Below are 72089 nucleotides of genomic sequence, written 5' to 3'. Positions count from 1 at the left end.
TCTTTCTTTCTTCTTTATACATACTACTATAGTAGCTTACTGTAGCAGTCTGCGGTGCTGCTGAGCTGACAGTGTCCAGCAGGTCCGTCATCAGTCATTACATAATAAATATATCTACCTGTCCGGCTGCAGTACTAGTGTGATATAATATATATTGATTTCATCTCATTATCATCCAGTCTATATTAGCAGCAGACACAGTACGGTAGTCCACGGCTGTAGCTACCTCTGTGTCGGCAATCGCTCGTCCATCCATAAGTATACTAGTATCCATCCATCTCCATTGTTTACCTGAGGTGCCTTTTAGTTGTGCCTATTAAAATATGGAGAACAAAAATGTTGAGGTTCCAAAATTAGGGAAAGATCAAGATCCACTTCCACCTCGTGCTGAAGCTGCTGCCACTAGTCATGGCCGAGACGATGAAATGCCAGCAACGTCGTCTGCCAAGGCCGATGCCCAATGTCATAGTACAGAGCATGTAAAATCCAAAACACCAAATATCAGTAAAAAAGGACTCCAAAATCTAAAATAAAATTGTCGGAGGAGAAGCGTAAACTTGCCAATATGCCATTTACCACACGGAGTGGCAAGGAACGGCTGAGGCCCTGGCCTATGTTCATGGCTAGTGGTTCAGCTTCACATGAGGATGGAAGCACTCAGCCTCTCGCTAGAAAAATGAAAAGACTCAAGCTGGCAAAAGCACCGCAAAGAACTGTGCGTTCTTCGAAATCCCAAATCCACAAGGAGAGTCCAATTGTGTCGGTTGCGATGCCAGTGTTGAAGTACACCAGGATGAGGAGGATATGGGTGTTGCTGGCGCTGGGGAGGAAATTGACAAGGAGGATTCTGATGGTGAGGTGGTTTGTTTAAGTCAGGCACCCAGGGAGACACCTGTTGTCCGTGGGAGGAATAGGGCCGTTGACATGCCTGGTGAAAATACCAAAAAAATCAGCTCTTCGGTGTGGAAGTATTTCACCAGAAATGCGGACAACATTTGTCAAGCCGTGTGTTGCCTTTGTCAAGCTGTAATAAGTAGGGGTAAGGACGTTAACCACCTCGGAACATCCTCCCTTATACGTCACCTGCAGCGCATTCATAATAAGTCAGTGACAAGTTCAAAAACTTTGGGCGACAGCGGAAGCAGTCCACTGACCAGTAAATCCCTTCCTCTTGTAACCAAGATCACGCAAACCACCCCACCAACTCCCTCAGTGTCAATTTCCTCCTTCCCCAGGAATGCCAATAGTCCTGCATGCCATGTCACTGGCAATTCTGACGAGTCCTCTCCTGCCTGGGATTCCTCCGATGCATCCTTGCGTGTAACGCCTACTGCTGCTGGCGCTGCTGTTGTTGCTGCTGGGAGTCGATGGTCATCCCAGAGGGGAAGTCGTAAGCCCACTTTTACTACTTCCACCAAGCAATTGACTGTCCAACAGTCCTTTGCGAGGAAGATGAAATATCACAGCAGTCATCCTGTTGCAAAGCGGATAACTGAGGCCTTGACAACTATGTTGGTGTTAGACGTGCGTCCGGTATCCGCCGTTAGTTCACAGGGAACTAGACAATTTCTTGAGGCAGTGTGCCCCCGTTACCAAATACCATCTAGGTTCCACTTCTCTAGGCAGGCGATACCGAGAATGTACACGGACGTCAGAAAAAGACTCACCAGTGTCCTAAAAAAATGCAGTTGTACCCAATGTCCACTTAACCACGGACATGTGGACAAGTGGAGCAGGGCAGGGTCAGGACTATATGACTGTGACAGCCCACTGGGTAGATGTATGGACTCCCGCCGCAAGAACAGCAGCGGCGGCACCAGTAGCAGCATCTCGCAAACGCCAACTCTTTCCTAGGCAGGCTACGCTTTGTATCACCGGTTTCCAGAATACGCACACAGCTGAAAACCTCTTACGGCAACTGAGGAAGATCATCGCGGAATGGCTTACCCCAATTGGACTCTCCTGTGGATTTGTGGCATCGGACAACGCCAGCAATATTGTGTGTGCATTAAATATGGGCAAATTCCAGCACGTCCCATGTTTTGCACATACCTTGAATTTGGTGGTGCAGAATTTTTTAAAAAACGACAGGGGCGTGCAAGAGATGCTGTCGTTGGCCAGAAGAATTGCGGGACACTTTCGGCGTACAGGCACCACGTACAGAAGACTGGAGCACCACCAAAAACGCCTGAACCTGCCCTGCCATCATCTGAAGCAAGAAGTGGTAACGAGGTGGAATTCAACCCTCTATATGCTTCAGAGGTTGGAGGAGCAGCAAAAAGCCATTCAAGCCTATACAATTGAGCACGATATAGGAGGTGGAATGTACCTGTCTCAAGCGCAGTGGAGAATGATTTCAACGTTGTGCAAGGTTCTGCAACCTTTTGAACTTGCCACACGTGAAGTCAGTTCAGACACTGCCAGCCTGAGTCAGGTCATTCCCCTCATCAGGCTTTTGCAGAAGAAGCTGGAGGCATTGAAGGAGGAGCTAAAAGCGAGCGATTCCACTAGGCATGTGGGACTTGTGGATGGAGCCCTTAATTCGCTTAACAAGGATTCACGGGTGGTCAATCTGTTGAAATCAGAGCACTACATTTTGGCCACCGTGCTCGATCCTAGATTTAAAAACTTCCTTGGATCTCTCTTTCCGGCAGACACAAGTCTGCTGGGGTTCAAAGACCTGCTGGTGACAAAATTGTCAAGTCAAGTGGAACGCGACCTGTCAACATCTCCTCCTTCACATTCTCCCGCAACTGGGGGTGCGAGGAAAAGGCTCAGAATTCCGAGCCCACCCGCTGGCGGTGATGCAGGGCAGTCTGGAGCGACTGCTGATGCAGACATCTGGTCCGGACTGAAGGACCTGACAACGATTACGGACATGTCGTCTACTGTCACTGCATATGATTCTCTCACCATTGAAAGAATGGTGGAGGATTATATGAGTGACCGCATCCAAGTAGGCACGTCAGACAGTCCGTACTTATACTGGCAGGAAAAAGAGGCAATTTGGAGGCCCTTGCACAAACTGGCTTTATTCTACCTAAGTTGCCCTCCCACAAGTGTGTACTCCGAAAGAGTGTTTAGTGCCGCCGCTCACCTTGTCAGCAATCTGCGTACGAGGTTACTTCCAGAAAATGTGGAGAAGATGATGTTCATTAAAATGAATTATAATCAATTCCTCCATTGACCAGCAGCAATTGCCTCCACAAAGTACACAGGGAGCTGAGATGGTGGATTCCAGTGGGGACGAATTGATAATCTGTGAGGAGCGGGATGTACACGGTGATATATCGGAGGATGATGATGAGGTGGACATCTTGCCTCTGTAGAGCCAGTTTGTGCAAGGAGAGATTAATTGCTTCTTTTTCGGTGGGGGTCCAAACCAACCCGTCATTTCAGTCACAGTCGTGTGGCAGACCCTGTCACTGAAATGATGGGTTGGTTAAAGTGTGCATGTCCTGTTTATACAACATAAGGGTGGGTGGGAGGGCCCAAGGACAATTCCATCTTGCACCTCTTTTTTCTTTCATTTTTATTTGCGTCATGTGCTGTTTGGGGAGTGTTTTTTGGAAGGGCCATCCTGCGTGACACTGCAGTGCCACTCCTAGATGGGCCAGGTGTTTGTGTCGGCCACTAGGGTCGCTTATCTTACTCACACAGCTACCTCATTGCGCCTCTTTTTTTCTTCTTTGCATCATGTGCTGTTTGGGGAGGGTTTTTTGGAAGGGCCATCCTGCGTGACACTGCAGTGCCACTCCTAGATGGGCCAGGTGTTTGTGTCGGCCACTAGGGTCGCTTAGCTTAGTCATCCAGCGACCTCGGTGCAAATTTTAGGACTAAAAATAATATTGTGAGGTGTGAGGTATTCAGAATAGACTGAAAATGAGTGGAAATTATGGTTTTTGAGGTTAATAATACTTTGGGATCAAAATGACCCCCAAATTCTATGATTTAAGCTGTTTTTTAGCGTTTTTTGAAAAAAACACCCGAATCCAAAACACACCCGAATCCGACAAAAAAAATTCGGTGAGGTTTTGCCAAAACGCGGTCGAATCCAAAACACGGCCGCGGAACCGAACCCAAAACCAAAACACAAAACCCGAAAAATTTCAAGTGCACATCCCTAGTATATACTGCTGCTCCTTTGTATAATACCACATGAACCCCTGCGCTTATATATTGTGTGTAAATTTGGCTCTGGTACAATCCAGTGCCTCCTGAGCTATTTACCTCTCTGCACTTCCCTGCGTAAATGGTCTTGACACGCCCATGTTTATCCGCATTAAGCATCTTATAACTGTTTGCTCCCAGTACAACGATATGCAGTTGAGTTGCCGGCAGTCGGGATCCTGGTGGTCAGGATACCTACGCCAGAATCCTGACCACTGACAATACCGACAGACAGAATCCCGATTAACAGGGGCTATTACCACTCGTCGGTGTCCTTGACACTCATAGAGTGGGAATAGTACCTGTGGCGAGCGCAGCATGGCTAGTACAGAGAGCTCGCCAGGGGACTCTTTGCACTTGCTCCGCTGCCTGCCTTCTGGCGGGCGGGATGCCATTGTCGGTATACTGATGGCCAGCATCCCAATCTGTAAATCCTACTGGTCTCAGTACCACAATGGCATTCCTTTGTGTGAGGGGAGATATAGATATATATACAGTATATGTATGTATGTATGTGTGTATATATATATATATATATATATATATATATACACACACACACACACAAACATACACACCCTTGGGAGCGGAGTAATGTATTCGTTGAGAATAATTCATGTGGAGATTTTCTGTAAATATGTTTCTGTAATAAGACATAGCTGTATTTTTGATGTGCTATATTACAATATGTTGCTTTGCTAGATAAGATCATGTAGTACATGCTAATCTAATTCCATGAACATGGGAATGGCAATGGAATCTTAGATGCTGATATTTTGAAATGTTTGTTGCATTGTGTTTATTCTCTGGAGATAAGAGAAATAACCTCTGCGACAAAGAGACTGAAAGTGGAATTAACCATTTATTTACCAAGACTGGCAGAAAAGAGCGATGCATATACAGTAGAATCAAATTGTCTTCCTATTCTAAGTAAAATGTTATGAGATACTATTTTTAATGATTGCTTACCAGGTCTGATGGTTTCTGCAGCAGAAGTCTTTCTACTGAACTTGTCACTGTATTTTTGCTTCTGGCAGGGCATTCACTAGACTAGAGGATCAAGCATTTGCCTCTGCTGGCTTTTTAAAGCACCAGATTTGAGTTCTTCTTCCCACATACAGCAGCTTTGTGTATAGAGCTGGCTCTAACCAAGTTGATGCCCTAGTCAAGATTTGGCTGGTGCCACATAGCACTGCCACTAGTTCTGCCTCTGACCCATCACCCCTCTCCCAGCACAGCACCCATCACCTAGAAGCACAGATTACAACAGAGGACAGCAACACCCATCACCCATAGCAATCCTAATTTTTGTGCCTTCATTGGTGCCCCCACAACCCATATTTTAAATATGGACAGTGTGCGATGAAGGCACATGTCTCAAAAAAGGGGTGTGTTTTTGCTGGGAAGGGGTATGGCCACATAATAGTACCCCCATTTCAAACTGTGCCACACAGTTGTGAGTGAAACCTTATTCACATAGGCCCCTTATTCCAAGTCAACTGCTATGCTCTGTTGTTCACTGCATAGCGATCAGTTAAAAAATGGCAAAACTGCGTATGCGTACAAAGAGCATCGTGGTTTTGCACAGGTTCTAGCGACGCTTTCAGTCGCACTGGTTGACGCAAGGAGATTGACAGGAAGTGGGAGTTTCTGGGTGTCAACTGACTGTTTTCTGGGAGTGTTTGGAATAACGCAGGTATGGCCGGGCGTTTGCTGGGCGGGTATCTGACGTCATTACCGTGTCATTCATCACAGCAATCATCGCAGAGAATAAGTAACTACATGGCTGGTCTTGTTCTGCACAAAATGTGTTTGCAGCCACTCTCCTGCACAGGCGTTCACACTCCTGCAAAGCGAAAACACACTCCCCCGTGGGCGGCGACTATGCGTTTGCACGGCTGCTAAAAGTAGCTAGCGAGCGATCAACTCAGAATGAGGGCCATTACATCACATGGGGCTGCCCGTTATTCATGTTGCGTCCCACTGTAATGTCCCTTATTCACGTTACATCACTCAGTACCTTACACATGTTACACCTCACAGTAGAGTCCGTTATTCCCATTATACTACCCCATAGTGCTCCTTATTCACATTATGCCACCCCATAATTCTTCTTATTCACACTACAACATCCTGTAGTGCGCCTCTTTCACATAATGCCTTTATATACATTATGTCACACAGTAGTACACTTTATACACATAATGGAACACAGTAGTAGCACTCCTTATTTACATAATACTAGACAGTAATGCCTCTTAAACATATGACACACATTATTAATGCCCTCGTACACATAATGTCCTTTACACATAGTAATGTCCCTTTGCATATACAGATGTGTCCACCGTTATCTTGAGTAGTTTTCTGTGCCTAGTCACAACATGACTATTGTTCTCAACTGCAATACAATACAGAGAACAATACAGCAGGGGATTAAGTCATTACAGCAGGGGATTAAGTCTGACTGGCCAGTCACAGTTAATCCTATTAACCGTCAAGATAAATGTGGATACATCTGTATGTAATACCCCTTAACACATACATAATGCCTCCCACCCAAGTCAATAACCATTCCCACCCTGGTTGCATAAATAGGCTGAATTCCATGCACCTAATCTGAGAACACTGCATGCTGTCAGAGAACCTGGCATAAAGGATATGGTGCTCAATAGTGAAAGGATTTAAAACACAGAGACTTCCATACAGCTTTGACATTGAGTCATTACCGAATGGGGAAACTCCAACTCACCGACCACTGTGAGACTGTGTCCTTCCAACAGCAAGGGCAGGCAGACAAGCTGGCTGGCAGGCTCAGGCTGCAGTGCATGGGTATGTGCTACTGTTGCTCCTTTGTAAAATTTGGCCTCAAAGTCCTCTCTCCCCCGCATCTGCACCCATAATACCATGCTTGATAATGTCACCCCCAGGCACAGTCATTCTGGGAGACTGGAACTGGAGTCTGAGACCAGAGGGAGGGAAGAATATTGCACAGTATAATGGCTGCGTCGAAAGCGGGCATGCAGCGGATGATGTCAAGTTCCCCACAAACTGCTGCTGCCTACTGTCAAGCTGAGCCAGCCCTAAGCATGTACTGCATTCCCTTAGGCATTCCAAATGCCCTAGACATGTGCCTAGTTTGCCTATGCCTAGGTCTGGCTCTGTTTGTGTACAAACCTTCACTAGACTACCTATGCTTTGGCATTCCTGGTTGTCCTGTATCCAGCTGACTTACTACACTGTATACTGGCTTCTTCCTACTGTATCTCTTGCCTACAGACTTAGTTGCAGATTATTCTGGCTTGTCTTTACAATTCTATTTGGCGAGTCTCCTGGCTTATCTGCAGCCTATTTGGTACCAGATCTGGCTTTTCAGCCATTCTTCTCCTGCACTGCAGCAACACATCTAGGAGCACAGCAGCAAATACCAAATCCACTTGTCAGCATAACTAGCACACTCTGCATAGTATATTCTATGTTTCTGCTACTGTCAATTAGTAGCAGATTTACCACTATGTTACCAAAGCGGATGCATAGGAAAGGGATCACTGGTGTAAATATAGAGGGTGCAAGTGATGTGCTTACTATGGGACCCGGCAGCTTAAGGGCGTGCTGGCCCAGCAAGAAAACCACTGCAACCTCAATGTCTGTGCCATATGACTGATGTGGGAGATACCACTGTATAATTGTATGTGAGAGACAGAAGAGGGCTACACTACTGGCAGAAGGGAGGGGGAAGAGATGCTAGCACAATCTAACTGTTCTTATAATATATGTACAAAACAAGGAAGGAGGCACTCATAAATAAGACCCAAGAAGCTGGTAGGTACTAGTAGTATTAACGTTTTGAGGTTTTATTACCTCGTCATCAGGATATAAATGACAATAAAACCAAACTGATCTTAAATAAGCCATCTCCATAACATGCAATACCAGCTCCCAGGAATCATGGAAGATGCCCACAAATTACACCATCACACTCCGCTTGCTGCCATGGCTGCAATAATATACAAATAATGTGTAAAACCGCCCACACAAAAAAGTCATAATACAAATACTGTACAAATTTGAGCAACATTTCTGACATCCATTTAGTAAGTACCACTCTATCATATATAGAAACTATATAGATGAGCGGGTTCGTGTTAGGCGCCGGGGTCCGCTTGATGGTCTGCGCGGCCCGGCGCCTAGCAACTAGAGACGCCATGCACGTACAGCCGCCGGCTCCCTAGCAACGCTAGACGCCGGGCGCGCTGAGCCGCACGGACCCTAGCAACGGGGACGCCACTGGCGGACCGCGTTCCCCGTTGCTAGGCTTTAGGAAATTAAGATATTCACCTGCTCTCTGGCCGTGCAGCAAGGCAGCTGCACGGCATTTATTCTAATCAGCCTTTAGCAGCTGATTGGAGGACTCCTTGTTAAATACACTCCCAGGGCTTCTCACAGACGCCGGTAATAGCTTCCTGCATGCTGCCTTTGTTTGCTGAGAGTCTGTTTCCAGTCCTGCTGTATCCGGTCATTCCAGTCCTCAGAAGTCCGGTATTCGGGAGTTGTCATCTCATCCCAAGAGGTCGTTTGGTTCCCTGGAGTCCTGACTGATCACCGTTTTATATCCAGTGGTGTTCGTGAGTTGCGGCTCTGCCGTGTGTTGCGGCTCAGCCGCTTTACCTTTTATATTTTGTGTTTGGAGCATTTGCGGAGGGTTCCGCTTCCACAAGTCCTCTCTGGTACTCGGCGGTGCCGGGTAGGAGAATTGGACAAGTGGATATTTTGGTTGTCCTTTTCCCTGGCGGTTTCTCCGCACATATTATAGTTTTGAGTTTGCTTAGCCCCTGGCCTGGTTGTTTAGTTAGAGGGCCTCTTGTTATCACCCTGTCTCGGGTTTCCCTTTGTCTCTCATTAAGACCGGGGGGCATCGAAGTTGGGCAGACATAATTCGCCCTTCAAACGCGGCTGCCAAGGGCTCAAGAAACCATAGTCTCGCAGGGGATTTCTGACAACACGGGTGAGACAACAGAGTTAGGGCGCCAGGGGCTATTTTCCTGTCCTGCTCCCTTCCCCAGCATTCCGTTCCAGTGCTCCGGTCCTTGCCATAAGATCTCCTCTGACCAGAGTGCTGGAATCATAACATTATTACCGGCCATACCAAAACTTAAAATTAAACGGGGTTTAATTTTTTCTCATTCAGTTTTGTGAGAGTTTATCGGCCTCATGAATCCAACAGGTTTAGGGCCAAATCCTGGTCAGCTCTTAGTCAGCCAGATTCAAGAACTTACTAAGATGGTTCAGGATCTTTCTCTTCGGGTGAAGTCGCAGGAAGATCTTTTGCGAGCTTCCACAAGGGTAGTCCCAGAACCAAAGATGCATTTGCCTGACCGTTTTTCTGGTGATAGAAAAGAGTTTTTTAATTTTAAAGAATCCTGTAAACTTTATTTTCGTTTAAGACCGACTTCCTCGGGTACTGAATCTCAGCGGGTCAGGTTTATTATTTCTTTGCTCCAGGGGGACCCTCAGACCTGGGCATTTGGTTTAAGAGCAGAGGATCCGGCATTGTTGTCAGTTGACGCTTTTTTTGAGTCTTTAGGGCTCTTGTATGATGACCCTGATAGAGAGGCGTCCGCTGAAAGTCAGTTGCGCGCTCTCAGACAGGGTAGAAATCCTGCGGAGGTTTATTGTACGGAGTTTCGCCGTTGGTCGAACGACTGTGGCTGGAATGACCCAGCCCTGCGCAGTCAGTTTCGCCTCGGCTTATCAGAGTCTATAAAAGACAGTCTCCTTCAGTACCCCGCTCCTGAGACTCTCGATAAACTCATGGAGCTTTCTATTAAGATTGATCGTCGTCTCAGAGAGCGGAGGGCTGAAAAAGGAGCACCTGTAAGGTCAAGTCCATGTGTATATTCCATTCCTGAAGATGTAGAGGACCCCATGCAGATGGGTCTCTCCCGGCTGTCTCCTGAAAAAAAGAGCCAGAAGGCAAAATTCTGGTCTTTGTCTGTACTGTGGGGGTAAGGGACATTTTGCTCGTAATTGTCCGAACAAGTCGGGAAACGCTTTGACCAGGTGAATTGTGAGGGGGTTCACCTAGGTCTGCAGCTTATCTCCTCGAATAACTCCCTTTTAGTCCCAGTTAAAGTTTCCTTTGGCAGCCTCAGTTCTTCGGTGTCGGCTTTTGTTGACAGTGGAGCTGCGGGAAACTTTATGGATTTAACTTGGGCTAAGGCCTTAGGCATTCCTCAGTTACCTTTGGGTAGGTGTGTCACCATGCATGGCTTAGATGGGAGTCCGCTGTCTAATGGGATTATTTCTCTCCGTACACCCCCTGTACTACTTACAGTAGGAGCTCTACATTCCGAGAAAATCGAGTTCTTTCTTACACATTGCCCAGCAGTTCCAGTTGTTCTGGGTCACCCTTGGCTGGCCTTTCATAATCCCACCATTGATTGGCGGTCGGGGGAGATTTCACATTGGGGTACTTTTTGTGATAAGGAATGTATCACGTTTCCAGTCAGAGTAGCAGCTATCATTCCAGAACTCATTCCGGTGGAATACCAGGAGTTTGCTGATGTTTTCTACAAAGGCAATGCGGACATTCTGCCTCCCCATCGGCCTTATGATTGTGCTATTGAGTTAATTCCTGGTGCCGCATTGCCAAAGGGAAGATTATATGCATTATCCGGGCCAGAAATTGCGGCTATGAATGATTATGTAAAGGAGAGCCTTGGGAAAGGATTTATTAGACCATCAAAATCTCCTTTAAGTGCAGGCTTCTTCTTTGTGGAGAAAAAGGATGGCTCGCTTAGACCTTGCATTGATTTTGGAGCCCTGAATAAGATCTCAGTTAAAAACACCTATCCTTTGCCGTTGATTTCTGTACTCTTTGATCAGTTACGTTCTGCTGTGATTTTTTCTAAAATTGACCTTAGAGGAGCGTACAACTTCATCCGAATTAAATCTGGAGATGAGTGGAAAACGGCCTTCAGTACTCAGTCGGGTCACTACGAATACCTGGTGATGCCGTTCGGCCTGTCCAATGCTCTGGCAGTTTTGTTTCTCCGTCATGTATTCAGGCTTCATGGGTTGCCTACTGATATTGTTTCTGATCGGGGTCCACAATTCATCGCACAATTCTGGAAATGTTTTTGTGCCTCATTGAAGATGAAATTGTCGTTAACATCCGGTTACCACCCACAATCCAACGGGCAAACCGAACGAGTTAACCAATCATTGAAACAATATTTGCGCTTGTATTCAGCCAAACTCCAGAATGATTGGTCCGAGTTTCTTCCGTTGGCTGAATTTGCTTACAATAATTCTTGTCATTCCTCCACTAAAGAGTCTCCATTCTTTTCAGTTTTTGGTTTTCACCCCAGAGCTAATTCTTTTTTTCATCATTCCTCAGTCTCCTCGCTTACCTTAACCTCCCATCTCAGAGCCATTTGGAAAAAGGTGCACCTTGCTCTCAGAAAAGCGGCCTTTCGAGAGAAGAAATTTTCTGACAGGCTCCGACGTCCTTGCACTTTTAAGGTGGGAGATAGGGTGTGGTTGTCGACTCGCAACATCAGGCTTCGACAATCCTCGGCTAGACTGGGACCCAAATTTATTGGGCCATTTCTTATTATTAAAAGAGTCAACCCAGTTGCCTTTCGGTTACGTTTATCAAGATCTCTCAGGATTGGAAATACGTTTCATTGTTCCCTGTTGAAACAATACGTTTCTTCCAGTAGATTTCCTCGGAAGATCTCTCAGGGTAGATCTCCAGTGGATGTACAGGGACAACAGGAGTTCTTGGTAGAGAAGGTTCTCGATTCCAAATTGTCCCGGGATCGGCTGTATTTTCTGGTTCACTGGAAAGGCTATGGTCCGGAGGAAAGGTCTTGGGTCCTGGATAAGGATCTTCATGCCCCGAGGCTCAAGAGGGCATTTTTTCGGGAATTTCCTCAGAAACCTGGCTTTAGGGGTTCCTTGACCCCTCCTCAAGGGGGGGTACTGTTAGGCGCCGGGGTCCGCTTGATGGTCTGCCCGGCGCCTAGCAACTAGAGACGCTGTGCACGTACAGCCGCCGGCTCCCTAGCAACGCTAGACGCCGGGCGCGCTGAGCCGCACGGACCCTAGCAACGGGGACGCCACTGGCGGACCGCGTTCCCCGTTGCTAGGCTTTAGGAAATTAAGATATTCACCTGCTCTCTGGCCGTGCAGCAAGGCAGCTGCACGGCATTTATTCTAATCAGCCTTTAGCAGCTGATTGGAGGACTCCTTGTTAAATACACTCCCAGGGCTTCTCACAGACGCCGGTAATAGCTTCCTGCATGCTGCCTTTGTTTGCTGAGAGTCTGTTTCCAGTCCTGCTGTATCCGGTCATTCCAGTCCTCAGAAGTCCGGTATTCGGGAGTTGTCATCTCATCCCAAGAGGTCGTTTGGTTCCCTGGAGTCCTGACTGATCACCGTTTTATATCCAGTGGTGTTCGTGAGTTGCGGCTCTGCCGTGTGTTGCGGCTCAGCCGCTTTACCTTTTATATTTTGTGCTTGGAGCATTTGCGGAGGGTTCCGCTTCCACAAGTCCTCTCTGGTACTCGGCGGTGCCGGGTAGGAGAATTGGACAAGTGGATATTTTGGTTGTCCTTTTCCCTGGCGGTTTCTCCGCACATATTATAGTTTTGAGTTTGCTTAGCCCCTGGCCTGGTTGTTTAGTTAGAGGGCCTCTTGTTATCACCCTGTCTCGGGTTTCCCTTTGTCTCTCATTAAGACCGGGGGGCATCGAAGTTGGGCAGACATAATCCGCCCTTCAAACGCGGCTGCCAAGGGCTCAAGAAACCATAGTCTCACAAGGGATTTCTGACAACACGGGTGAGACAACAGAGTTAGGGCGCCAGGGGCTATTTTCCTGTCCTGCTCCCTTCCCCAGCATTCCGTTCCAGTGCTCCGGTCCTTGCCATAAGATCTCCTCTGACCAGAGTGCTGGAATCATAACAGTTCGGTTCCTTGAGAAGCAAACCCCCCTGAAGTTCACACTCCAAGCTGGTATCAGAGCCTGATTCGGGACTTCCCGACAGACTTGGATTCTCTTGGGTTTTGCATTCCATATAAACAGCCACGCTTCACCGCCATTTTCACTCCAGACTTGGAGAGTGAGGGAGACAGACCGCTGTCTCTCTCTGTGGGTGGTGGCATCAGGTGGGGTTAGTGTGTGCTCTGTAGGGGTGCTGCTGCAGTCACTGTGGTGTACCTGTGCTGTGTTAGGGGTGCTGTCCTGGCTGTCACTGGTGTTTCATGTGCTCTTACGGATGAGTACTGCAGCTGTACATGGGTGTTGCTGTCACTGTGTTGTACAGGGTGCAGGGGCACTGTCCTCCTCCTGTATGCTGTAAAATATAGGAGTGCTGCTGGCCATGTATGTTGTAAAAATTCAGGGGTGCAGGTGCTAAAAAATGAAAGCACACTGCTCCTGTTTGCTGTATAGGGGTGCTGATGTTCAAAAAACATTAAACTGGCCCTGTATGTTGTAAAAATGTATGGGGTGCAGTTGTTAAAAATTAAAAGCACACTGCTCCTGTATGCTGTAAAATATAGGGGTGCTTATGTTCAAATAACATTACACTGGCCCTGTATGCTATAAAAAGTCAGGTGTACAGTTGTTAAAAATTAAAAGCACACTGCTCCTGTGTGCTGTAAAATATAGGGGTGCTGCTTTTCAAATAACATTACACTGACCCTGTATGCTGTAATAATTCTAGGATGCAGTGAAAATCAATGTACACTGGCCCTACCTTGTATGCTGTAAAAATTCAGGGGTTCAGTGAAAATAAATGTACACTGGCTCTGTCTTGTATGCTGTAAAAATTCAGGAGTGCTGCTGTTCAAAGAAAATTACACTGGCACTTTATGCTGTAAAAATTCAGGGGTGCTGCTGCTGTTAAAATAACATTACACTGGTCCTGTATATAGGGGTGCTGTGAAAATAAAGGGGCACTGTTCGGTGTGCTGTAGTTATAAAGGGGTGCTGTCCTGTGAAATGGAGAATTACAATTTAGAGGAAAAAATAGTGGAAGATCCGGAAGACCTTCAAGTTCCTAGTACTAGTGCTGAAGCTGCTGCTGCCACCAGTCATGACATTGACAATGCAATTCCATCAATGTTGTCTGCTAAGGCCGATGCCCAATGTCACAGAGGGCATGTAAAATCCAAGAAACAAAAATGAATAATCAGAAAAAAAAAATCATCTGACGAGAAACATAAAATTGCCAATATGCCATTCACGACATGAAGTGGCAAGGAAAGGCTAAGGCCTTCGCCTATGTTCATGACTGGTGGCTCAGCTTCTCATGAGGATTGAAGCCCTCCTTACTCTCAAAAAATATAAAAAATTAAGCATGTTAAAGCACAGGAAAAAACAACTGTGCGTTTAGAGATATCTCAAATCCCCAAGGAGAGTCCAAGTGTGTCCGCGGTTTCAATGTCTCGGCTTGACCTTCCCAAGACTGTATGGAAATAGAAGGCTCCTACCACCATTTGCATGCCCCCTGCAAGTGCTGGTAAGATCACTACCAGTCCAGTTGCTGATATTGAGATTGAGGTTGTCAATGTAGACATACACCAGTATGAGGAGGATATGGGTGTAGCTTGTGCTGAGGAGAAAGTTGATTATGAGGATTCTGATGGTGATGTGGTTTGTTTGAATAAGGCATCAGTAGACAGTTGTTGTCCATGGGATGAGAAAGCCTATTGTCATGCCTGAGCAAAATACCAAAAAAGCCAAATTATTTCTCCTCAAATCCGGACAACAGGTGTCAAGCCATGTGATGCCTTTGTCAATCCATAATAATTTGGGGTAAGAATGTTAACCACCTAGGAACATCCTCCCTTATACTTCACCTGCAGCGCATTCATTAGAAGTCATTGTCAAGTTCAGAAACTTTGGGTAAGAGCGTAAGCAGTCCACTGACACCTAAATCCCTTCTTCCTGTTGTACCCAAGCTCCTGCAATTCACAACACCAACACCCTCAACATCAATTTCCTCCTCAGTGAGGAACATATGTAGTCCTGCAGGCCTTGTCACTGGCATGAATGACGAATCCTCTCTGAAGTGGGATTCCTCTGGAGCAGGGGTGGCCAACCAGTCAGAGACAAAGAGCCAAGAAATCTTGTTAGGTACATCAAAGAGCCGACTTTGAGCCGAAGGCGCACTTGCAAAAATGGGGTGTGACCTTGTGCCTGCTAGGCCACGCCCCTGGTATAAAATACATTGAAAAAGCCAGATCCAACATAAAATACAATGAAAAAGAAACTTCTACATCAAATAATTGTAAAAGCCAGATCTACATAAAATATATTGAAAAGCCAGATTCACATAATACACTTCAGTTCCCCAATGTGTCACTCCAGCCAGCAGCCTCTTGTGTCACTCCTTACAGCTCCCCCATGTGTATTTGGCTCCCTCAGTTCTCAGTCTACGTAGTGCTGCTGCATGTCTGTCTGGAGTGCAGCGGTTTACAGATCTCTTGTGGTCACGTGACTTTGAGTGTTGGGAGCCACATTTGAATGAAGAAAGAGCCGCATGTGGCTCAAGAGCCACGTGTTGGCCACCACTGCTCTGGAGGATCCTTGAATGGTACGCCTACTGCTGCTGTCATTGCTGTTGTTGCTGCTGGGAGTCGATCATCATCCCAGAGGAGAAGTCGGAAGACCACTTGTACTACTTCAACTAAGCAATTGACTGTCCAACAGTCATTTGTGAGGAAGATAAAATATGACAGCAGTCACCCTGTTCCAAAGCAGATTACTGAGGCCATAACAACTATGCTGGTGTTAGACGTGCATCCGGTATCCTCCATTAATGCAGTGGGATTTAGACAGTTGATGGACGTACTGTCTCCCCGGTACCAAATCTTGTCTAGAGTCCACTTCACTAGGAAAGCGATTCCCAGACCGTACAGGGACATTAAGAAAAGTGTCCTTAGTGTCCTGAAAAATGCGGTTGTACCCAGTGTCCACTTACCCATGGACATATGGACAAGTGGAGCTGGGCAAACTAAGGACTACATGACTGTGACAGCCCACTGGGTAAATGTATTGCCTTCTGAAGCAACAACAGCAGCGGCACCAGAAGCAGCATCTCACAAATGTCAACTCGTTTCTAAGCAGGCTACTCTGTGTATCACCAGTTTCTGTAAGAGGCACACCGCTGACAACCTCTAACGGAAACTGAGGGACATCATTGCACAATGGCTTACCCCACTTAAACTCTCCTGGGGATTTGTGATATCGGACAACGCTACCAATATTGTGTGTGCATTACATGTGTTTTGCACATTCAATTTGGTGGTGCAGAATTTTTGTGAAAAATTACAGGGGCATGCAGGTGATGCTGTCAGTGGCCCGAAAAATTGTGGGCCACTTTTGACATTCAGCCACTGCATGCCAAAGACTTGAGCCCCAGCAAACACTCCTGAACCTGCCCTGCCATCACCTGAAGCAAGAGGTGGTAACGAGGTGAAATTCAACACTATATGTGCTTCAGAGGATGGAGAAGCAGCAAAAGGCCATTCAAGCCTATGACTCCACCTATGATATAGGCAAAGGAGTGGGAATGCACCTGATGCAAATGCAGTGGAGAATGATTTCTGTGTTGTGCAAGGTTCTCCAACCCTTCGAACTTGCCACACGTGAAGTCAGTTCAGACAAAACCAGCTTGAGTCAGGTCGTTCCCCTCATCAGGCTTTTGCAGAAGCAGCTGGAGAAATTGAAGGAGGAGCTAAGACAGAGCGATTCTGCTAAGTTTGTGGGACTTGTGGATGTAGCCCTTCATTCGCTTTGCCAGGATTCAAGGGTTGTCATCTGTTGATATCAAAGCACTACAAGAGTTCTGTTTGACCAGTTGGAATCTGATTTCTTACCAAATCAGACACCTGTTGATATTTATAATAAATTAAATAGGTTAAAATGTAGAGAGATAGATTTGATACTGCATGGTCAAACTCTCTCAGCGTATTTTAAGGCAAAACATATACAGAGAGGTTTTAGGATTAATAATATCCCTACTATAGGACGAAGGAGCCCAAACTTCTGTAGCTGATGGTGTGGTATACTTAATAAGTGCTCTCTAGACCTTATTTTGCTGGTAATAGAGGAGGTAGGCAGTGAATTAAAGAAAGTTAGGGAGGAGATAAATCCATTTGAGAAAGACTTCACCCCTGCATTAATAGTTGATAAGACCAAAGGCTGGTTAAAAAAAACTACAGGTTCAGGTAGATAAATATAGGACAGATATCTCATTTAAGTGTAAAAAATTAGAAACTGTGGAGCAAGATTACAAAAGTACCACCGTCTACAGGTGTCTATCTGGGGATGGATCCTCTAGACAGGGTTTTTCTGGTCCACGTTTCAGGAGACAACAAATTCTGCGTCTAGGTCAGAGAGTTGTGATACACATCCCCCATCAGGGAATTTTTTAGGGGTGGCCACAAGGTCCCAAATGGGGGAAAGCCCAAAAGGCCGCTCCCGAGGAGGGCGGCCCGCAAAAAAGGCCAGAAAAGAAGCCAAAAAGGAAAAACAAGGAACTGATCTTTAACCTCTTAAGCCACCAGTTGATGATGGCAGAAAGTTCACTGCTTAGTAGAGGTCTAAGTTTTATACCCACTTGAAAGTTTGATGCCTTTGTTTGCTCAGTTGAACACTACAAGTTAGGTAGGAAATTGAGACTCAAAGAGTTCTTTAACATTTCTGACACCAGCAGTTCTGTACAGGCTATAGAGGTTTTTAAGAAACCTGGTAAATTTGATCCCCTTTTGAGTAATCCTAGCATAAAAACATTCCTTAGGATAGTAAACAATGATGTTTTGAAAGAAAATGGAAACACTTCCACTAAATTTGATAATCTAAGCAGCCCTTTAAGAATAGCTTTGAGAACACTTCATGATGATCAGTCAATTGTAATAAGAAAAGAAGATAAGGGCGAATCAGTGGTTCTACAGGATATGGTGAAATAAGAAGGCAATTTAATGATGATTTAGCATACACTGTGCTAAGGATTCAAAAGGAAGTTGACCATCTGATCGATCTTGCATGCACTAGTGGCTGGATCGATGAGATACTGGCCAGATTCCTTAAAGCAGAATACCCGCAGTGCCCACTGTTTTATACCTTGCCAAAGATACACAAGTCACTAACCAATCTGCCAGGTGTCCAACCATTTCTGCCAGAGGATCAGTATTGCAGCCTCTTGCTCCGCTGGTAGACTTTTACTTACAACCCTGTGTAGTAGTGATTGACAGTTATGTCAGAGACACTGGGGATTTTCTCAGGGGCATTGGGACCCTTAATGATTTACCAGGTGATTGTTTCTTGGCAACTATGGATGTAAGTTCACTCTATACCATCATCCCACATGTGGACGGTATAGAATTGGTAAAGCAATCACTTGTGAAAGGTCCTTATACAGGCTCACCAATTGAGTTTTTAATCACTTTGCTTGAAAAAGTATTACTACTGAATCATTTTGTTAACGGTGATGAATACTTTATGCAGGTGTCAGGGACATCCATGGGTTTGAACCTGGCACCTGCATATGCTAATATCTATATGAAGAAACAATCAAATATATACGTTTCCCCTTACCACTCAGTGGTAGGGGAAATAATCTCAGGCGCTGACCTCTCTTAGTGAGATGCTATATTTATTATTCACCTCTGAGACAGCTGCTGCTCCAAGTGGCCACCTAACCCCTTAAAATATACTGAAATACCTGAACCATTTTAGAGCACTGCTGTCCCAGAATAGAATAAATTAAAACAATACTTTATATAATACAATTTTATTTTACATACATTACACACGGCCGGTGTTGCACAATTCACTAACACATCTATAAGATAATTTTTGCAGTTCTCATAAACAACATAATCACTGTAATACTTAATATTAAATATTAAAACTACAACTAATTCTGTCTATGTTACTCAAACTGTAACAATTGTTACTAATCTCCACGGTACAGTGTAACAATATTCAAAAGACACTTTAATAGCTTTATGTATCAATGATCTGCCTGAATGAATGAAAGTGTCCGTGTATCACTAAGATACACTCCCTGTCCACAATGAATGTTCCAATAATTAATCCAATCATCAGTCAGTAAATCGTTCAGATGTTATTTGGGACTTAATACAATCGTCACAACGGTATGATGATTTCTGACCTTAAATTATTAGATCCTGCAGAGATATAGTATGATCACACATGCTGCGCTTACATAAGCAAATGGTCCCCAGGTGAGTGATCCAAAGTGTGGCATGGGTGATTTGCGGTGAGCTCTCACATTTATCTCACCCGCTCCAGCTGAGCAGTGATAGTGAGAAGTCTCCTTCGTTCCACTGGATAGCAGCTCCCTCTGGCAGACCTGATGCATGATGACACAGCAACCCCGGGCATCTCTATCTCCTCTTTACGCGTTTTTCCACCTTAAATGATCAGCATGTTCCTCACAAGAACAACAATCTCTCCTCAGACTCAATTTTAAATAGACGGGGAAAGCCCATTTTACTCCCGCCACTCAATTACGCATTATATACCCTCCTGTGCTCTCCATTTGTGTCTCACTGACCAGATATGGACTTCATAGAGTCTAGAATTACTTCTCTTTCTATTGATAAACACCTAATACAGTACATTCACATTAATACATAAATCTATAAATAGATTTAAACATAGAATCTCACCGAGATATCAATAATAATAATAATAATAATAATAATAAATACAGTATATATATATATATATATAAAATATTTTCTTTTTATATATAAAACACCATATAAATAAATAATCATCATAATACAACAAAATAAATTAAATTGAATACATCTAGATCAGGCAGAATGTCGCCGAGACCATCCATACTGGTGTCTCTTAATAAACAAATATATCCCTCTAAATCTATGTAGAAGAAGCAGAATATAATATATTAATATCCCAACATGGATCCATATATCTCTACATATATTGATAACCATTCTCCATTGGGGGACCAGAAAAACTAATATTAATAATCTTTGCACATAATGAGACTCTCAAATATTATTTAATTCAACCATATCATTTAACCCCTGCAGATGAAGTGTGCATAGGTGAAAAATCCAATACGCCTCCCTCTTGCATAATAAATTAAAACGACCCCCCCCCCTCTTTGTCACTCTAATAAATTCAATGGCCATCATCCTAATATTTTCCAACACGCCTTTATTACAATTTGCTATGTGAAAGGATAAACAATGCATTTCCAATTTATTGCATATATTCCTTTTATGCTCCATCAGTCGGATGTGCAACTTTCATGTAGTGCGGCCGACATACTGCATGCCGCACCCACACTCCAGAAGATAAATGACAAAAAACTTAAACCACAATTCATGAAATCCTTTAAAGGGAACTTCTCTTTAGTCACAAAGAATGTAATGTCCGTTTCTCTTCTCATACTAAAAATACATGTGCAACACTTAATGTTCCCACACTTATGGAATCCCTTGGGTCTATCTGGCCACCAAGACCCCTTCTCACTTCCTTCATTCAGTTTACTCTCGAAATGACTTGGTGCCAACCTACATTTCAAATTATCAGACTTACGAAATTTGACTCTGTCACTGATCACTTTTTGTCCTTCCAACAGATCATCCATTCTTAATATCACACTATTCTACTTAATGATGCTCCGAATTTCTTTGGCATATGCATTATACTTAGTCACAAAATTGACTGTTCAATTTCCATATTCCCCTCTCTCTTGGGGTACACTATACTTAATTAAATCCATCCTATTCATCTTCCTAACTTCTTCATATGCTTTCTTAATGACCTCTGATGGATATCATTGTTCCTGAAATGACTCCCACAATCTCTCAGCATGTACTACAAAACTCCCCTCATCTGAACAGTTTCTTTTCATCCGAATAAACTGTCCCTTGGGGATATTGTCTCTCCATTTCTGGAGATGACTACTCCCATAATTAAAAAAATTATTTTGATCCACTCCTTTAATGTGGATGTGTATATTCAAAACATTCTCATTAATTTCTACAGCTATGTCAAAATATGAAATTTTCTCTCCATGATAAACATGTGTGGACTTAAAACCAAATTTATTATTGTTAAGCTCATTTAGAAAAACTAACAATGATGACTCACTCCCACCCCACACAAAAATAAGTCGTAAATAAAGTGACAGTATAAGACCAGATCCGCCCGCAGTCCGCCCCCCCACACGTGCTGCTCCTCAAACAGCCCCATGTATATATTCATGAAACTGGGGGCGAATTTTCTCCCCACCGCCGTCCCGCGCAATTGTAAAAAATATTCCAAATTAAATACAAAATAGTTGTAATGTAAAATAAATTCAATTGCCTCTAATATAAAGTCACATAATTCTCCAGATATGGAATCATCCATTCGCAAAAAATGCCCCACTGCCTCCACTCCTAAATCTTGGGGTATATTCAAGTACAGTGACTCAACGTCCATTGTACACCTTCTAATATGTTCAAAAACTGAGTTGTATCCCTTATATACAACCTTAAACCTTTAACATATTTTTGCAAAAAAGAATCTACATAATGTGAAAGATTACTAGTTAAAGAACCCACTGCTGAAATGATGGGCCTACCAGGGGGAGAAACTAATGTTTTATGTATCTTGGGCAGAAAGTAATATGTGAGCACCACTGGGTGAATTGTAAACAAAAAAATAAATGTTTCTCTGGAGATTGTTCCTAGGACATTAGCTCTATTCAACATAACTTTTAGTTTATTCTGAAATACTGCAGCAGGATTAATGTCAAGCCTTCTATACAATTCACCATCTCTTAATTGCCTATGGGCATCTTTGAGGTAGTCCTCCCTGTCCATGAGGACCACCCCCACCCCACCCTTATCAGCTGATTTGATCACCAAATCATTATTAGTACTGAGAGACTTAATGGCTAGCCTTTCACATCGAGACAGATTGTCCTTATAAGTACAATTTTCCACTTTCAGACACAATTCCCTGAAATCCTTCTGGGTGGTCTTGTAGAATCTTTCCACATAGGGTCCCCTATACTGAAGAAGATAGTAGTCCGATTTCCTCCTAAATTTAAATCTACAATTGATGTCATATATTGGCTCTTCTTTTGCCCCTACTAGCTCCATATCCTCCTCAGTATACAGAGATTCCAATATGAACAGTGCTACCCTGTCATCCTGATCTAATATGATGGGTCTTTCCAAAGAATCTCTATTCCTAAGTGTTTTTGTGGCAAAATAACGCTTCGTACTTAATGTTCGAGTATATTTATTTAAATCTACAAACAAGTTAAACATGTTTGGTTTAGATACAGGAGCATAATTTAAACCCTTGGATACGAGTTTCATTTCATCCTCATTTATTTTTGAAGACAGGTTGAAAATGCCCCTGGATTTTACTTTAGTCTTGAATTTTTTTCTATGTTTCCTTCCACCTCCTCTACATCCTCTGTGTCTCTTTCTCTCCCTCTTTTCATTAGGCCTTTTTTCTGACCTGCTCTCTTATGAGTCTCTGATGTAGTCCTAAAAAACCCTGGCTGAATGTAAGAGACCCCTCGTTGACTTCACTATATTTATTACACCTGTCTACATTTCTCCATCTTGTCCACTTGGGTGTTTCCTGAAACCGTGCTTCCTCATTTTCCAAAGTTTCATATCTGTTCCTATTTTCGAAAACTTGTCATTGCTGATACTGTCTCCTGAGACCTGGACTATCTTCCCCTTGCAATGATCTTCTAAATACACCATATCCATAATTCCTATTAAAAGATCTGTGAGTGTCTCTCTCAAGTCTTCTATTTTTCAATATTGTTTATGAGAACTGCAGGAATGATCTTATAGATGTGTTAGTGAATTGTGCAATACCGTCTGTGTGTAATGTATGTAAAATAAAATTTTATTATATAAAGTATTGTTTTAATTGATTCTATTCTGGGACAGCAGTGCTCTAAATAGGTTCAGGTATTTCATAATATCTATATGGACCATTATGAAAGAAAGTATATCACAGCTAAGTATGGGCAAGCCATTTACTGTCAATTGGTTTTAGATGGAAAGCAAGCAGTCAGATTTCTGGCTGCAATAAAGCCCGAACCAGAAGTTAGTGTACGATTGTAGTCACATGGTACCAGGTGGAACATACATGGTGGGACTTCCGCTGTAAGGTAGAACGCAACCCGGAAGTCTGTTGACCGTGATTAGGTGATTGTAAGTTTTTAATATCAATGGAGAGCGACGTGGGTGGTGCTGGAACTGTGGGTCCTGTAACTTGCCTTGTTGCTGATATCCAGTGGCTCATAAGTGTTTTTGATGTGGTTTAAGAGGGTTTTTTTTCTAATTCTGGTTGCGATTGGCAACACTATATATATATATATATATATATATATATATATATATAGAAACAAAAAGTTCAGCACTCACCAAAATGAGCTCACTTATCCTCACAACATCAATGAATAAATGAATAAATGATGGGGGTTTAGTTAGTGAATTGGCCAATGCACGGAAGCCTGCATACCGCTCGCCAAGGTACCCCACCTTCATGCAGGTCCTACACTATCACAAAATCATAAAAATTAAAACCTGGCAACTGTATCACATAATATAACTGCAAATATGCCCACTTGGTGTAAGGTGTACCTGCCATGAACTGCATGGCTTTTAAAAGGTACACTAGTCACCTGACACTGGTTGATAAATTACTAAAGGGCAGCTGACACAGGTTTAAGATAATTGGGGTGCATGAACAAAGTTTGTAGCCACAGTTAATGAGTTAACCAAGGATTAACCCTGAAATATACCAGCAAATAGAAATTGATGTTGTGAGGATAAGTGAGCTCATTTAGGTGAGTGCTGAACTTTTTGTTTCTATATTTTTGAGTAGGTGGCCATGGGCTACATGCACCCCACCCTATTAGTGGCGAGTGCGGATACTGCACCCCGCTTATGGGGTGGCGAGTGCTGTGGTTTTCTATTTACTGGTATATATATATATATATATATATCCATAGTGGCAAGAATCACATTAACTGACTACTTTATTATTTCCATCTCTTTAAAATATTAAAACAGCAGCACAACATTCCAAGTTTAGCTAATCACAAATAGTGCAGAATCCAAATGGCTCCTTACATAACCCCTGCTTCCCAACCTATCACCTGGCCACTTGCTTGCAGGAGGAGCAATGACCTGCTGAACAAACACATTTTTAAAGGTAGCAGATAAGTTGTATTGATTAGCCCATCTGTTGCTTAAAACAGACTCAGCTAAAATCCAGATTGGATACCATCTTTCCTGTTACTGCTACTCCAATCCTGCAAAAGCCTGCCATTCCACATTAACATCATGTGGAATCATTCTGTCCCTGCCACACTTCTTCCCTCTTTAGCTTCAACCACTCTAGTGAAACTATGAACTTACCAAAGGGCAGACTCTATGTGTGGTCTCACCTGCTTTTTCTGCCTTTTGTGGGTGGATCCCTCCAGCCCCACACAGAATCAGTAGCTCACGATCACCAACTCTGGTGATACTGTCACTATACGTGTATATAAATTTCTATATATAATTACATCAGGGTATTTCGCACTACCTGTTCAAGTGTCTTATTCGATTTAGTTGTACACCAATGATAGTGTTTTGTATGCATGAATCTTTCATGTTTAATGTTGTACAGTCTTGTAGTCTGCTACCATTCTAACTATAAGTAATACATTTAATCTTTATAATCTAAAATAAAATGTGATGTAATCTGAAGCAATATCTTGATGTTGCGTGTTTTAATTTATAAGTGAAGTGTTTTATATATATTATATATTAAAGGTAATAAAGTTACAAAATAGTCCTGGCACACCTGTGTCTGAGTCACCACTGCCCTGTCACCCTCCACAAACTGTCCCATACTATCAATCACTTTACTAATAAATCTTCCCTATGTCTGCTGTCGCAAAAACCATCATGTCATATGTACAGTGTGATTTACAACACATACACAGTGAAAAAAAATCACTCAATTTCATACAACATCATCATCATCATCATCACATCCATTTCTGAACCAGGCCCACTGTGAGAAACTCATGTGCGCGCACACACACACACACACACACACACACACACACACACACACACACACCTTCATCATTAATGACATCCAGTTTGGTACTGCAATATTCTATTTTGTAAATGAGTTCCAATTTAGAGCATACAGTTTAATAAAATAAGTTAAAAAAAAATGTAAGTAAAATAACATTTAATTGTAAAGTTGGATAGAAAATGGAAAATATGAAAACAGAAACAGAAAAGAAAATATATTCAGACATATGGAACGGGCTGCATACTTGTTAATTCTATGACAACTGAAGACAAAAACAAGGTAAAAAAGACACTGCCTGCTGTTCTATTTTGACATAGTGATACAAAATGTGATTGCAGATTATGACTGCAGATTGCACCTTTAGGCTGAGAATGCTGACAGCAGTGCAGCAGCAATAACAGTGACAAGTCTAATTTGTGCACATAGAAGTGTTGTGTAGTAACTGCCAGAGATCACATGAGCTGCTGAGGATGCACACAGAAACATCCATTCATTACACATGAATAAAATAAATGGCAGTCTAAAAGCTGCAGTAACCACACACATATACACACACACACACACACACACATACACACACACGCTTGCTTGTAATTGAGTTTAATTAGCTAAAAATGTTGTACCTTGCCATCACCTGCTGTCTAGTGAAAATTGTTTTTTAATGGCGGCAGAGTTTGTGCTTAGTAGTGCTGCTGTACAAGAATGGTGGTATTGCACTGTGAGGAATGGTGGGGCTTTGGGGTCATTCTGAGTTGATCAGTCGCTTGCAGTTTTTAGCAGTCGTGCAAACGCTATACCGCCGCCCACTTGGAGTGTATTTTAGCTTAGCAGAAGTGCGAACGGTTGTATCGCAGAGTGCCTGCTAAAAAATGTTGTGTAGTTTCAGAGTAGCTCAAAACCTACTCAGTGCTTGCGATCACTTCAGACTATTCAGTTCTGTGTTTGACGTCACACACCCGCCCAGCGTTCGCCCAGCCACGCCTGCGTTTTCTCTGGCATTCCTGTGTTTTTCCGAACATTCCCTGAAAACGGTCAGTTGCCACCCAGAAATGCCCACTTCATCTCAATCACTCTGCGGCAACCAGTGCGACTGAAATGCATCGCTAGACCCTGTGTAAAACTGCATCGTTCGTTGTGCCCATACGTCACGTGTGCGCATTGCGCCGAATATGCATGCGCAGAACTGCCGTTTTTTTAGCCTGATCGCTGCACTGCGAACAAATGCAGCTAGCGATCAACTCGGAATGACGCCCTATGTATGCCACGGTGGGGATCAGTACTATAATGTGGACAGGGTGGGGTAATGTAGTAATGTAGAAGGACTTTGGAGTATTAATGCTGATATGAGGGGTATTGCAGTAATGTGGGTGTGGTGCAACTGATTGCTGGAATGTGGAGCATGGAGAGTGTTGCTGTTATGTAGCCATATTTTTTAATGTGTGTTTGTGAGGTCAATATAATGTTTTGATGTGATGGGAGAAGCTACCAATTTTATGTTGGTGTAATCAGAAAGATATGCTTATATTCTACATGAATGCTATTGATTTGATTTTGGGACTGGATGGAGTTTGCTTTCCAGGAGATGTAGATATAAAAAAAAATTAGATAGATATAGTAGATAATTAGATAGATATAACAATATTAGAGTATAATAAAAGCTGAAAGAACTTGTAGGAATTATCTGCCAAATATTCCAATCAAAGTAAGACTGTCTTGTGTACTCAGGACTTTCTCTGGACTATAGGGACAGTCATTGCAGGGGCATTTTTAAAGAGGATGGGGCCTTCCATTGCGAGTCCCCTCCTCTCTTGCAGCAAGTAGACACTGACATAATTCCAGAGTCTTCTTCACATGTCTCCGGGAACATGGTGCCCGCACCTTGTTCCCAGGGACATATCCAGTGTGCATGCGCATATCACTCGGAAATGGCAGCGGCAGTCATTTTCCAAGTGATTTTTGTCCGTACTGCAGGGTAGCTGCTGCCGCTGGACTCCGGAGGTGTAAGTATAATATATGGGTGCAGTGTGTGCAGTGTGGGCACCCCTGGACCAAGGGGCCCCTGTGCATCGCACACACTGCACCCATTATAGAAACACCAATGAGTCAGGGAGTACGTTTTTCTTCACAATACTGCATTATGCTGAAGGGGAAGTCATATAAATCAGTGGCCCACTTACTGTTGATATGACTTTACTAAAAAATTAGCCCCACCTACTACATGTGGGGGGTAATTCTGAGTTGATCGCAGCAGCAAGTTTGTTAGCTATTGGGCAAAACCATGTGCACTGCAGGGGGGGCAGATATAACATTTGCAGAGAAAGTTAGATTTGGGTGGGTTATTTTGTTTCTGTGCAGGGTAAGTACTGGCTGCTTTATTTTTACACTGCAATTTAGATTTCAGTTTGAATACACCCCACCCAAATCTAACTCTCTCTGCAGATGTTACATCTGCTCTACCTGCAGTACACATGGTTTTGCCCAACTGCTAACAAAATTGCTGCTGCGATCAACTCAGAATTAGGCCCGTGACCACTTCCCCATTATTTTCCAGAACCACTCTGAATTGCCAATCAATTCATACCCAAGGAGGTAGTGAGTTGTTCAATTTCTAATTCGTTATTTGATTAATTGCTATAAAGAAAGCAAATGGTTTAAACTGGTGAAAGTTTTACATGGACTACAGTTTGCTGTGGTGTTACTGTGATTCAGAAGCAGGAATGAACTGGGGACTCCATCCGGACCTGGCATACGTGCGCGCGCGCAAGAGAAAGGGTGCGTGCGCGCTGAGTAAGTGGCACGCGGACCCTGCAAATGGGGGCGTGTCGCGAGTCAGGGGGCGTGGACTCATGGCACATCCCCCATATTGCTTAGCAAAGGGGCATGCCTGGCAGCAGCAGCAGGGGGACAAAACAGAAAGCCGGGAGCAAGCGCTGAGCACAGCCTTCCTGGCTCTCTGTGGACCGAAGCGGACCACCAGCCCATTGGCCCTTCTGGCATTTGCCAGAAGTGCCAGATTGCCAGAACGGCCCTGATCGGAAGTATTCAGTCAATACAGGGGTGTTAAGCGAGTAAACCAAAATATGCCTTTTATTGAAGTATTGGATTTTCATTTAAATTGTTGCTTAAAAATGTTAAGGTTGTAGGAAAGAGAAAGAGTAAGGGTAAAAAGTTGCCAAAAAAGGACTGACATATGCACCGTGTCAATTGGTTGGACTAAGGAAATGTAATATTTATGACTCTCATCTTTGGGCTACGATAGAGATGACCCTTTGCAATATGCTGGCTTGCAGGATGGTATTTCAGAGGAATGTTTAGTATTTAAGGGGAAAAAAGGGAAAATATTCTGGGCAGTGCAGAAGCATACAGTATGACTGTCCATGGCTGGAGCATACAATGTGACAAATGACAAATTTAATCATATGAAACAAGTTATGCTGCAGAGACTTCAGGAGCGCTTGGAGGAAAACAAATACCTGAAAAAGAAAAGTGTGGCTTAAAGCAATAGCATGATATATAGACAAAGATGCAGACTAAATATTGAAACATTGCAGAGTGAACTTTATTTAATAAAAAGGTCATATAAGCAAGATACAGAAGCAGCTGTCACTGTTTGTAAGGAGGCAGCCATACAACTGAATGTGAAACAGCAAAAGCGGCCTTCCTGAAAAGAAAGCAGGATAGTAAATGGATTGCAGCAAAGAGCTGTAAAAATTGTGTTTTGAACCATAAACTTGTGGTTCAGAAATAGCTTCAAACATGAAGAGAATGTATAAAGGGACTCTAGAGTGAAATAAAGTGCATATGGTAGGACATTGTACTGTGTGTCAGACTCTGAATCATTGCAAATGAGAGTTGTATAGTGTGAATTAGAGAAAAATCATATGACCACAAAGCATAGGGAATGTAAACAAATTGTTTCAAAGTTAAAGTAACTGGCAATAAATGCGGAGAGATAAAAATGTTGATGGAGTCTAATGGGGAATTATAAAGTATCAAAAAGCAATTGTGTGATGAGATGGAGGTCTTCCAATATGCTGATAAATAAACAGTGCGAATGTGTGGAGCCCAATGGCTTGAACAGAATCCTTCACAAGTTGTTGATAACCTTTATGAGCTGCAGTTGCAGTCACAACAGGTACAGATGTGCCATGATACATTGTTGCTCAAGTCACTGCAAATAGCCCTACTTGTCAAGTCTGTTCCTGGGTGTCTCGGCCGCACCTAGCATCTTTCTCACTCAAAATGTGTATCTTATTCACATAAATATTAAACTGGAAGTTTTAAAACAATTTTGCTAGATTACATTGATCAATTTGAAGTGCGACTTTTGTGTATCTCTTTGTGACTGAGTCTGAATCTGACAAAACAGTGCTATAATGCAACAGCTGTTGCTTTTTCTCATGGCAAGTTCCATTATGCTTCATCTGCAACTTTGTATGTGTTTTAAACTAATTCCTGTGTGGTGATAGTTACAGACCAGCATCTCTAGTACCCTGTGAGTGGTGCTTTGCTGCATCTGTGATGCAGATAAAATGCTAAAATGAAAGAAAATATCTCTTCTGTAGTTGACCATTAGGGGAAAGTCTACCAATCTCTGGAGACTGAGCTTAATTAGCGTGACAATTTAAAGAAGTTTATACTAGAGTGCAAAATGGCAACTCCCAGGGAATTATGTTGGCCAACAGGTCTAAATCTGACCCCAAGAATAAAGTTATTTAACAGCATATTCAGTATTTGCAGGTGATTCTGAAAATACAGGTATGTTGTCAGTTACAGTTTCCAAAATCAAAGTCCCAATGAAAAGTAGAATGATACAGACTGTACTGGTAGTATAGAAAGTGCAGAATGCTGCATGATAACTTCAACTGAAATAATGATTGTAAACAAGTCTCCCTCCAGTCCAGCTTGACAAAATACTGTTCTAGACCTGCAATTAGGCAAAGTAGTTATGCTTAGAGAGTTACCAAGCTCCTAAAGTACAGCACAGAAATGTTGATATGTGGGAGAGAACACTGAATTGTCTTGCAGATGCCTCCCTGGGTTCTTGCAATCTCAGAGTTTGTATTCCAGATTTAACTCTGCATGGTTAAGAGATATGTGGTAAATTATAATGCTTACTATTTGTGTTAAATGTAATAACTCCTCTTACAGCTAGTAGGTTCCAGGGTGTAACTGCGTTCGAATCATACAGTCTGACACAGCAAAGCATCTGTTCTGTCAGTCAGGCTAGAGTTGGAGAGTAGCTAATGGTGCCCACACTGTGTAAGTATTGCATGCTATTTGATCTTTTTAGTTTAAATAGCATTGCATCTAATTCAAATAACACCATGTGTATTGTCCCTTGCAATGCAATGCATGCTCCTGTCTAGTCCATATCTCAAGGCAAATAGTATGTGCAGACAGGTATTTTTGTACTACAGCACACATGGTACATTGTAGTGTATTCAAAATCGTATGTAGTTCAAATAGCATGTAGTTCAAATAGTATATCCCACTCAGTCCAAATCACATAGCATACATTGTATAGGCCCAAATCTCACTTAGCACAAATAGCACCGTGTTTGGGCCCCATTAGAGCTTTAAAGTCTTTAGTTAATTACTTTGCACAAATTTTCATTTTTTCTTGAATTCCCATCTGGGGTTCTAGCATCTACCTTTGATTATCCAATGTTTACGCTGTATTATGAAAAGTGTTTACGCTGTATTGTTAAAAGAATAGGAATCTGATTGCTGATGTCAGTCTCATAATGAATAATTTCAGAATTATTAATACACTGTAAGTAGCTGAAATCTCTGTTGGTGCCCGTAAGGCATTCCATATGGTATATTTGCAATATCTGACACAATTCCTTCAGATATACGGATTTAGCAATGGAGTTATAGAGATAACTATATTAACATTTGTTGGGGTCCTCCTCTGAGCTGTGAGTTAGCATCTTTATCCTTTTCAGATTATATCTAAAGCCACCTAGAAAAAATAATTCCATATCTAACGACAACAGCATTTTTATAACCAATATCCGATGCCAGCATTAATAAAATGCACAGCCAAATTTAGTGCTGACTTAAGCAAAAAAATAACATGCAGTTGCCAGTAGTGCATTGACTACAAGGCCGCCTGTCATCTTTAGCTTTTATTGCAAAGAATCATCACAATGGACCATTTTTATTGTCAAATATAAAAAGACGTACTTTCTGACCCTGCTCTCTGTGAGAGCTAATCTCATCTTCCCACTGCTACAGAGCTTGCCATTCTTGCTTTATACACAAATCAATGTACAAATCATACTAGATCCTGAAATTACAGTATGAACCATATAAAGCTTATTGCATTTAGCATCTTTTGTTCTCTGAACCAGTTTATGCTGAGAGAGGGAACAATGATCGTTTAACCAGCAATTGATTAACAAAGAGTAATGGTGGGAGTAGGGTTGACCCCTTTTATTTTCATATTCATGGCCAGGGGTATTATAGACAAATATCTGGAAGTCTGCCAAAAAAAGGTTTGAAGAAGTTAAAGGTTTACTTCATGTTTCATTAAAAGAATAACAAACAAACAAACCAGCATGCTTTCAATCCAAAAGTTTAATGCATCCAAAACACGCTTGGTATTTTTCCATTCTACATTACATAAGTCATGAATATTATTATGGATAGCACCTACATGTAAATGTTAAGAAATAGGCAGATGCTGTCTCTTAGAGGAGAATGACCAAATTATGATTGTGTACAAAGCCCTTTATGTGAAGAAAAAAAAAATACAAATCATTTATGGAAATGATTGGTCCTAGTCTCTGGTATACTATCAGGGGTGGAGCTGCCAGAGACAATAGAGTCACTTGCCACCGGACTCCAACCCTAAAGGGGGCACCTCTCCTATATTGTCCCTTGTGCTGTGTTCTCCTTCCTGAAGTTACAGAGGAGCCACTAAATGGACTGCCATCCATTATCAGCGGTGCTCTTCCCCCGTGACCTGAACTCAGTGCTCAAGTCGCGGATGTCATCTAATATCCTACCGTGACCCTGACTGAGCCTGGCAGAGTAGCAGAAAAATAGTGTGGTGTGCGGGTCTGGCATGCACACTGGAGGGGTGTATGGTTGGTAATATCTGTACATCTACATGTAAAAGACTGAAGCCATATAGTAGGGTGTAGAAGGTTTCATGCACTGAAGATCTTGGTTGTAATAAAAATGGCAACAATGTTGCTTATACTAAAAGTATCATGGTGATTTAGTAATCACCATCAGTCTGATATCAGCCCCTGCAGGAATATTTATCTTGATGCCGACAATAAGAGTCGGTATAAGTATACATGGTTTGTCGTGTTAGCTACTGTTATCATATTTTTAGTGTAATCATACTACAGTATATAAATGGATGTTATATATGTAATCTGTTGTGTGTACCAAGTGATTATGTTAAAGGATTATTGTGGCTGCGATAATTTGAAATGCTAAGTATTTTTGGTATAGCTCCTCAATTAATATTCTAATTGTCAGCGGCTGCGTTGAGTTTCTAAAGATTTGTCTTCATTTGTTTGTATTACAGTATGTCCTAAACAATGGTGTCTTCTCAGAACTTAAATCTGTGGGCTAGCATGACTAAAGTTGTATGGAAGTATTTTACTGTTTATTGCCCTTTTTTTAAAAACTGTTTCTGAACCTTGTATTAAATGGATGTAATTTGGTGACTGGTTATTTGATTTGGGATTCCTGTAATTACTCACAAATGGGAGCTACGGTTCACATATATACCGGACTGGTGCTGCTCAAAAGGCATATTTCATATATATATATATAAATAGTCTCGGTGGCGCTGCACTCACTTCTTATATATAAATGAATAATGCGGACTGCAGTCTGCTATCAACGTTTCAATATTATTCAATATTTTCGTCAGGATGACGAAAATATTGAATAATATTGAAACGTTGATAGCAGACTGCAGTCCGCATTATTTATTTATATATAAGAAGTGAGTGCCGCGCCACCGAGACTATTTCTACATTATCATAGCGAAGGCACCGCAATATACTATTATAACTATGGAGTGCCAGACCCCCGAGACGATATATATATATATATATATATATATATATACACACAGTATCTAGATCTAGTCATGCTCATGTTACTGCGTTGCACCATGTTGTATCACAGCACGCTGCATGGCATGCCGAGCTGTGATTATTTGCAGCCGACGATATGAAGCTTTCGCTGGCTGCGAGTAGTCTCAGCCTGGCATGCCATGCAGCAAGCAGTGAGCATGGAGATATATATCTATGTATATATGTATATATATATATATATATATATATATATAAATATATAAGCTGGAAAAAAAGGGGAGAGGACAAGCGCCTAATAGTGCAGTATCTTCATGCCAATCTTGGTTATTTACGATAAAATGTCTATTGGTAATCTGCGTACCGGAAATTTGATTTTTAGCAGGCACATCAAAATTATAGCGGCTGATTCCTCCAATTAGTTATCTGCACCACAACTGGTCGCCAGGTTTAACGTAGGCGGGTGTCTCAAAGAGGATGTCTTCCAATCGGTCTATTCGCAGGACAGCAAGGTCTCACATCCAGCTAACGCCCTTTCTCTGAATGAGTGTCAGTCAGGCGGCTGGAGATTCCAGAATCTCCAGCCGCCTGACTGACACTCATTCAGAGAAAGGGCGTTAGCTGGATGTGAGACCTTGCTGTCCTGCGAATAGACCGATTGGAAGACATCCTCTTTGAGACACCCGCCTACGTTAAACCTGGCGACCAGTTGTGGTGCAGATAACTAATTGGAGGAATCAGCCGCTATAATTTTGATGTGCCTGCTAAAAATCAAATTTCCGGTACGCAGATTACCAATAGACATTTTATCGTAAATAACCAAGATTGGCATGAAGATACTGCACTATTAGGCGCTTGTCCTCTCCCCTTTTTTTCCAGATTCTTTTGCCACTAAACCTAGTGACACCCCGAAGGACTGAGCTGCCGTCTGCAGGGTATCCTGTGGAACCAGAGTGCAAGTTTGATAATTCTAAGACATTTTCTAAATATACTATACTGGTTAAAAGGGAAGTAGCGCACCAACCATACTTTTTCATAAATATATAAGCATAAAGGTGATCCGCAGCACACGGTAATAAATACAAATGAGAAATAGCAGAATAACTGCAACGTTTCGATATTTACTATATCGACTTCAGGCACAATAACAGTACAAACATACAACTGACCTTATATCCCGTCACACCCACATGGCAGGGATCGCGTCCGGAAACAGGGGGACGGCGCACAGAAGTGACGTCATCACCACCTGTCCGTTGCTAAGAATCCGAGCCAAACAATAACATTAAAAACAAGATAAAATCAGCTGAATGTTACAAGCAGAAACACTATATGGGAGTATAATGAGTGACATATCGTAAATGAAATACACACAATGGCATATAACAAAATCCAATGAGCACTTAAATACACGCAGATATGCCTGAAAACTCATTCAAGCCCTTGGGAGATCAGGTTTGTAAACGGTGAATCCACCGAGCCTCACATTTCAACAATTTAGAGGCACGATCGCCCCGTCTTAAATCAGTTGGTATATGATCAATGATCATGTACCGTAATGTAGCCAAACTGTGCCCCGCCTGCATGAAATGACGGGCCACTGGTTGGTCACTGTGGTTAGTAGTAATAGCTTGTTTAATCGCATATCTATGGGTAGCCATACGTTCTCGCAGGGTGCGCTCAGTTTTCCCTACATAACTAAGTCCGCAAGGGCATGTAATAAAGTACACAATAAAACGTGTAGTGCAAGATAACCGGTGTCTGATATAGAATTTCTTGCCGCTGTATGGATGGCAGAAGCTATCGCCAACAACAAGGGAGCGACAGGTAGTACAATCCAGACAGCGGTAGCACCCATTCTTGCGTTTAAGGAAACCTCTAGTAATCGGTTGTTGCTGTAAATCAGTGACATCAGTGCGCATAACTATGTCTCTAATATTGCGGCCACGAGTATAGCAATTCATAACTCGCATCTGTGTAAGATTTAATGCTCTATCAGATTGGACAATAGGCCACAATTTCTTACTGATCTGACTAATAGACCCACTAGCAGGATTGAAGTGATTGAAGTGATTAACCCATGGCATAACACAATTGGTGGATCCCTTCCTGTTACATTGTAACAGCATTGAGCGAGGAATGCGTAATGCTATCTCCTTAGCTTTATTAAGCTGACACAAATCATAGCCTCTTTGCACAAAATTAACAATTTGCTTGTCAATGTTGGCTATAGCTGTTTCTTTATTGCTGCATATACGGCAGGCACGAATAAACTGAGAGAAAGGAAGACCATACTTAAGGGGTTTGGGATGGAAGCTCCCAGCATGGAGAATAGAATTTCTATCACTGGGTTTCTGGTAAAGTGAAGTGACAAGTTCAGTACCCTGTATCGTAATCTGCACATCCAGGTAATGAATACTGGATTCATCAGCGTTATAAGTAAATTTGATGGGACTACTAGATTCATTATGTGTGGAAATAAAACTATCAAAATCAGATCTGGAGCCACTCCATATGATGAACAATTCATCTATATAACGACTGTAATGAAAAATATTTTTTGAGATATCAGGGTTAGAGAAAAAAATATCACGTTCCATCTCAAACATATAGGCATTAGCGTAGGATGGGGCCACATTCGATCCCATCGCTACGCCGGATGTCTGAAGGAAAAATCTACCGTCAAAAATGAAATAATTCTGGGTAAGAATAATTCTGAGCAAATCACAGACCAATTCTGCATCAGGACCTTTATAAGCAGGATGTAATTGTATCAGATTGCGTACAGCTTGAATGCCAGCATCATTGGGAATTACAGTGTATAGACTAGAGATGTCGACACTACACAATAGACACCCTGGGGGAACATGTAGCTTGCTTAATCTGTTTAATAGGGAGGTAGTATCAAGCAGATAAAAAGGATGGTCAACTATGCAGGGCTGAAGTAGAGAGTCTCTATAGACAGCACAATTTTGAAACAAAGAGCCCCTGGCCGAAATAATGGGCCTACCTGGAGGTGAGAGCAAATCTTTATGTACCTTAGGTAAGGTATAAAGAAGCGGTACTGTGGGATGTTTAGGTACTAAAGCATCAGCCAAAGCTTGAGGTATTTTCCCCTCCTGGACTGCATTGGCAAGGTAAAGATTGAGTTGTCTCATAAATAAGTCAGTTGGATCAGAAACTAGCAATCTATAGACAGACTTATCACCTAGCTGTCTTTCAATCTCCGCTTTGTATGTCGACAGATCCTGAATCACTATCGCCCCACCTTTATCGGCAGGGCGAATAATGATATCAGTGTATGTGGACAGGTCACGTAAAGCCTGAGTCTCGGAGGCAGATAAATTATTCTGAAATTTACAATTACTATTAACAACTTCATTATTGCCTTGCTGATCTAACACGCGAGTAAACGTTTTAATAGATGCATTATTTGTAAACGGCTCAAAGCTTAATTTGGGTAATAATTTCCGTAATTGAGGGGGAATCATGGTTTCAGTTTGTGCAAACATTTCTTTATTTTTACTACCTTTAAAGTGCTCATGCAAACGTAATTGCCTATTCAGCCTGTACTTCTCCACCTCCCAGCTAAAGCTATCAAATTTGCATACAGGTACAAACGACAAACCCCGATTCAGAACTCTAGATTCAGCACAGGACAATGAACGTGAAGAAAGATTAATTATGATCTCTTGGGAAGAGGAGGTCTGCCGACTCTTCCGCGTCCTCGTCCTCTTACCACCTCTGCGCGTGGACCGCCTTTTGGTTCCCGCAATTGACGGCGGGTACGAATCCCTAAAGGGGCAAGAGAAGGATCAAAGCTGCCAAATTCATCAGTATAGTCCGAGTCACTAGTAGTAAACCAATCTTGTTCATAAGGACTTCTATTACGTCGGCTATAAAGATGTTGTACTCGTGTATTCTCAGTGCGGTTGCTGCCGATCCATGAATAAACACGGTTTTGCTCGTAATCGGCAATGACTTTAGATAGTTTCTGGTTTTTAAAGCGCACTAGATCACGTTTATAGGTGGCAATTTGTTTATTGAGTTTATCAAGCCAGTCAGATGTTTTATCCTCTACAAATGCTGGTTTATGCAGAGTTTCAAATGTTACCAGTTTCTCACGAGTAGCAGCCAATTCCTTCCCCGACTCCTCTATGACCAATAACATGAGGTCATAGCTGCATTTATTCAATACTGCAATCCAACATTTGCAGAAGGTGCTGTTATATCTGCCTATCGTCGGGCAATTCCTGACCCGGAATCCACGGGGGATGCGTTTCTCCTTGTAGTAGTCACTCAATGTGACACCATGATAGTAAAAGTCCTGTTCTCGTTGTTTAAGTTTCAACCAGTCACGGTACAGGTGTTCAAGGGATTTGAATTCAGCATCATCACCTACTGCGTCCTTGAATAAGATACTTTCGGCCTCAGACTCCGAAAATGACAATGCACTGCCTTGTGTAACTTTAGACAAATTGATGGAATCATGAATGAAATCTCCCGTTCCACTCGTGCCTTCAGCCATCTTAAAGACGGAGCTCCATCCAAAAATACAGTGTAGCCAGGTAGACAGGAAAAAAAAAATCAAGGAGGGTGCTGCATCCAGTGTGGGTCATTAACTGCCACATGACTCACACCAATATCACACAATGTACGGAGAGCACTCCAAGTGAAGAGATAAACAGTCCCGGTGCCAGCGGTAGGTATTTCTTGCCGAAATCCAATGTATAAGCATAAAGGTGATCCGCAGCACACGGTAATAAATACAAACGAGAAATAGCAGAATAACTGCAACGTTTCGATATTTATTATATCGTCTACAGGCACACTAAATGTACAAACATACAACTGACCTTATATCCCGTCACACCGACATGGCAGGGATCGTGTCCGGAAACAGGGGGACGGCGCACAGAAGTGACGTCATCACCACCCGTCCGTTGCTAAGAATCCGAGCCAAACAATAACATTAAAAACAAGATAAAATCAGCTGAATGTTACAAGCAGAAACACTACATGGGAGTATAATGAGTGACATATCGTAAATGAAATACACACAATGGCATATAACAAAATCCAATGAGCACTTAAATACACGCAGATATGCCTGAAAACTCATTCAAGCCCTTGGGAGATCAGGTTTGTAAACGGTGAATCCACCGAGCCTCACATTTCAACAATTTAGAGGCACGATCGCCCCGTCTTAAATCAGTTGGTATATGATCAATGATCATGTACCGTAATGTAGCCAAACTGTGCCCCGCCTGCATGAAATGACGGGCCACTGGTTGGTCACTGTGGTTAGTAGTAATAGCTTGTCTAATCGAATATCTATGGGTAGCCATACGTTCTCGTAGGGTGCGCTCAGTTTTCCCTACATAACTAAGTCCGCAAGGGCATGTAATAAGGTACACAATAAAACGTGTAGTGCAAGATAACCGGTGTCTGATATAGAATTTCTTGCTGCTGTATGGATGGCAGAAGCTATCGCCAACAACAAGGGAGCGACAGGTAGTACAATCCAGACAGCGGTAGCATCCATTCTTGCGTTTAAGGAAACCTCTAGTAATCGGTTGTTGCTGTAAATCAGTGACATCAGTGCGCATAACTATGTCTCTAATATTGCGGCCACGAGTATAGCAATTCATAACTCGCATCTGTGTAAGATTTAATGCTCCATCAGATTGGACAATAGGCCACAATTTCTTATTGATCTGGCTAATAGACCCACTAGCAGGATTGAAGTGATTAACCCATGGCATAACACAATTGGTAGGTCCCTTCCTGTTACATTGTAACAGCGTTGAGCGAGGAATGCGTAATGCTTTCTCCTTAGCTTTATTAAGTTGACACAAATCATAGCCTCTTTGCACAAAATTAACAATTTGCTTGTCAATGTTGGCTATAGCTGTTTCTTTATTGCTGCATATACGGCAGACACGAATAAACTGAGAGAAAGGAAGACCATACTTAAGGGGTTTGGGATGGAAGCTCCCAGCATGGAGAATAGAATTTCTATCACTGGGTTTCTGGTAAAGTGAAGTGACAAGTTTAGTACCCTGTATCGTAATCTGCACATCCAGGTAATGAATACTGGATTCATCAGCGTTATAAGTAAATTTGATGGGACTACTAGATTCATTATGTGTGGAAATAAACTATCAAAATCAGATCTAGAGCCACTCCATATGATGAGCAAATCATCTATATAACGACTGTAATGAAAAATATTTTTTGAGATATCAGGGTTAGAGAAAAAAATATCACGTTCCATCTCAAACATATAGGCATTAGCGTAGGATGGGGCCACATTCGATCCCATCGCTACGCCGGATGTCTGAAGGAAAAATCTACCGTCAAAAATGAAAAAATTCTGGGTAAGAATAATTCTGAGCAAATCACAGACCAATTCTGCATCAGGACCTTTATAAGCAGGATGTAATTGTATCAGATTGCGTACAGCTCGAATGCCAGCATCATTGGGAATTACAGTGTATAGACTAGAGATGTCGACACTGCACAATAGACACCCTGGGGGAACATGTAGCTTGCTTAATCTGTTTAATAGGGAGGTAGTATCAAGCAGATAAAATGGATGGTCAACTATGCAGGGCTGAAGTAGAGAGTCTATATAGACAGCACAATTTTGAAACAAAGAGCCCCTGGCCGAAATAATGGGCCTACCTGGAGGTGAGAGCAAATCTTTATGTACCTTAGGTAAGGTGTAAAGAAGCGGTACTGTGGGATGTTTAGGTACTAAAGCATCAGCCAAAGCTTGAGGTATTTTCCCCTCCTGGACTGCATTGGCAAGGTAAAGATTGAGTTGTCTCATAAATAAGTCAGTTGGATCAGAATCTAGCAATCTATAGACATACTTATCACCTAGCTGTCTTTCAATCTCCGCTTTGTATGTCGACAGATCCTGAATCACTATCGCCCCACCTTTATCGGCAGGGCGAATAATGATATCAGTGTATGTGGACAGGTCACGTAAAGCCTGAGTCTCGGAGGCAGATAAATTATTCTGAAATTTACAATTACTATTAACAACTTCATTATTGCCTTGCTGATCTAACATGCGAGTAAACGTTTTAATAGATGCATTATTTGTAAACGGCTCAAAGCTTGATTTGGGTAATAATTTCCGTAATTGAGGGGGAATCATGGTTTCAGTTTGTGCAAACATTTCTTTATTTTTACTACCTTTAAAGTGCTCATGCAAACGTAATTGCCTATTCAGCCTGTACTTCTCCACCTCCCAGCTAAAGCTATCAAATTTACATACAGGTACAAACGACAAACCCCGATTCAGAACTCTAGATTCAGCACAGGACAATGAACGTGAAGAAAGATTAATTATGATCTCTTGGGAAGAGGAGGTCTGCCGACTCTTCCGCGTCCTCGTCCTCTTACCACCTCTGCGCGTGGACCGCCTTTTGGTTCCCGCAATTGACGGCGGGTACGAATCCCTAAAGGGGCAAGAGAAGGATCAAAGCTGCCAAATTCATCAGTATAGTCCGAGTCACTAGTAGTAAACCGATCTTATTCATAAGGACGTCTATTACGTCGGCTATAAAGATGTTGTACTTGTGTATTCTCAGTGCGGTTGCTGCCGATCCATGAATAAACACGGTTTTGCTCGTAATCGGCAATGACTTTAGATAGTTTCTGTTTTTTAAAGCGCACTAGATCACGTTTATAGATGGCAATTTGTTTATTGAGTTTATCAAGCCAGTCAGATGTTTTATCCTCTACAAATGCTGGTTTATGCAGAGTTTCAAATGTCACCAGTTTCTCATGAGTAGCAGCCAATTCCTTCCCCGACTCCTCTATGACCAATAACATGAGGTCATAGCTGCATTTATTCAATACTGCAATCCAACGTTTGCAGAAGGTGCTGTTATATCTACCAATCGTCGGGCAATTCCTGACCCGGAATCCACGGGGGATGCGTTTCTCCTTGTAGTAGTCACTCAATGTGACACCATGATAGTAAAAGTCCTGTTCTCGTTGTTTAAGTTTTAACCAGTCACGGTACAGGTGTTCAAGGGATTTGAATTCAGCATCATCACCTACTGCGTCCTTGAATAAGATACTTTCGGCCTCAGACTCCGAAAATGACAATGCACTGCCTTGTGTAACTTTAGACAAATTGATGGAATCATGAATGAAATCTCCCGTTCCACTCGTGCCTTCAGCCATCTTAAAGACGGAGCTCCATCCAAAAATACAGTGTAGCCAGGTAGACTCTTTGTTTCAAAAATTGTTCAGGGGCTCTTTGTTTCAAAATTGTGCTGTCTATATAGACTCTCTACTTCAGCACTGCATAGTTGACCATCCATTTTATCTGCTTGATACTACCTCCCTATTAAACAGATTAAGCAAGCTACATGTTCCCCCAGGGTGTCTATTGTGCAGTGTCGACATCTCTAGTCTATACACTGTAATTCCCAATGATGCTGGCATTCGAGCTGTACGCAACTTGATACAATCACATCCTGCTTATAAAGGTCCTGATGCAGAATTGGTCTGTGATTTGCTCAGAATTATTCTTACCCAGAATTATTTCATTTTTGACGGTAGATTTTTCCTTCAGACATCCGGCGTAGCGATGGGATCGAATGTGGCCCCATCCTACGCTAATGCCTATATGTTTGAGATGGAACGTGATATTTTTTTCTCTTACCCTGATATCTCAAAAAATATTTTTCATTACAGTCGTTATATAGATGAATTGTTCATCATATGGAGCGGCTCTAGATCTGATTTTGATAGTTTTATTTCCACACATAATGAATCTAGTAGTCCCATCAAATTTACTTATAACGCTGATGAATCCAGTATTCATTACCTGGATGTGCAGATTACGATACAGGGTACTGAACTTGTCACTTCACTTTACCAGAAACCCAGTGATAGAAATTCTATTCTCCATGCTGGGAGCTTCCATCCCAAACCCCTTAAGTATGGTCTTCCTTTCTCTCAGTTTATTCGTGCCTGCCGTATATATGCAGCAATAAAGAAACAGCTATAGCCAACATTGACAAGCAAATTGTTAATTTTGTGCAAAGAGGCTATGATTTGTGTCAACTTAATAAAGCTAAGGAGAAAGCATTACGCATTCCTCGCTCAACGCTGTTACAATGTAACAGGAAGGGATCCACCAATTGTGTTATGCCATGGGTTAATCACTTCAATCCTGCTAGTTGGTCTATTAGTCAGATCAATAAGAAATTGTGGCCTATTGTCCAATCTGATGGAGCATTAAATCTTACACAGATGCGAGTTATGAATTGCTATACTCGTGGCCGCAATATTAGAGACATAGTTATGCGCACTGATGTCACTGATTTACAGCAACAACCGATTACTAGAGGTTTCCTTAAACGCAAGAATGGGTGCTACCGCTGTCTGGATTGTACTACCTGTCGCTCCCTTGTTGTTGGTGATAGCTTCTGCCATCCATACAGCGGCAAGAAATTCTATATCAGACACCGGTTATCTTGCACTACACGTTTTATTGTGTACTTATTACATGCCCTTGTGGACTTAGTTATGTAGGGAAAACTGAGCGCACCCTACGAGAACGTATGGCTACCCATAGATATGCGATTAGACAAGCTATTACTACTAACCACAGTGACCAACCAGTGGCCCGTCATTTCATGCAGGCGGGGCACAGTTTGGCTACATTACGGTACATGATCATTGATCATATACCAACTGATTTAAGACGGGGCGATCGTGCCTCTTAATTGTTGAAATGTGAGGCTCGGTGGATTCACCGTTTACAAACCTTATCTCCCAAGGGCTTGAATGAGTTTTCAGGCATATCTGCGTGTATTTAAGTGCTCATTGGATTTTGTTATATGCCATTGTGTGTATTTCATTTACGATATGTCACTCATTATACTCCCATATAGTACAATACAAGAAATTATATACAAAATGCGCTTCAACACTGGATAGATAAAAAGAAATATCTCAGACCGATTTGTTCCCAAGAAGTCGTAACGTCTCTGTTAGATTTCTTCCGGATTTTTCTCCAACATGATAGTACATACAAGGAGAAAAATAAAATGGAAAAATATCCAATATGTAGTACGTTCTTTATGAGGTAATGAGAGTCATATAGAGGGACTATAGGATATAAGGTCTCCCCTCCTTGGTGTCTTTTTGGAAATATTCTAGGGTCACCCGAAAGATGTGTCAATCATAAACGAGGGATGCTCACTTTCTTGCTTACTTCAATATACATGTGCGTACTCCTATAAAGGTATCTTTAGGGTTTTCATAGAAAGCTTCACTCCAAATGATAATCGGTTGGTCAAACTATTTCTCCAAGTTGTGGGACATGGATAAGACCACAAAAAAAAAGAAGAAATCAATGTGTAGTGATTCTCTATATTAGTGAAATAATGTGTATATAGGCAAAATATATATATGGGTCCCTTTTCCTCTGTGTAATATATTGCGTTTAGGGGACCACCGAAGAAGAGTGACGGATCGCAAACATATGATGCTCACTTTTAGGCTTACATGAGATTAGGTGAACAAATACACATAAAGGTATCTTTCAAACAATTAGACACGAAGATTTTTTCAAACTTTTGAAATGACACGCTTACACGTGGGCTTACTTGAGGGATGCGATGTATATTCCCATAGCAGTTTCTTTAGGTAAACTTCCGTAGTAAATCTCCACCAAAAATTTGTTTATAATAAACAAATCGAATTTTATTCAAAAAATGTAACATAAAACATAAAAACAAGGATCACTTAGTCTAGGCAGTTGTAAACTTCCCAATAGAAGGAAAGAAACATATGTGGGCCCAAAATGTTCCTACCAGATCTACAGGGAGCCTCAAAGACAACAGGTCACCAAGTTCTCACCAAACAAAAAATTGTGTGCCACCAACGCGTTTCGACTACTCTGGTCTTCCTCAGGGTGGTGGTGGGATCCCAGAGCAATCTATTTATCCTCTGTTGGGTCCCACCCCTTTTAAGTACATAGTGGAGAAACTATCAAACATGTCTTCATAAGGGATATAATTATATACCCCAATATCTAAAATCAGAAAACAGGATACAAATCGAAAATAAAAGACATCAATTGAACCATAAAAAGCTTCTAAACTTATACAAATGACTTAATGCGGGTTGTCATGGAAACCGTGAAGGCAACCAATCCCGTGTTCTTCCTGGTTCCACAAAGGAAGTTGTAAAGCTTCCTGGTGTGTGGAACGCATACACCAAACATGTGCGGCGAGTTCCGGAAGTGGTGATGACGTGTTTCCGACTTTATGCGTTCCACACGTCCCGCATTTCCGGATGTGTGCGTTCCACAGATTAAAAACAGTCGTGATGTGTACAATACACATCAATTTAGTTAACTAAAACTATACATTCAACTAATAATATAGCGTTTCGTTTAAAAAACCACTGTCTTGTCACATTATAGGTGGTGTTTATAAAAATTATATATAAAAGATAAAAATAACCATAAAACATGACCTGATGGGGATATCAATAGAATACAAACTCTATGTGGATATATTTAGACACTGAAAGATATGGTGAGTTTACTATATATTGTTCTACTGTTACCTGATTATCCACCTAAATAAGAAAAAACAGATACTGGATATATGGAAGCATGTAATATTTAAGGGTACTTATATAATGATGCCCTTTGTTACCATTGCCTACCTAAATATTATATAAACCAGATCGGAGAAGTCAGTAGTTGTGGGGAGAAGTGGAAATGGTGAGTTACAGGAACCATTTCAATTCGATGTCCACATTCAGACCCGAAGGGGACAGTGTTTTCATATCATATATATATTTCATCTCGGTTCATGCTAGTAATGAGTTTGTGTCTTTTTTCCGCCAATTACCTTCTATTTTCTTTATCCCTATAACCGCAGTGATAGAATCTAACGAGCATTGATGTTTTTCCCTGAAGTGATTTGACAAATTGTGTTTGTCCAATCCTTTTTTGATGTTGCGAGTATGTTCCCCCCATCGCTCACGGAGCTTCCTTGATGTGCGGCCGACATACTGTAACTTACAGCTGCATTGAATCAAATATATGCAGTTACTGCTATTACAAGTGATGAATTCCTTAATCTGATATTTTTTGCCACTCCCTGTGGCTGTGAATTCATTCACTTTTCTGGGGGGGGGGTGGTATGAGATTTGCACATAATACAGTCTCCACATCTATGAAAACCAATTGTTTTCACTCTCCCCGTTTTCTTTTCTGGAATGGCACTTTTCACTATACGTGATTTTAAATTGCTGGCTTTTTTGTAAACAAAATGTGGTCGGTCCGGAATGATTTCTTTTAACAGGGGATCACATTTTAGAATGTGCCAGTGTTTTCTAATCGACTTCTCCATTTCTTGATGTTGTGAGTTAAACTGGGTGATGAAAGGAATTTTCTTTGTTTGAATATTGGGTTTTTCCCTATATTCAAGTAAAGTACTTCTTTCTGTGTTCCTTATCTTCATAACTGTCTTTTCTATTTCTTCTTTGTTGTAGCCTTTTTCTCCCATATAGTGTTTCTGCTTGTAACATTCAGCTGATTTTATCTTGTTTTTAATATTATTGTTTGGCTCGGATTCTTAGCAACGGACGGATGGTGATGACGTCACTTCTGTGCGCCGTCCCCCTGTTTCCGGACGCGATACCTGCCATGTGGGTGTGATGGGATATAAGGTCAGTTGTATGTTTGTACTGTTATTGTGCCTGAAGACGATATAATAAAAATCGAAACGTTGCAGTTATTATGCTATTTCTCGTTTGTATTTATTACCGTGTGCTGCGGATCACCTTTATGCTTATACATTGGATTTCGGCAAGAAATACCTACCGCTGGCACCGGGACTGTTAATCTCTTCACTTGGAGTGCTCTCCATACATTGTGTTAAATAAATATATATATATATATATATATATATACACAATAGTATAATCCCTTAGTGCGCTCTTAGTAATTACTAATTATGTTTTTTTTATATTGTTCTTTAAATATATATATGTCAGTTAGTCTTTATGTCAATTAACCAAGATAATAGTACTAATATAAAAAAGGAGGGCAAGCTTCAACACAGAGCGGATCCCTTGTCAATAGAGATCAATAAATAAAGATAAAGAAGATATCTCTGTGGAGCGCACTTATTTTGTAAACTGATATAGTTAGACTGAGTTTAACGGATGATTCATAAAGAGAGGATGACCTTACACATGTAAACACCCATATTTAAAACACATATGTCTTTTTATTATAAGAACAATATAGTTTAGATTCACATTAAATTGAGTTAATGATGAATATTTCATTTACAATAAAAATACAGTTGAATGTTTCAACATTATTCATATAAAATATAATAACATGAAATAAAAGAGCTTTCACTCAACGTGTTTCATCTTATAGCGACTTCTTCAGGGGTGTTCTTTAGGGTGTGAACAAGGAAAAATATAAAAAATGTGTGTAAATAACAAGGCACATTGATAAAGAGAGGAATATGCATATCAAATTGTGATCGTAATATCAATATTTGGACCACCTGATATTATATATAACAGTAATGATTTTATGAGTTGTGGAGAACTAATCACATATGTTCTTACACAATATTTGGATTCTACTAATTTATAACGTCACATACATCATATTATAATAATGGTTGTCCGCTGAATCACTCCATAATCCATAGACCAATCAGTATATTAGTACTTACTTCTAAATAACAGTTCTCTGTTATTTTGCAAAAGCTGTGTCATTCATAAAAGATACGGGCTTTTAATTGAGCCAAGTATTGTGCCTATGTTGAAAAAGAGACCAAATTTAAATATATAACCCAATTTTTTGTATATTCACTTATTTTAAATATATTTATTTTAGTATACTTACCAAAAATTGTTTGTAGATTAGAAAACTTGAGGAATAAGATTCCCAAAATATGATGACATTTAGTAGGGTTCCTTATTATAGGTCACCCTACATGAAGACATAAATACATTTTTAGGGTTTAAATTTAAATTTTCCAATACCATATTTATCTATATAGAAAATTTCTAATTTTTGCCCAAACTGAAGTTAAGTAAAACCAGAAAGTAGCCAGAATTGCTTACCCACAGTAGTCTTATAGGTCTGCACACATAGGGATCCAATAATGGAATGAAGACTGAGCTCACAGTCACCCTATTTAAGCTCCTCAACCTATTACATCACTTCCTATTTTAACTTGTCGATTGCTTAATTGATGTATTTTATCAAAACATTTATTATGTGCTTTAGATTGAAAAGAAAGAGCCTTTAATTAATGAAATGACTTTATTAATAATTTCTAATTAGAATAACTATGTTATCCATTAGAATAACTACGTTATCCAGTAAGGATCAAATTAATAATATAATTAAATCTTAATTGAAGTTCAATTAGCATCACAGGTACTTCCTGTAGGTGTTCCAAGCTTCCCTATGGTGGGCGTGACGTCATCATACACATTCGGTTGCCTAGCGACTAATAGAATGTTCCTTAATGGCTCTTAAGCATTCCAGGAGCGGAGACTTTTATATGTTTCAGGAACGGAGATTCTTATGCGTTCCAGGAGCGGAGAGCCACTTCCTGTATGTATTAACACCACGGGCGTGACATCAGCGTGTACGTCCTGTTACTTGGCAACTGAATAAGCGCTACTCAGAGCGCTTCCTGTATGCGGTTACCTAGCAACCGCGTGATGTCAACGCGTACATCCCGTTGTTTGGAAACAGGATAAGCGCTACTCAGAGCACTTCCTGTATGCAGTCACTTAGCAACAGTTTATGCATGCAGGATAAGCGCTACTTAGAACACCTCCTGCATGTAATTACCTGACTACATTGCTTTCCATACAGAATAAGCGCTACTCAGAGCGCTCCCTGTATGTAATATCTGTCTCCTCACAGAAAGCTAGATGTTATTAAGCACATTTACTCCCAATGAATTATGATATTACCATTAAATATCACACTGTGATACTTATAATATACTGGATTATTACACAATAAAGGGCTGTAACCAAGACTTACCATAGTTATGGACTTATGAGGGTTATTAACTAGATGTTGACTTTTAATTATAGCTATATATTAATTAATTATTCTAACGCTAATAATTAATTTGTTAATTATTTTCATTGATAAACATTTTAATTTAAGATTATGAATTATTTCATTTATTATATGAATGTAAACTATTTTTTATGACAAAGATGTCATAATGTGTCAAAAGTGTGATAATATTTATTGAATATATGAATCCTATTATGATTTTTAATTAAGTGTTCACTAGCAGTGATCAAAATTTATTTATTTTTTTTTTTTTTTTTTTTTAATCCTTAATGGATACATCTATAATACTAATTTATCCTATAGTGTTCTACCTTATAATACATATAAATCGATTAATATTAACTACTTGCAGTCTTAATCCATTTATTAATACCCTTTTGAATAACATAGTTCACCATCAAAATGGTTGCCTTTTAATACTCTGCCTCCTTATTGTTAATAAAATTATATATTAATTACGGTGTGCCCCTTAGTACTGTCGTCTACTTTTACTGGAGTCCTTCAAATGACAATCACTTTCCAAATAGACCAGATTGATATAGAAAAAACCATTATCATAAATATAGAACTGATTAACCCAAAATATCCTATTATCACTTCATTAATTTATGATGACTAGAAATATAAAAGGCTGAACAAGATCAACAACATATCAATATTTTAGAGAAATGAGACAATATCTATTCCCTCGTTCATTCCATAAGGAATAAGAGTATTTAAGGTGAAAATCCCAAAAGATTCTCTTTTGGATAATTGTAATTCTTTATTGCACCCTCTTTAATTTTCTGTAATATGTTCCAATATAGTGAATTTTAAACTTTTAGTATCAGAATTATGAGCTTCTGAGAAATGCCTAGGTACACTATGTGTGGTGATCTTATTTTTAATGTTCCTCAGGTGTTCTTGGATTCGAACTTTAATCATGCATTTAGTTTTGCCTATATAGGCTTTCCCGCATCCACAAGTAATTCTGTAAATAACAAAAGTAGAATTACAGGTATGAATCCCTTTTAGACTATATGATTTTTTTGTTCAATTCGTCATAAATAACTGGTGATTTTCTATAAATTTACAACAGATGCATCTGGTGCGGTGCATGGGAAAACATCCTGATTGCATAAAAAAATGTCTTGGTTTAGAGTTGGTTTTATCTAATGATATTAAATTACTCGGAGCTACCATATCTTTCAAGTTCATTGCCTTTCTAAAAATAAGGGTAGGTTTCTGAGAAAGATGGGGACCCAAAATAGGGTCTCTTTGTAAAATAGGCCAATTATTTTCAATAATTCTTTTAATCTGTATATGTTCTTTATTAAATTGAGTAATGAACGGCCTATTCTTTATAGTGCCTTGGTCTTTAATTGCATTTGGTTTCAATAATTCTATTCTATTTCTTTTAAAAGCTTTAATTCTGGCCTCTTCTATTTTTTCTTTACAGTATCCTCTCTCGAGGAATCGTGTCATTAGTTTTTCTGATTGTTCCCAATAACTACTGTCCTCACTACAATTCCTTCTAATTCTAAGGAATTGCCCAAATGGAACATTGTGTTTCCAGATGGGGAGATGACAGCTATCAGCCAGAATAAAACGTCATATCGGTATCTTTAAAGAAAGTGGAGGTTTCTATTTTCCCTGATGCAGAACCTTTCAATATTAAATCCAAATAATTTATTTTCTCGATATTGGTTTTATAGGTAAATTTCAAATTGTAATCATTAATATTGATATATTCAATGCTATCAATACTTATCTGATCACCCATCCAAATAACAATTAGATCATCAATATATCTTTTGTATACTGCAATATGGTTTATCTCCCAATCAGTATCATATATATAATTCTGTTCCCAATCTCCCATAAATATGTTTGCATATGCGGGTGCAAATTTAGTTCCCATGGCCGTACCTTGGCTCTGCAGATAAAATTCACCTTCAAATTTTAAATAATTATGATTTAATATGAATGAAATACTATCAAGTAAAAACTGACGTTCTTTATTCGATATTTCACTATCCTCCAAAAGTTTTTTCTCCACTGCTTCTAAACCCTTCTGATGTGGTATTGATGAATATAATGATTGCACATCTATTGATAACCATTTGTAGTTTGAGTTCCATGTGGTTTCATTTAAAATTTTAGGATATTCATAGACTCCTTAATATAAGATTTAAGTTTTTTTTTTACATATTTCTGCAACTTTAAATCAATATAATGCGACAAGTTTGCCATTAAGGAATCCATTCCAGAGATGATAGGCCTTCCAGGGGGACAGTTCTTATCTTTATGTACTTTAGGTATATGATATAGAGTGGCTATACGTGGATGTTTCATATACATGTATTCAAATTCTTTTTAATTAATTAAGCCATCTATTTTTGCTGTATTGAGTATTTGAAATAATCCTTTCTGATATTCTGTCATGGGATCTACTTTTAATTTTCTATACGTGTCTTCATCATTTAGAATTTTGTATGCCTCTACGAGATATTGATCTCGGTTTTGAATTACAACTGCCCCCCTTTGTCAGCTTGCTTTATCACTAAAGTGTTGTCAGTTTTTAATTGTTTTATTGCTTGTTTTTCTACAGGTTCAAGATTACAATCTTTAAACTTTTTGGGATTAATCTTAAGCTTTTTGAAATCTTCCTTAACACAGTCATAAAAAATATCGATATGACTCCCCTTGGACTCAACTGGATAGTATTTGGATGGAAGTGAAACTAGTGGTTTTTTTTTTGAGGTTCATAGGCTAGATTTGGCACAGGATTTTAAAAAAAATGTCTTTGTAAAGTTAAATTATGGACATATTTATTTAGATCAATAAATAAATTAAACCGATTTGTATGTAGGTGTTAGGCGCCGGGGTCCGCTCGTTGGTGCGGCCCGGCGCCTAGCAACCAGGGACGCCGTGCGGGTACAGCCGCCGGCTCCCTGGCAACGCTAGACGCCGGGCGCACGGAGCCGCACGGACCCTAGCAACGGGGACGCCACTGGCGGACCGCGTTCCCCGTTGCTGGGTCCATTTAAATTAATAGGGCACCTGTTTCCTGGCCGTGCAGCAAGGCAGCTGCACGGCATTTAATCCAATCAGCCTCTGAACAGCTGATTGGAGGACTCCCTGTTAAGTACACTTCCTGGGCTTCTCACAGACGCCGGTAATAGCTTCCTGCATGCTGTATCTGTTTGCTGAGAGTGTTTCCAGTCCTGCTGTACCCGGTCGTTCCTGTCCTCAGTTGTCCTGTACTCGGAAGTCGTCATCTGTTCCTGGAGTCCTGACTGAGCACCTTTAAACATCCAGTGGTGTTCGTGAGTCACGGCGTAGCCGTGTGTTGCGGCTTGGCCGCTTTATTACTTATTATTTATCATTTGTGTTCCGGAGCTTTTGCGGAGGATTCCGCTCCCACAGATCCACTCTGGTATCCAGCGGTGCTGGGTAGGAGTAACGGACTAGTGGATTTTGGTTGTCCTTTTATCTGGCGGTTTTTCCGCGCATACTTCTGGTTTGGTTAGTTAGCTTGTTGCCCCTGGCCTGTTGTCAGTCAGAGGTCCTCTTGTCATCATCCTGCCTCGGATTTCCCTTTGTCTCTCACTAAGACCGGGGGGCACCGGAGTTGGGCAGACATAATCCGCCTTTCAAACGTGGCTGCCAGGGGCTCAAGAAACCATAGTCTCGCAAGGGATTTTCAATAGCACGGGTGAGACAATAGAGTTAGGGCGCCAGGGGCAACTAGTCTTTCTAGCTCCCGTAACGAGCATTCCCCTTCCAGTACTCTGGCCATTGTCATTAGATCTCCTCCGGTCAGGAGTACTGGAATCATAACATTATTACCGGCCATACCAAAACTTAAAATTAAACAGGGTTTGATTTTTTCCTTATTCAGTTTTGTAAGAGTTATCGGCCTCATGATTCCCACAGGTTTAGGGCCAAATCCTGGCCAGCTCCTAGTCAGCCAGATTCAAGAACTTACTCAGATGGTTCAGGATCTTTCCCTTCGGGTGAAGTCGCAGGAAGATCTTTTACGAACTTCCCCGAGGGTAGTCCCTGAACCAAAAATGCACTTGCCTGACCGTTTTTCTGGTGATAGGAAGGAGTTTTTTAATTTTAAAGAATCCTGTAAACTTTATTTTCGTTTAAGACCGATCTCCTCAGGTACTGAATCTCAGCGGGTCGGAATTATTATTTCTTTGCTCCAGGGGGATCCTCAGACCTGGGCTTTTGGTTTAAAAGCAGAGGATCCGGCATTGTTGTCAGTAGACGCCTTTTTTGGGGTCTTTAGGGCTTTTGTATGATGACCCTGATAGAGAGGCATCCGCTGAGAGTCAGTTACGCGCTCTCAGACAGGGTAGAAATCCTGCAGAGGTTTATTGTACAGAATTTCGCCGTTGGTCGAACGACTGTGGCTGGAATGACCCAGCCCTGCGCAGTCAGTTTCGCCTCGGCTTATCTGAGTCTATAAAAGACAGTCTCCTTCAGTATCCCGCTCCTGAGACTCTCGATAAACTCATGGAGCTTTCTATTAAGATTGATCGTCGTCTCAGAGAGCGGAGGGCTGAAAAAGGAGCACCTGTCAGGTCTACTCCATGTGTATTTTCCATTCCTGAGGACATAGAGGAGCCCATGCAGATGGGTCTCTCTCGGCTGTCTCCAGAAGAAAGAGCCAGAAGGCAAAACTCTGGTCTTTGTTTGTACTGTGGGGGTAAGGGACATTTTGCCCGTAATTGTCCGAACAAGTCGGGAAACGCCTCGACCAAGTGAATTGTGAGGGGGTTCACTTTGGTCTGCAGCTTATCTCCTCGAATAACTCCCTTTTAGTCCCAGCTAAAGTTTCCTTTGGCAGCCTCAGTTCTTCGGTGTCGGCTTTTGTTGACAGTGGAGCTGCAGGGAACTTTATGGACTTAACGTGGGCCAAAGCCTTAGGTATTCCTCAGTTAGCCTTGGGTAGGTGTATCACCATGCATGGTTTAGATGGGAGTCCCTTGTCCAATGGGGTTATTTCCCTCCGTACACCCCCTATACTACTTATGGTAGGAGCTCTTCATTCCGAAAAGATCGAGTTTTTCCTTACCCATTGCCCAGCAGTTCCAGTGGTTCTGGGTCACCCTTGGCTGGCCTTTCATAATCCCATCATTGATTGGCAGTCGGGGGAGATTTCACAATGGGGTACCATCTGTAATAAGGAATGTATTACGTTTCCCGTCAGAATAGCTGCTGCCATTCCCGAACTCATTCCCGTGGAATACCAGGACTTTGTTGATGTGTTTTCCAAGGGCAATGCGGACATTCTGCCTCCCCATCGGCCTTATGATTGTGCTATTGAGCTAATTCCTGGTGCCACATTGCCAAAGGGAAGGTTATATGCATTATCCGGGCCAGAAACTGCGGCCATGAATGAGTATGTTAAGGAGAGCCTAGGGAAAGGATTTATCAGGCCATCTAAATCCCCTTTAAGTGCAGGCTTCTTCTTTGTGGAGAAAAAAGATGGATCACCCAGACCTTGCATTGACTTTAGAGCCCTGAATAAGATCTCAGTTAAAAATACTTACCCTCTGCAGCTGATTTCTGTCCTCTTTGATCAGCTGCGTTCGGCTGTGATTTTTTCTAAAATTGACCTGAGGGGAGCGTATAACCTCATCCGAATCAAGTCGGGAGATGAGTGGAAGACGGCTTTCAGTACTCAGTCGGGTCACTACGAGTATCTGGTGATGCCGTTTGGCTTGTCTAACGCTCCGGCAGTTTTCCAGGATCTCATTAACGATGTGCTCCGTGATTTTCTAGGAAGATTCGTGGTCGTTTACTTAGACGACATCCTGATCTATTCTGACTCAATTGAACAACATGTTACCAAGGTGCGTCAGGTTCTTCAAAAATTACGTGAAAATCACCTATATGCCAAGCTGGAGAAGTGTGAGTTTCATGTCACGGAGGTATCCTTTTTAGGGTACATTATTTCCCCTCGGGGATTCTGTATGGAACCTAAGAAGCTCCAAGCCATCCTTAGTTGGGCGCAACCCACCAACTTAAAAGCAATTCAGCGCTTTTTAGGGTTTGCGAATTATTATAGAAGATTTATTCATTCTTTTTCCGACCTGGTTGCTCCCATTGTGGCACTGACTAAGAAGGGAGCGGATCATACCAACTGGTCACGTGAAGCTGAGTTATCCTTTCAGGCCTTGAAACAAGCTTTTGTCTCAGCTCCAGTCCTCAAGCATCCCAACCCAGAATTGCCCTTCATTGTTGAGGTTGATGCCTCGGAGGTTGGAGTGGGGGCTATCCTATCTCAGAAGGATCCGGACTCTCTGGAACTACATCCTTGTGCCTTTATGTCCAGGAAATTCTCATCTGCTGAATCCAACTACGATGTTGGTAACCGGGAGTTACTGGCTATTAAATGGGCTTTCGAGGAGTGGAGGCATTGGCTTGAGGGAGCAACACATACCATTTCAGTATTGACTGACCACAAAAATCTTCAGTACATCGAATCAGCTAAGCGGCTGAATGCCCGGCAGGCTCGTTGGGCTTTATTTTTTACTCGTTTCAAGTTTATTATCACTTTTAGGCCAGGTTCCAAGAATACCAAGGCGGATGCCCTGTCACGCAGTTTTCTTCCAGTTCATAATAACAGTCCTGTTACTCCCATACTTCCGTCTTCAGTCATTTGGGCAGGCCTCACACAAGATTTGTTTACCCAGTTAAAGCAGCTTCAACATCAAGCTCCTGGAAATACTCCTGCTGGTTGTCTTTACGTCCCTGAGTTTTTGAGAGCTACTGTTTTGACTGAGTTTCATGATAGCAAAGTTGCCGGGCATCCGGGGATCTCTAAGACTTTGGAATTAGTCTCCCGCTCAGTATGGTGGCCTGGTCTTTCTAAAGACATTAAGGAGTTTGTTTTTTCTTGTCAGGTCTGTGCACAGCATAAGGTTCCCTGTTCCTTGCCTATCGGGCAACTTATGCCCTTAAATGTTCCTCTCAGGCCATGGTCTCATATTTCCATGGATTTTGTGGTAGACCTCCCTCTGTCAGCCGGATTCCGAGTCATATGGGTGGTAGTGGACCATTTTAGCAAGATGGCCCATTTCATTGCTCTTCCCCGACTGCCATCTGCCCAGGGATTGGTTGTTTTGTTTCTCCGCCATGTTTTCAGACTTCATGGGTTGCCCACTGATATTGTATCTGATCGGGGTCCACAATTCATTGCACAATTCTGGAAGTCTTTTTGTGCCTCATTAAAGATGAAATTGTCTTTAACATCCGGCTATCATCCCCAATCCAACGGGCAGACCGAGCGAGTTAATCATTCATTAAAACAGTATTTGCGTTTGTACTCAGCCAAACTCCAGAATGATTGGTCCGAGTTTCTTCCTTTGGCGGAGTTTGCTTACAACAATTCTTGTCATTCCTCCACTAATGTGTCTCTATTCTTTTCAGTTTTTGGTTTTCACCCCAGAGCTAATTCTTTTTTCCAACATTCCTCTGTTTCCTCGCTAACCTTAACCTCTCATCTCAGAGTCATTTGGAAAAAAGTGCACCTTGCTCTCAGAAAAGCGGCATTTCGAGACAAAAAGTTTTCTGACAGGCTCCGGCGTCCTTGCACTTTTAAGGTGGGAGACAGGGTATGGTTGTCGACTCGTAACATTAGACTTCGACAAACCTCAGCTAGATTGGGCCCCAAATTTATTGGACCATTTCATATTATTAAAAAAATCAATCCAGTTGCTTTCCGGTTACGTTTACCAAGAGCTCTCCGAATCGGAAATACGTTCCATTGCTCCCTGTTGAAACCATACGTTTCTTCCAGTAGATTTCCTCGGAAGATCTCTCAGGGGAAATCACCAGTAGATGTACAGGGACATCAGGAGTTCTTGGTGGAGAAGGTTCTCGATTCCAAATTGTCCTGGGGTCGGCTTTATTTTCTGGTGCACTGGAAGGGCTATGGTCCAGAGGAAAGGTCTTGGGTCCTGGATAAGGATCTCCATGCCCCGAGGCTCAAGAGGGCATTTTTTCGGGAATTTCCTCGGAAACCTGGCTTTAGGGGTTCCTTGACCCCTCCTCAAGGGGGGGGTACTGTTAGGCGCCGGGGTCCGCTCGTCGGTGCGGCCCGGCGCCTAGCAACCAGGGACGCCGTACGCGTACAGCCGCCGGCTCCCTGGCAACGCTAGACGCCGGGCGCACGGAGCCGCACGGACCCTAGCAACGGGGACGCCACTGGCGGACCGTGCTCCCCGTTGCTGGGTCCATTTAAATTAATAGGGCACATGTTTCCTGGCCGTGCAGCAAGGCAGCTGCACGGCATTTAATCCAATCAGCCTCTGAACAGCTGATTGGAGGACTCCCTGTTAAGTACACTTCCTGGGCTTCTCACAGACGCCGGTAATAGCTTCCTGCATGCTGTATCTGTTTGCTGAGAGTGTTTCCAGTCCTGCTGTACCCGGTCGTTCCTGTCCTCAGTTGTCCTGTACTCGGAAGTCGTCATCTGTTCCTGGAGTCCTGACTGAGCACCTTTAAACATCCAGTGGTGTTCATGAGTCACGGCGTAGCCGTGTGTTGCGGCTTGGCCGCTTTATTACTTATTATTTATCATTTGTGTTCCGGAGCTTTTGCGGAGGATTCCGCTCCCACAGATCCACTCTGGTATCCAGCGGTGCTGGGTAGGAGTAACGGACTAGTGGATTTTGGTTGCCCTTTTATCTGGCGGTTTTTCCGCGCATACTTCTGGTTTGGTTAGTTAGCTTGTTGCCCCTGGCCTGTTGTCAGTCAGAGGTCCTCTTGTCATCATCCTGCCTCGGATTTCCCTTTGTCTCTCACTAAGACCGGGGGGCACCGGAGTTGGGCAGACATAATCCGCCTTTCAAACGTGGCTGCCAGGGGCTCAAGAAACCATAGTCTCGCAAGGGATTTTCGATAGCACGGGTGAGACAATAGAGTTAGGGCGCCAGGGGCAATTAGTCTTTCGAGCTCCCGTAACGAGCATTCCCCTTCCAGTACTCTGGCCATTGTCATTAGATCTCCTCCGGTCAGGAGTACTGGAATCATAACAGTAGGTCAGGGGCGAATTTTAAACCTTTTTCTAATACCTTGCTTTGTGGTTCTGATAATTGCTTGATGGATAAATTGATGACTCCTGTCAGTTTTCCTCTACAGGGTTAAGGGGGTTTCCTTTTTTTTTGGTGATCCTCCCACTGCCCCTCTTTCCTCTTCTCCAATGTTTAACCTTCTTTTTAAACCCTGAGTAGAATCCATTCTGTAGTGGAGTTCTTCCTTCCTTTGAGTGTAAGGGAGCTGTGTGCTCCTTTTCCCATCTAAAAAATGTCTTCTAGTAGATGGTGAGGAGGATGAGAGGGGTTCATTATGATTTCTAGTAGAAACAGGATTATAATATTCCTTATGGTTATTTTGAGGAGCAAATCTTGGAGGTCCTTTTTTATTTCTATTTATTTCATGCCATCTTTCGTTACTTTGATAATTACTGTCTGATCTTTTTCTATTTCTTTGATAAGTGAAATTATTTCATGATCTATCTCTATTGGGTCTACCTTGATGGTAATGCTCACTTCTTGATCTATCTCTATTGTATTGCCTTTGATATCTATATTGAGACCTATAATTCAGGTGGTTCTGTTGGTCTCTATCTATTTCCATCCAATTATGTATTTTGTTATTCTCATAATCTTTTTTGTCCCTGTAGAATTTCTATTGATTTCTTATAATTAGATCATTCTCTAATTTATCTAACCTCTCTTGTGCAAACTCAACCTCTTTTTTGTAATTGTCATTATTTTCAAATTTTAATAAACTTGATTCATATTTGTGCATATCCTCCTCTATCTTTTTTAGTTCTCTTTAGTTCTCTTTTTCTTTCTGTAACTAAAAGATCTACCAATTTAAGTGAACCTTCTTCTTCTAAAATTTTGTTCCAATTTGTCATAAAATCAACATTAGAATTTCCAAAAGTGGTATTTTTTTCCCCTAGGGACTCTACCGACTTCCAAATATTTCTCTAATGTTATAATATCATACCAGCTTTTTAGTTCACGTGCTGATAATTTTCAACACCTCTAATGAGGTCATAAAAGTCATCCTCCTCTTTATTAATTTATTAATTTATTGATCATTACTGGATAACGTAGTTATTCTAATGGATAACATAGTTATTTTAATTAGAAATTATTAATAAAGTCATTTCATTAAATAAAGGCTCTTTATTTTCAATCTAAAGCACATAATAAATGTTTTGATAAAATACTTCAATTAAGCAATCAACAAGTTAAAATAGGAAGTGATGTAATAGGTTGAGGAGCTTAAATAGGGTGACTGTGAGCTCAGTCTTCATTCCATTATTGGATCCCTATGTGTGCAGACCTATAAGACTACTGTGGGTAAGCAATTCTGGCTACTTTCTGGTTTTACTTTACTTCAGTTTGGGCAAAAATTAGACATTAAGCACTATATTTATTCCCAATAGGAAAACAAAAGGGAATTATTTATATCCAGTCCATAGGAGGATCCTTTTGTGATTTACAGTTTTATTTGCGGGTAAGATTTGTTTAAAAAACTTTTTTCAGTCTTAATCAATTGAGGTTAGAAAAAATAAATTATTATCCCATTCTTGTTAGGAATTTTAATCTAACGAAGCAAGACAAACAAATAATATTTCTACATTTGGGAGAAGAGTACAATTTACTAGTAAGTATTGTAAATTTTCTATATAGATAAATATAGTATTGGAAAATGTAAATTTAAATCCTAAAAATGTATTTATATCTTCATGTAGGGTGACCTATAATAAGGAACCCCACTAAATGTTATCATATTTTGGGAATCTTATTCCTCAAGTTTTCTAATCTATAAACAATTTTTAGTAAGTATACTAAAATAAATATATTTAAAACAAGTGAATATACAAAAAATTGGGTTATATATTTAAATTTGGTCTCTTTTTCAACATAGGCACAATACTTGGCTCAATTAAAAGCCCTTATCTTTTATGAATGATACAGCTTTTGCAAAATAACAGAGAACTGTTATTTAGAAGTAAGTACTAATATACTGATTGGTCTATGGATTATGGAGTGATTCAGCGGACAACCATTATTATAATATGATGTATGTGACGTTATAAATTAGTAGAATCCAAATATTGTGTAAGAACATATGTGATTAGTTCTCCACAACTCATAAAATCATTACTGTTATATATAATATCAGGTGATCCAAATATTGATATTACGATCACAATTTGATATGCATATTCCTCTCTTTATCAATGTTCCTTGTTATTTATACACATTTTTTTATATTTTTCCTTGTTCACACCCTGAAGAACACCCCTGAAGAAGTCGCTATAAGATGAAATGCATTGGGTGAAAGCTCTTTTATTTCATGTTATTATATTTTACATGAATAATGTTGAAACATTCAACTGTATTTTCATTGCAAATGAAATGTTCATCATTAACGCAATTTAATGTGAATGTGAATCTAAACTATATTGTTCTTATAATAAAAAGACATATGTGTTTTAAATATGGGTGTTTACATGTGTAAGGTCATCCTCTCTTTATGAATCATCCGTTAAACTCAATCTAACTATATCAGTTTACAAAATAAGTGCGCTCCACAGAGATATCTTCTTTATATATATATATATATATATATATATATATATGAACATATGGGCAGAGGTGCAGCACTCAGAAACATTTGTAAATAAAACTCCTGTACGCGTTTCAATCTTCAAGAAATTTGCTGTGTGCTGGGCTGCTGTGTGGTCAGGTAAGCACTTAAAATATAGTATTTTCAGTATTTTTTTATGGGTGCATGGCCACGCCTCCTGTGATTAGGCCACCCCCTCAAAAGTACCTGGACCCAGCCAGGCTCTCTACTGTCCTGCTTGTACACACACTGTAATGGATCCTGGCAAATTATGGGAAGTCAACACTGTCATCGACATACATTGAAAATTGCAACAATCTGCGGAACACTGTCAGATCCCTTCAGACACTGTGCACTCTGGGGCTGGATGCAGTCATCATGTTCAGAAGCTGTGGACACCTCATGATATTGTGAGCATTATAATGTAGGCTCACAAGCACAAAAGGAAAAAAATATAGAATTACGGAAACTTCCTGTTCAGAATTATTGCACTTTCTAACTGATTAAAGTAATCCTAGGTGGGTGACAATCCTAGGGGGAGACAGTAGGGCATGGATTGCTGTCTTATCATACAGTGTTTCTACCTAAGCCTGAAAGCAGCACTGAAGTAAACAGAATACACTGGGTTCATGGGCTTGGGGTTGGATGACCGTCAGTCAGGATCCCGGCAGTCAGCATACGAATGCCAGGATCTCGGCCTCCAGAATGTTGACAAGGGTGAGCGCAATGAAGCCCCTTGTGGGCTTGCTGTGCTTGCCATGCTGCCGGCTAGCTGGCTCACCACAGGTTCTATTCCCACACTATGAGTGTCATGGACACCCACAAGTGGGAATAGCCCTGGACCCCCTGCCGGCATTTTGGCGGTCGGGATCCCGACATTGGTATGCTGGCCGCAGGGATCCCAACCACCGGTAACATGACTACATTTCGGTTCATGTGACTTTCAAATGCATTCAGAATTTGTGGCTGTAAAACACACTGATCATACCAAGTAAAGAGATGGAAGCTGGAGTAGGTGACCCTTTTTCTTTTATGGAGAAGAAAATAGAAACAAATATTGTATTTGAAACTTAACTGCTTTACTCAGGGTTAGACTTTTCACATATTTATGTTTAAGGATGATATTATTATTATTATTATTATTATTATTATATAGTGATATGTATTTATTTATTTATATATATATATATATAGTGCCAATATATTAAACAGCACTTTGCAAAATACTGTATGTTTAAACATTCACATCAGTTTCTTAGCTGGTAGTTTACAGTAGTATAGTATACAGCTTCCAGTATAGTTTATCTTCTTCACTAATACAATAGCGTAAGTGACACTTTTGTCACAGCAAATTAACCAACAACTATATTTTTTAGCATGTGGGAGAAGACACACGTGAACATGGTAAGAACATACAAGCTCCACTTACAGTATCCAATGACTTTAGCCATGATGTCATACAGTATTTCAATCAGGTAGATAGCTGATATTAAGAATGTCAGGCTATTGTAACAAATGGACTTCAATACACAAATTTATGCAAAGATATATTAGTGTGAATTTTATGAATCACTTTGCTTACTTCCTTTGCTTAATGTGAACCAGTGACGTGCAGTGAGGTCAATGGCTGGGGAGGCACCAAGTGAAGCCCTATCCTCAGGGCCAGAATATAGGACGGGGGTGGGTGGAGTGGGCTCTCAGGGGCCCTCACACATTGGAGTCCCCCACACTGCAGCAAATATTGCCCTGATCTGGATGGTTCTTGGCAGCATCACATGCATGATGTAATATACTATGATGCTGCTATTTCAGTGCACTGAGGGCATCATAGTGGTGGGCAGTGGGCATTCAGGTAGGGGGATTGTCAAATTATAGGTGGGGTTGTCAATTTTATTAAAGGGGTTGGGGCAGTGGGTTGTCAATTTTATTGATGAAGATGGCGTGCAGGGGGGTCCCTGGGCCCCATTAAACCTCTATCTGGCCCAACCCATCCTGCATTCTAAATGGAATAAAAATGTTGCATCGCCTGAGCGGGGATGCAGTTAATTTCTCAAATAATGGGATCCCAGCGGTTGAAATACTGTTGCTGGAATCGAGACAGCAAGGGAAATTCCATTGGTTGAAATCCAGAACAAAGGCCTGTATTCCCACTCGGTTGGGGAATATATTATAATTTGGTGAGTGGAGCTTGCCATCGGGCCTGAAGCGTAGCGAGCCCTCGAGGAGACTCACTGCCTTCATGTCAGAATTCACCTTTTGGGATTCCGGCATTAGTCTCCTGTCCACCGGGATCCAGACTGTAAGGATTTCATACCAGGTCCCCTGAGGGGAGACCTGGGGTGGAGGCACTGCTGCATTACCTGAGTAGCTGAGTACCAGCCACAGCAGCAAAGCAACAGGTCATAAAACATTTCCTGAACTGTGCAGAACCAACACCCCTGCACATGCTGCAGCCAACTTCACTTCCTCCAGCCCCTCAGCCATTTCTCTGCCCTTCCATTTTTACTTTTTCCAATGCTTTAGTTGGCTGCCGGGGTCAGAGGACACAGAGAGAATAGAAGGAAGACTGAGGGGTAGACACAGACCAGAGCTCCTGTGCAGTGGCTATGTATCAAGCAGCAAGTAGCAGCAGCTGAAACAGCTGACCAGCAGCAACAACAACAATAAAAGAACAACAGTTAAAGAAAAATATATGCCCAAAAAATAAGGGGGGGCACGTGTCTTGGTGTTCCCCCCTGAATCCACCACTGTCTGCAACCCTGTTCCGGGACTGTCTCTGATGTGGGTGTGAGCTGTCCCCTGCCCACATTACTTCCAATCACCTCCCCTTCTCACCTGGGTCCATGCGTCCTGTGCTGAGGCGCCTGTGCTGTAGCTGAGGCTACTGCCTGGGAGAGGATAGAGGAGGAGGGGAGAGAGAGCGCCGGCTGCCACACAATGCAGTTGGCACAGCCTGAGGAGATCACCGTGCGGCTTCACTGCACTGCTGCACTTGGTTCTGCACCCAGTGGAGGGATGGGGGTGACCACCACGTGGCTGCAGCTACTGTCAGGCTCCCACCACCAGCAGCAAGGAGTTAGGGGGAATGAGAAGAGGTAATTATCGACATCCGTCTTGTCCCACCGGACCCACTGTCCAATCACATCTGCCTCGCTGACAGGGGCATGCTTTCATGTGATCACGGTTTATACAGTATTACATAGTTCATATTTTGCTCAGGTCTGTATTAAATATTGAGAAAAAATCACGGCTTCATTAAAGTGCAACAGTTAGAAGTTATTATAACAAAAACAAATTACTGTACATCATTTTTATTATGCAATTTGACAGTAAAATACATAAACCACATTTTTTTAATTTTCTGTAGTTAAACTACTGCCATAACACCTGAAGTCAAAGATATACTGTACTCTAAATGATGGAATGAAACAGGCCTGAGAAAAAAGAACCAGATGCAAAGCATAAATACACAACACCATAAGGGCCTCCCCAGGTTGTGCAATGAGCTACAGAAAAGAAATGTATTCCATATGTAATTATTACTCTCACTCAGCAATACCAGCAAATGATTACAGACAGTATATACTGTACAGTAGTGAGAACTTTTACAAAAATGTAAATGTCTCAAGGAGGAGCTGTGAACACCATATATCTCTCTGAGTGTCTATATAGCTCTATATAATCAAAAATATGTATTATTATTATTATTATTATTATTATTTATTACAAATACAAATAATTTAGATGTTTGTCACCGGATACCATTATATTTTCGTAAATTTTTATTCTCCTAATCACTGCCTGAAATCATTAAATAGGCTTATTTATATACTGTAGCACAAAAATAAAGTTTGCATTTATTAATGATGCTAGCAATCTTACTGTATATGTACAATAGAATTAGATGCTTTCCAAAAAGGTAGCATCCTTATATATTATTTTATATATTACACTTCTAAAGATTTCCATAATACTGTATTTGTGTTATTTAGGATCTTGCTTTATACAGCCAACCATTAGCACTGAGCAATTAACTTTGTTTGTGGGAGTCTCATCATTTTACAACCAGCAGCATCAGAAACATCACACACAGAAAATGTTAATTCTGTAATTTATTTCTACTTTTATAAATGCTACCAGCAATAATTTCTCAAAGTGCTTCATTAATTCAGTGGTGGCATACTGTACTTTGAAAAAGTTTGCTTTTCACTTGACATACTATGAGATCAGAAGGAAATTAGGGATTAAACAAAGTGTGAGTGATAATAATTAAATGCAGCTGCTTAAAACCTGTCTAAAAACCCAGCTATATCTGAAGGACAGATAATCTCTTTCATTCCTGATTTGCAATTTAACCTTTCATGTTTATTATTCATGTACTTATTAGTAAGATAAGTAAATCCTGTTGAATAACCTTATTAGCCTTTTTATTTTATTAGAAGGATCAATGCCTTAATCACATTCTTACAATGATCTTTAAGAGTTTACCAGATGGTTGAAAGGGAATCTTCAAAAATGTAATTTGTTTGAGCTGTATTATTAAACATATATAAGTATACTGTATATATAATGTTTATGATATGTTAAATTTTATATGTTACATTAATTGTATATTGTAATATTATAATGTATATGTCCCCCTCCAACAATAGCTATGAAAAAATAAATTCATAAATTACATGACAATTAAAAAGTTGGTACTCCCTTTTTAGAGCTGGGCTACTCATAACTTCTTGGTAACATACATTTGTCCACAAACCTAACACTTTTGATCTTAAATCATTCTGACAGGAATTTGTTCTATGGTCTTATATAGCAAATACTATGACTTGATTTCTGATAATAAAAATCAAATCTAGAGATTTTTAAACCCAAGTCCTCTGTGCATGTTAATAATCATCAAGCATTAGGTTTAAAATTACTGTTTCTCCACTCAAGGTTGTTTTTGCTATTATTTACTACTTTTTATGTGATGATCTTACAGGAATTCCATAACTTTCCATACTAGTTATTGATTATATTGTATTTATTGTATAAAAACATAAATATAAAACATAAGTTAATTCATAAATACATTTTTTAAACACATAGGGGTAGATTCAAATGTTTGAAAAGTCAGTTGGGAGTGTTTTTTCCTATCTAATAAACAGGAAAAAACAGACACCCAACCAACTTTTCAAACAATTGAATCTCCCCCATAATTTCTCCTTATATATTTCTTAATGGAGTGACAGCATTAATGCAAGTCCTGTTTCTTTAATGGCCTCCAAATGCAAACTTTATAGTTCTATTAGTATGCAACTATGGGCCTAATTCAGACTTAATCATAGATGTGCAAAAAAACACACTTCTTCGATCAATTTCTTTGACATGCGGGGGATGGCCAGCACAGGGTGAGTCCGCGCCTCATGCCGTATTCTGCATATCCCGCACACAAGTGAAAGCATCATGTGATGTCATGCAGCCACCGTATCCCCCCCACAAACAGTCCAGACATGCCTGCCTTGTTCAGACCTTGCCCCTAAAATGGAGCATAGACACCCACAAAACACATTGTGGACTTCCTATTTCCACCCACCTCCAGATCTTAAACTGCGTTCTGAAGAGAACACAGTTTAGGACCTTGCACATGCACTTACCAGCTGGACCAGCTTTTATGAAGCTGGAACATTTCCTTTACAAAACAAAAGAATTGTAGATAGTAGACTGTAGTTGGGATAAAATATATACTTGACCAAAGTGTAAGAAGAAAATAAGAAAGAAAAAAAGGTGTTGTCCATAAATGGGACACAAAGTTGGGTGTAACAGAAGTTCACTTTTATTAGATTCCAACAAAATGTCCAATTTTGGAATATATACCAGCAAAATATTTTAGTAAAAAAACCTACTGTATACATAAAAAATATGTGAAAGATTAGCAAATAATAAGAAATGTGTAGTAAAATCAAGAAGGTTCCTACTGTGTGTTGGTATTTGGTCAGCATACCGCTCATTGAGATCCCAGCTGCCACAATACCGATGCCAGGATCCCCACTGGATCACCATTCCACCACCGGTATACCGGCAAATTAGGTGATTACCCCTCTGTGGGTTTCCATGACACCCACAAAGGGAGAAAAGAACCTGTAGCTCACCACCGAGCCTGTATAACATGGCGAGTGCAGCGAAACCACAAGGAGCATCATTGCGCTCATTCCCTACCAGCATTCCACTGGTCGGGATGCCGATGTCTGTATAATTCGGCATCCCATGTGGCAGAACACCATACCAATCCCTGTGTGTTTATATACTTATATAGAGTTATATACTTATTATCATTCAATCATACTGTAGGTGGACAAACTATATGACCAATGTGCAACTGCACATGTGAATATTTGATCCTGTGGACTCAAGATAAATTCCACAGAAGAGACATAGTAGTGTTTACAAATACCTTCATTATATTTTATGACTGGGCAGAAGATAGATATGTGAGGTACAGTATGTACCCCATCAATAATGGAACCTAGCAACTCCTTTCTCAGTGTCCAATAGTGTGGTATGTCCATTGAAGTTTAGAATGGTAAGGATATCTTGTTAAACCATCTCTAAGGATGGGACCTGTGGGGAGGTCCACTTCTGCTGTATACAGTACCTTTTTTTTTTTAGCAAAAGTGACCAATATGATGAGAAATGGAAGGAGTGTGGGGGTGTAGGAGTAATAGTCCAAGAAGTAAAATCAGGCAAATTAAATGATTCCCATGAGAAAGGCACTGCTATACCCATAATATTTCTAATAAAAGAGTGGATTTTTTACCAAAACCTTCCAATTTTAGCACAATACTAGAAATTGGGGGTAATTCCAAGTTGATCGCAGCAGGAATTCTGTTAGCAATTGGGCAAAACCATGTGCACTGCAGGGGAGGCAGATATAACATGTGCAGAGAGAGATAGATTTGAGTGTGGTGTGTTTAATCTGCAATCTAATTTGCAGTGTGAAAATAAGGCAGCCAGTATTTACCCTGCACAGAAATAAAATAACCCACCCAAATCTCTCTCTGCAAATGTTATATCTGCCCCCCCTGCCGTGCACATGGTTTTGCCCAACTGCTAAAAAATTTCCTGCTGCGATCAACTTGAAATTACCCCCATTATGTGAGCAAGTGGCTGAAGTTGCATTTCCATTGACACCTTCCCATTTCTGTACTTATTACATTTTCTTTGAGCTTGAGAAAAGTTAGCCCTATTCAGAAATTTTATATGGATTACTTACAGTTTTACTGATCCTAAATACTGCAGTAGAGAACATTTTGGACCATAGAGGACCATCACTGGTGGGCAGTAAATTATAGAAAAGAAAGTGCAATTTGAATTTAGTACAGGTAGATAAAGTGAAAAAGGAATGCAGAGGGCATTGATTGTGGGTAAGGAGGCAGTTTGCTATATGCATCAAGTCTGGCTTAAAGATATAGTAGAATTGGGAATGAGAGATGTCATGTGTGTCTCTTAACTGTTGAACAGAATAAATATTGTCTTCTTGATTAAAGATATCACAAATTGCTGTAATACCTTTCTCATTCCAAGTGAAAAAGGTGGAGGTGGGATGTCAGGAATACCCAGAGTGGTAGATATATGGAAAAATGAGGGTCAGTATGCATACTTTTATGTAAAGTGATCCAAGCATTGTATGTATGCCTGAAAAATAAGTTTGACATTATCCCTTTAGGAATCTTGGAGCAAGGTATGTGGAAGGAAACTGCAGGGGAAAAGTGAGGGAATATGCCTTCTGTGGCCAGAGACCTGGTGTCATTTTGGGGAGGTGAGAGTAGAATCACAGTAGTTTTTTTAACAGATTATCCCACAACACCAGATTAAATGCCTTTTCCGTGTCAAGAGATAAAAGAGCATTAAGGGTGTCCTAATGAAAATCAAGTGTTGTAGTAGTACCTTCAGTTTGGTCTTGGTGTACCAATAAAGGTATCACCAACTTAAATCAATCATCTATGAATTTCATGAAAATGTTATAGTCAACACTGAGCAGATAAAGCAGTGTGGGATCCCTGCCCAGATTCAGAAAAAGTTTGATGATTGCATCATTAAAATATATAGGGTGTGGGTTGCCCTCAAAAATGTAGTTAGAAAATGCTATAAGGGTAGCAGCAAGAGAAGACTGGATAATTATATAGAATTCAACAGAGAGGCCATCAGGGCCTAGGGATTTGCAAGATTAGAAGTGTTTCATGGCTATTAATAATCCCAGATCAGTAATAGGCTGAATATTTGCCTCTATCTGGTCTTCACTCAGTTGAAGAGTGAGATACTGTATGTTGCCAAAAGGAGGTCTTATGGGCTGCATGAATTTGGTTTTGAGCATACAGCTTAAAATAACAATTAAATAAAATGTCTACTATAGTGGGTCCACTATTGTATGTTGTATAGACCCTTCAGGATAGATTAGAGCAAGTGGAATATTACAACTGTGTGAATTTGAACATGTCCCAAGTATTTCACACACAATCAACTTGCTGGTACATATTTTATTTTTAAATGACAGGGGCATTCAGGAGCTACTGTCTGTGGCCAAAAAAAAAATGTCAGGACATTTTTGTCATTCAGCAACAACATGGAAGAGATTGGGGTGTAGTATGTCTGACCGGTGGTCAGGAGACCACCAGTCAGCATACCGACGCCAGGATCCTGGCAGCATACCAACGTCTGGATCCTGGCGGGGAGGGGTGAGTGCAGCAAGCCCCTTGCAGGCTCTGTGGTGACCTGCAGTCACCACAGGTTTTATTCCCACTCTATGGGTGTTGTGGACACCCACGAGTTGAAATAGTCCCTGTTGGTCGGCATGCTGACCATCGGGATAGTGAGGGGGCGGGATGTTGGTGGAGGTCATGTGACCATCGGTCTCCCGAACGCCGGTCACATGAATACCACCTAAGAGATTGCAGTGGCTGCAAAACAGTTACATTTTCAATACCACCAGCTGAAGCAAGAGGGAGCAACAATGTGGAATTCCTCCCTTTACATGCATCACTGAATGGAGAAATAGCAGCAAGCCATCCAAGCTTACAAAACAAGCATTGACATAGGGAGAGGAGGGGGAATGTACCTTAGTCCAGTACAGTGAATAATTTATGCAAGGCACTAAAACCTTTGAAGTATTAACCTATGAAGTAATTTCAGTCAGTGCCAGCTTGAGTCAGATGATTCATTTAATTAAACTAATGGAAAATCAGCTTGGAAACTGAAGGAGGAGATGAAATTAAGAGATTCCACTAAGTATGTTGGGCTTGCAGATAACGTTCTTTATTTGTTTCACTAGGACCAAAGGGTTGTAAATATCTTGAAATTAGATCATTAAACTTTGTCAACATACTTGACCCTAGTTTAATATTTAATGTCTTTCTTTCCTACTAACACAGATTTTAAGTGATGAAAAGAGCTACTTGTGAGCAAGTTGGCAGCTCAAGTAGCACATGATATGACACAACAACATCTCCTCCTTCAGTTTCTCCAGCAACTGCTACTGCAAGAGACCCATTAGTCATGAGTCAGCACACAAGAGTGACATAACATTTTAATATCTGGTCAGGTCTCAAAAAATGACCAAATACTAGTGACATCTCTACCGTGACACATTCTGATACAGTAACCGTCCATGGAATGGCGGAGGATTATATTAATGACCGTGCAAAAATGAGCATGTCAGACAGTCCCTTTGACTACTGGGAGATAAAAAAAAGGATATTTGGAGTCCATTGTACAAACTTGCTTTGGTATACTTAAGCTTCCTACTGCCCAGTGTTTACTTGGAAAGAGTTTTCAGCACACCCAGGAACTTTGTAGGTGATCAGTGTAAGTGTACTTCCTCAAAATGTGGAATAGATGATGTTCATAAAAATGAAATACAAATTCCATGAGGAAGGTCCGGCCAATTACGTCAAAGTACAGAGACTATGCAATAATGGATTCCAGTGTGGATGAGTTAATATTATATGATGATGATATTAACAATAATGAAGGTTATGATGAGGATGATAATGACCTCTTCTAATTGTAGAGAGGATTAACAACATGATTAGCTGCCTTAAGCTTATTGGTACACTGTAGCTTGTCTTGTGGGGTCCAAAAATAAAGGAAGCACCTCAACCACAAAGTGAAATTCCCTGCCCCATCCTTTTTAAAATCCATAAGTGTTTAAATCTATCTATCTATCTATCTATCTATCTATCTATCTATCTATCTATCTATCTATCTATCTATCTATCTATCTATCTATCTTTCTGTCTATCTATCTATCTATCTATCTATCTATCTATCTATCTATCTATCTATCTATCTATCTATCTATCTCTATATACACTGCTCAAAAAAATAAAGGGAACACTAAAATAACACATCCTAGATCTGAATGAATGAAATATTCTTATTAAATACTTTGTTCTTTACATAGTTAAATGTGCTGACAACAAAATCACACAAAAATTATCAATGGAAATCAAATTTATTAACCCATGGAGGACTGGATTTGGAGTCACACTCAAAATGAAAGTGGAAAAACACACTACAGGCTGATCCAACTTTGATGTAATGTCCTTAAAACAAGTCAAAATGAGGCTCCAAATCCAGACCTCCATGGGTTAATTAAATTTGATTTCCATTGATCATTTTTGTGTGATTTTGTTGTCAGAACATTCAACTATGTAAAGTATTTAATAAGAATATTTAATTCATTCAGATCTAGGATGTATTAATTTTAGAGATGAGCGGGTTCGGTTCTCCGAGATCCGAACCCCCCTGAACGTCACCTATTTTACATGGTTCTGAGGCAGCCTCGGATCTTCCCGCCTTGCTCGGTTAACCCTAACGCACCCGAACGTCATCATCCCGCTGTTGGATTCTCGTGAGATTCGTATTCTATATAAAGAGCCGCGTGTTGCCGCCATTTTCACTCGTGCATTGGAGATTGAACGGAGAGGACGTGGCTGCGTTCTCTCCCTGAAAAACTCAGTAATCTGTGCTCAGTGTGCTGCAAATATCTGTGCTCAGTGTGCTGCAAATATCTGTGCTGTGTGCTGAAAATATCTACATACTCTACCTGAAAATGCTCCATATCTGTGCTCAGTGTGCTGCAAATATCTGTGCTCAGTGTGCTTTATTGTGGGGACTGGGGACCACCAGTATATAATTAATTATAGTAGTACAGTACAGTAGGCCATTGCTGTATCTTGCAGCTCTGTGTCACTGCAAGTATCCATTCCATATCTGTGCTGCATTTTTGTGAGCAGTATATATAGTATTACAGTGCAGCATTTTGGTGACCAACAGTATATAATTGTACAGTAGGTCATTGCTGTATCTTGCAGCTCTGTGTCACTGCAAGTATCCATTCTATATCTGTGCTGCATTTTTGTGAGCAGTATATATAGTATTACAGTGCAGCATTTTGGTGACCAACAGTATATAGTTGTACAGTAGGCCATTGCTGTATCTTGCAGCTCTGTGTCACTGCAAGTATCCATTCCATATCTGTGCTGCATTTTTGTGAGCAGTATATATAGCATTACAGTGCAGCATTTTGGTGACCAACAGTATATAGTTGTGTACAGTAGGCCATTGCTGTATCTTGCAGCTCTGTGTCACTGCAGGTATCCATTCCATATCTGTGCTGCATTTTTGTGAGCAGTATATATAGTATTACAGTGCAGCATTATGGTGACCAACAGTATATAGTTGTACAGTAGGCCATTGCTGTATCTTGCAGCTCTGTGTCACTGCAAGTATCCATTCCATATCTGTGCTGCATTTTTGTGAGCAGTATATATAGTATTACAGTGCAGCATTATGGTGACCAACTGTATATAATTGTACAGTAGGCCATTGCTGTATCTTGCAGCTCTGTGTCACTGCAAGTATCCATTCCATATCTGTGCTGCATTTTTGTGAGCAG

Source organism: Pseudophryne corroboree, chromosome 5, assembly GCF_028390025.1.
Source record: "Pseudophryne corroboree isolate aPseCor3 chromosome 5, aPseCor3.hap2, whole genome shotgun sequence".
NCBI classification, from domain to species: domain Eukaryota; kingdom Metazoa; phylum Chordata; class Amphibia; order Anura; family Myobatrachidae; genus Pseudophryne; species Pseudophryne corroboree.
Note: the sequence above shows the minus strand (reverse complement) of the source record.